The sequence below is a fragment of the Macaca fascicularis genome, chromosome 19 (genome assembly GCF_037993035.2).
Source record: "Macaca fascicularis isolate 582-1 chromosome 19, T2T-MFA8v1.1".
In the NCBI taxonomy this organism is placed as follows: domain Eukaryota; kingdom Metazoa; phylum Chordata; class Mammalia; order Primates; family Cercopithecidae; genus Macaca; species Macaca fascicularis.
In genome coordinates this window covers 51,159,609-51,223,599 of record NC_088393.1, presented here as the reverse complement: position 1 = coordinate 51,223,599, position 63,991 = coordinate 51,159,609, and the positions used below count along the sequence as shown (strand labels likewise).

General features: G+C 41.9%; 1 pseudogene; it reads left to right on the top strand.

Moving 5' to 3' along the window:
• The first annotated feature begins 19,398 nt into the window (after positions 1-19,398).
• Positions 19,399-37,001, top strand: LOC135968353 (pregnancy-specific beta-1-glycoprotein 2-like; annotated as a pseudogene).
• Positions 37,002-63,991: the final 26,990 nt, after the last annotated feature.

The window sequence follows — 63,991 nt, the reverse complement described above, 5'->3', positions numbered from 1 at the left end:
AGGCTAAGGGAGGGATAGCATTAGGAAAAATTCCTAATGTAGATGATGGATTAGTGGGTGCAGCAAAACACCATGGCACGTGTATACCTATGTAACAAACCTGCAGTTTCTGCACATGTATCCTAGAACTTAAAAGTGCAATTTTAAAAAACGATACAAATTTTAAAAGCACAGTTTTAAGTTATAATATACCAAAATGGAAGAAGAATGGAAGAAAATTCTGAAACCATTAGTTTTGAAACTTCTAGGAAGGAAAAAATTTAGGATTCAGTTCAAATTGTAGGTAAATAACAAAATTCAAAAAAAAAAAAAAAATGAGCACGTCTAAAATTCAATAACTGTTGCTCTGTTGTTTTCTTCTGAAAAATAATCTTCCCCTCCTGTTTCCCATTTTTATGAAACAGAAATAACATGGGACCAATGTATTTCCAAAATAAGCTTTAGTCTTATACCTGGATTGTTTACATAAAGTGCAGGAAGTATGTAGATTCAAGGCCTGTATTAGTAACTATATGTTGTATATATATTTATATATGTATAAATATAAGAATATATATATATTCTATCATGTAGAATGGCACTAATGTATATTAGCAAATCTGTACAGGTTTTCAGCAGCCTCAATTCTTGTTTCTTCAGAAGAAAGGATTCAACTAAGGGTCATAAGGCAGAAGAAGAGAGTGAGGCAAGTTTTACAGCAAGAGTGAAAGTTTATTTAAAAGCTTTAGAGCAGAAATTAAAGAAAGTAAAGTACACTTAAAAGAGGGCCAAACAGGCAATGAGATTTCATGCGTGTGGTTTGACTTTGGACTTAGGCTTTTGTATGTTGGAATAATTCTGAAGTCTGCATTTCTTATTCCCTGATGTTTCCCTTAAAGTGGGCTGTCTGCATGTGCAGTGGCACACCAGCACTTAAGAATGGAGCCTGTGTAGTGTGTTTCCTGGAGTACAGTTGGAAAACAGATATCGAAATAAAAGCTATGTATGTCAACAAAATTGGTCTCCTTATAAAATCCTGTTATAAATTTCTATCATTTTTGTGTTACCTTGGCATCTATTTTTAATCTTCTTTGAACACACCCACATTCCTTCTCTCTCTCTCTCTCTCTCTGCTTTGAGATGTAAATTTATTACCTACTTTCTCTAAAACTCAGCAAGGGCTTCCTCAGATAAATGTTACCTTTTTCTATTTACAAAAGCACAATGTAAATACAACTTTTTAAAAAAATAGTGAGTTTTATGGGTTCCATGCATAAAGTTTTAAAATCAAAAATCTGGAGGGGTGGAGCAAGATGGTCGAATAGGAACAGCTCCAGTCTCCAGCTCCCAGCACCAGTGACACAGAAGACAGGTGATTTCTGCATTTTCAACTGAGGTACTGTGTTCATCTCACTAGGGAGTGCCAGACAATCGGTGCTGGTCAGTTGCTGCAGCACGACCAGTGGGAGCTGAAGCAGGGTGAGGCATCACCTCACCTGGGAAGTGCAAGGGGAAAGGAAATCCCTTTTTCCTAGCGAGGGGAACTGAGATATACAACACCTGGAAAACTGGGTAACTCCCACCCCAATGCTGCGCTTTACAAAGGGTCTTAGCAAAGGGGCACACCAGGAGATTATATCCCACACCTGGCCGGGAGGGTCCCATGCCCACGGAGCCTCCTTCATTACTAGCACAACAGTCTGTGATCTAACGGCAAGGCAGCAGCCAGGCTGGGGGAGGGGTGTCCACCATTGCTGAGGCTCAAGTAGGTAAACAAAGCCACTGGGAAGCTCGAACTGGGTGGAGCTCACAGCAGCTCAAGTAGGCCTACCTGTCTCTGTAAACTCCACCTCTGGGGACAGGGCACAGCTAAACAACAACAACAACCACCACAACAAAAAAGGCAGCTGAAACCTCTGCAGATGCAAACGACTCTGTCTGACAGTTTTGAAGAGAGCAGTGGATCTCCCAACATGGAGGTTGAGATCTGAGAATGGACAGACTGCCTGCTCAAGTGGGTCTCTGACCCCTGAGTAGCCTAACTGGGAGACATCCCCCACTAAGGGCAGAGCGACACCCCACACCTCACACGGTGGGGTACACCCCTGAGAGGAAGCTTCCAAAGCAAGAATCAGACAGGTACACTTGCTGTTCAGCAATATTCTATCTTCTGCAGCCTCTGCTGCTGATACCCAGGCAAACAGAGTCTGGAGTGGACGTCAAGCAATCTCTAACAGACCTACAGCTGAGGGTCCTGACTGTTAGAAGGAAAACTAACAAACAGGAAGGACACCCATACAAAAACCCCATCAGTACATCACCATCATCAAAGACCAGAGGCAGATAAAACCACAAAGATGGGGAAAAAGCAACAGAAAAGCTGGAAATTCAAAAAATAAGAGCACATCTCCCCCTGCAAAGGAACGCAGCTCATTGCCAGCAACGGATCAAACCTGGACGGAGAATGACTTTGATGAGATGAGAGAAGGTTTTAGTCCACCAAACTACTCAGAGCTAAAGGAGGAATTACGTACCCAGTGCAAAGAAACTAAAAATCTTGAAAAAAGAGTGGAAGAATTGATAACTAGAATAATTAGTGCAGAGAAGACCATAAACGAACTGACAGAGATGAAAACCATGACACGAGAAATACGTGACAAATGCACAAGCTTCTGCAACCGACTTGATCAACTGGAAGAAAGAGTATCAGTGATTGAAGATCCAAGGAACGAAATGAAGTGAGAAGAGAAATCTAAAGAAAAAAGAAGAAAAAGAAATGAACAAAGCCTGCAAGAAGTATGGGATTATGTGAAAAGACCAAATCTACGTCTGATGGGGTGCCAGAAAGTGAGGGGGAAAATGGAACCAAGTTGGAAAACACTCTTCAGGATATCATCCAGGAGAACTTCCCCAACCTAGTAGGGCAGGCCAACATTCAAATTCAGGAAATACAGAGAACGCCACAGAGATACTCCTCGAGAAGAGCAACTCCAAGACACATAATTGCCAGATTCACCAAAGTTGAAATGAAGGAAAAAATCTTAAGGGCAGCCAGAGAGAAAGGTCGGGTTACCCACAAAGGGAAGCCCATCAGACTAACAGCAGATCTCTCGGCAGAAACTCTACAAGCCAGAAGAGAGTGGGGGCCAATATTCAACATTCTTAAAGAAAAGAATTTTCAACCCAGAATTTCATATCCAGCCAAATTAAGTTTCATAAGTGAAGGAGAAATAAAATTCTTTACAGATAAGCAAATGCTTAGAGATTTTGTCACCACTAGGCCTGCCTTACAAGAGACCCTGAAGGAAGCACTAAACATGGAAAGGAACAACCGGTACCAGCCATTGCAAAAACATGCCAAAATGTAAGGAACATCGAGGCTAGGAAGAAACTGCATCAACTAACGAGCATAATAACCAGTTAATATCATAATGGCAGGATCAAGTTCACACATAACAATATTAACCTTAAATGTAAATGGACTAAATACTCCAATTAAAAGACACAGACTGGCAAACTGGATAAAGAGTCAAGACCCATCAGTTTGCTGTATTCAGGAGACCCATCTCACATGCAGAGACATACATAGGCTCAAAATAAAGGGATGGAGGAAGATCTACCAAGCAAATAGAGAACAAAAAAAGGCAGGGGTTGCAATACTAGTCTCTGATAAAACAGACTTTAAACCATCAAAGATCAAAAGAGACAAAGAAGGCCATTACATAATGGTAAAGGGATCAATTCAACAGGAAGAGCTAACTATCCTAAATACATATGCACCCAATACAGGAGCACCCAGATTCATAAAGCAAGTCCTTAGAGACTTACAAAGAGACTTTGACTCCCTTACAATAATAATGGGAGACTTCAACACCCCACTGTCAACATTAGACAGATCAATGAGACAGAAAGTTAACAAGGATATCCAGGAATTGAACTCATCTCTGCAGCAAGCAGACCTAACAGACATCTGCAGAACTCTCCACCCGAAATCAACAGAATATACATTCTTCTCAGCACCACATCACACTTATGCCAAAATTGACCATATAGTTGGAAGTAAAGCACTCCTCAGCAAATGTACAAGAACACAAATTATAACAAACTGTCTCTCAGACCACAGTGCAATCAAACTAGAACTCAGGACTAAGAAACTCAGTCAAAACCTCTCAACTATATGGAAACCGAATAACCTGCTCCCGAATGACTACTGGGTTCATAAGGAAATGAAGGCAGAAATAAAGATGTTCTTTGAAACCAATGAGAACAAAGAGACAACATACCAGAATCTCTGGGACACATTTAAAGCAGTGTGTAGAGGGAAATTTATAGCACTAAATGCCCACAAGAGAAAGCAGGAAAAATCTAAAATTGACACTCTAACATCACAATTAAAAGAACTAGAGAAGCAAGAGCAAATACATTCAAAAGCTAGCAGAAGGCAAGAAATAACTAAGATCAGAGCAGAACTGAAGGAGATAGAGACACAAAAAACCCTCCAAAAAATCAATGAATCCAGGAGTTGGTTTTTTGAAAAGATCAACAGAATTGACAGACCACTAGCAAGACTAATAAAGAAGAAAAGAGAGAAGAATCAAATTGACGCAATAAGAAATGATAAAGGGGATATCACCACCGATCCCAAGAAATACAAACTACCATCAGAGAATACTATAAACACCTCTACGCAAATAAACTAGAAAATCTAGAAGAAATGGATAATTTCCTGGACACTTACACTCTTCCAAGTCTAAACCAGGAAGAAGTTGAATCCCTGAATAGACCATTAGCAGGCTCTGAAATTGAGGCAATAATTAAGAGCCTACCAATGAAAAAAAGTCCAGGACGAGATGGATTCACAGCTGAATTCTACCAGAGGTACAAGGAGGAGCTGGTACCATTCCTTCTGAAACTATTCCAATCAATAGAAAAAGAGGGAATCCTCCCCAACTCATTTTATGAGGCCAACATCATCCTGATACCAAAGCCTGGCAGAGACACAACAAAAAAAGAGAATTTTAGACCAATATCCCTGATGAACATCGATGCAAAAATCCTCAATAAAATACTGGCAAACCGGATTCAGCAGCACATCAAAAAGCTTATCCACCATGATCAAGTGGGCTTCATCACTGGGATGCGAGGCTGGTTCAACATTTGCAAATCAATAAACATAATCCAGCATATAAACAGAACCAAAGACAAGAACCACATGATTATCTCAATAGATGCAGAAAAGGCTTTTGACAAAATTCAACAGCCCTTCATGCTAAAAACGCTCAATAAATTCGGTATTGATGGAACGTACCTCAAAATAATAAGAGCTATTTATGACAAACCCACAGCCAATATCATACTGAATGGGCAAAAACTGGAAAAATTCCCTTTGAAAACTGGCACAAGACAGGGATACCCTCTCTCCCCACTCCTATTCAACATAGTGTTGGAAGTTCTGGCTAGGGCAATCAGGCAAGAGAAAGAAATCAAGGGTATTGATTTAGGAAAAGAAGAAGTCAAATTGTCCCTCTTTGCAGATGACATGATTGTGTATTTAGAAAACCCTATTGTCTCAGCCCAAAATCTCCTTAAGCTGATAAGCAACTTCAGCAAAGTCTCAGGATACAAAATTAATGTGCAAAAATCACAAGCATTCTTATATACCAGTAACAGACAAACAGAGAGCCAAATCATGAATGAACTTCCATTCACAATTGCTTCAAAGAGAATCAAATACCTAGGAATCCAACTTACAAGGGATGTAAAGGACCTCTTCAAGGAGAACTACAAACCACTGCTCAGTGAAATAAAAGGGGACACAAACAAATGGAAAACATACCATGCTCATGGATAGGAAGAATCAATATCGTGAAAATGGCCATACTGCCCAAGGTTATTTATAGATTCAATGCCATCCCCATCAAGCTACCAATGAGTTTCTTCACAGAATTGGAAAAAACTACTTTAAAGTTCATATGGAACCAAAAAAGAACCCGCGTCTTCAAGACAATCCTAAGTCAAAAGAACAAAGCTGGAGGCATCACGCTACCTGACTTCAAACTATACTACAAGGCTACAGTAACCAAAACAGCATTGTACTGGTACCAAAACAGAGATATAGACCAATGGAACAGAACAGAGTCCTCAGAAGTCATACCACACGTCTACAGCCATCTGATCTTTGACAAACCTGAGAGAAACAAGAAATGGGGCAAGGATTCCCTATTCAATAAATGGTGCTGGGAAAATTGGCTAGCCATTAGTAGAAAGCTGAAACTGGATTCTTTCCTTACTCCTTATACAAAAATTAATTCAAGATGGATTAGAGACTTAAATCTTAGACCTAATACCACAAAAACCCTAGAGGAAAACCTAGGTAATACCATTCAGGACATAGGCATGGGCAAAGACTTCATGTCTAAAACACCAAAAGCAATGGCAGCAAAAGCCAAAATTGACAAATGGGATCTCATTAAACTAAAAAGCTTCTGCACAGCAAAAGAAACTACCATCAGAGTGAACAGGCAACCTACAGAATGGGAGAAAATTTTTGCAATCTACTCATCTGACAAAGGGCTAATATCCAGAACCTACAAAGAATTCAAACAAATTTACAAGAAAAAAACAAACAACCCCATCAAAAAGTGGGCAAAGGATATGAACAGACATTTCTCAAAAGAAGACATTCATACAGCCAACAGACACATGAAAAAATGCTCATCATCACTGGCCATCAGAGAAATGCAAATCAAAACCACAATGAGACACCATCTCACACCAGTTAGAATGGCAATCATTAAAAAGTCAGGAAACAACAGATGCTGAACAGGATGTGGAGAAATAGGAATACTTTTACACTGTTGGTGGGATTGTAAACTAGTTCAACCATTCTGGAAAACAGTATGGCGATTCCTCAAGGATCTAAAACTAGATGTACCATATGACCCAGCCATCCCTACTGGGTATATACCCAAAGGATTCTAAATCATGGTGCTACAAAGACACATGCACACGTATGTTTATTGTGGCACTATTCACAATAGCAAAGACTTGGAATCAACCCAAATGTCCATCAGTGACAGACTGGATTAAGAAAATGTGACACATATACACCATGGAATACTATGCAGCCATAAAAAAGGATGAGTTTGTGTCCTTTTTAGGGACATGGATGCAGCTGGAAACCATCATTCTTAGCAAACTATCACAAGAACAGAAAACCAAACACCGCATGTTCTCACTCATAGGTGGGAACTGAACAATGAGATCACTTGGACTCGGGAAGGGGGACATCACACACCGGGACCTATCATTGAGTGGGGGAGGGGGGATTACATCAGTGAGTTATACCTGATGTAAATGACGAGTTGATAGGTGCTGACGAGTTGATGGGTGCAGCACAGCAACATGGCACAAGTATACATATGTAACAAACCCGCACGTTATGCACATGTACCCTACAACTTAAAGTATAATAATATTTAAAAAAAAAAAAAAAAAAGAATTAACAGCAGCGGCCCTGATCTGCCAGTGTAATTCGCATTTATTTAGTATAGATTAAATAACAAAGGTCTTGAGTAAACACCACTAGAAGGTAATTGACATTGCCAACCTTCCGGAGAGTAGTTCCCCCAGCATAAGATTAAATGTTGGTTTTAGGACCGCCTGAGTAAACAAGCTATTTAGATAAACTCCTCTACATTCCTGTGTATCTATGCCCTAAGCTTTTAAGATAATTCAGCTGCCTTCAGCCAAACCTTTTACTGAAGCCATGCAAACCACCAGGTTCCAAGAAGGTTTGTGACTATTTCCTATAACTATCTTTATAATTTTTCTCTTAAAATATTTCCCACCACCTTGACTAAAGTCCCAAAGTTGAGAAGACAGGAAAGAGCATCAAACAGGCAAGAAAAAATTAGAACAACTTTGACCATAAGAAAGTAAAATGTTGGTCAAGTCTTTCAACACAGATCCAGAAAAAAAGGGAGATTAGGGCCACGATATGAGGACACCGAATGGCAGCCTACATAACGGGAAATTTATCCTACAGATAAGAGAAGTCACTGGAAATCTTTGAGAAGGTCACAAACATGACAAACAGCATTTCCAGGAAGATTACTGTGAACAGCACTAGGCAAGAGAAGTTGGGAAATGATCTTCAACTTTGGACACTTAATAGAAATATTTAAAAGATGTATATTTCTTTTCTTTCCTTTTCATGTTTAATTTTGAAATAATGTCAGACTTTCTAAAATGTTCCAAAAATAGGCAAAGTCCTCATATGATTTTCATTCAGCTTCCCCAAATATTAACATTATAGATATGCACCTAATAATCAAAATCAGTAAATGATTATTAACACTGTAAAATGAAAGCCTGTAGAGACCTTATCCAAATCCACTCTATGTTCTGACTAATGTCCCTTTACTGGACCAGGATCCAATCGAATATCACATATTGCTCTTCATTGTACTGTTCCCTCAGTCTTCTTTAATCTGGGAAAGTTAGGATTTACGTTTAAGAGCTTCACAATTTTGAAGAGTATTGGTTACTTATTTGGTAGCAGACCCTCATTTTGGACTTTTCTAATATTTTCTCACGATTAAACTCAGGTTATACAGTTTGTAGAAGAATACCACAGGGATGATGCTGCACCTTCTCCATCCATTATATTAGAATGCCCTAAGATGACATCATCTCTGACTACTGAAGACATTAACTTTGATTATTGGGTTAAAGTTCCTCCACAGCAAAATGACCCTTTTCCTTGAAAGCATTTTTAAACAACCAATCTCTGGGCTACACCACACATTAGCCAAATCAGAAATGCTTGAGGGATGGTACAGACATTGGTAGGCTTTAAATGCTCTACAGGTGACTGTAATCAATATCTGGAAATGGAAACATATGGCTTAGACAGTGAAGATTAGAATCCTGAAAATCAGCTAGGAGACCATTCCTAAGGCTTCTCTTAAAAAAAAAAAAATCTAATTCTAAACAAAAGCAAATACATGTGGATTTTGGCATGGACATGTGGTTGAGACATTGAGGAAAAATGTAAATCACCTGATGAGGAAAGAGATGCGTGAGTAGACTGCAGTCCAGTTAAAAAAAGAAAAGGCAGAATCAGGTGTGGTGACACTTGCTTGTAATTCCAGCATTTTGGGAGTGAAAGTGGGCAGATCACTTGGGCCCAGAAGTTTGAGAAAAGCCTGGGATTACACCAGCCTGGGTGAAACCCCATCTCTCCAGAAACAAACACAAAAAATTAGCTAGGCATGGGGGCACGTGCCTGTGATTCCAGCTACTCAGCAGGCCGAGGCAGGAGGATTGCTTGAGCTCACAAGATTGAGGCTGCAGTCAATTATGATCTCGCCACTGCATTTCAGCCTGGGTATGAGAGTGAGACACTCGCTCTTTAATAATAATAATAAAAAAAAACTACCAAAAAAAAAAAACCAGTAAAAAAAATGTTGTAAGGTGAGATCTAGTACAAAAACTGCATCTTATTCTGCGATGTTTAGATGCTACAATTAAAATAGAACATGGAGGTGTTTCCATATGAATAGCTGACAGATTCTATACTTTTTATACAGCTGCTTCATATTCTATTGTGTAGATATAAGGTAATCTGTTGAATTAGCATCGTGCTGGTGAAAGTCTAGGTTGTTCCCAACATTTTGCTGTTAAACAAACAATACAGTGAATAACCCTGATTAGGTGTCATTTTTCATGACTGGTAGTGTGATAAATTTTTCCAGTAAAGTTTGGGAAGCAAAAATATGTATTTTAAAAATTTTGACATGCATTAAGAAATTTTACTCTCCAAGGTTTGTACATATTTTTATGTTCCAAGAAAAGTAGGGGAGGGTAATATCACCTCAGCTGGTGTCACACTGAAGTCCTGAGTGACAGGACCTTTAGGGACACAGGCACATGGCCATATCCCTGGTGCTCACACAGGGCAGGGGCATCTGGATCCTGGGAAGCTCCAGGAAAGGTGAGGATCCCCTCTAGAGGACACCCTACTAAGGATCAGAAAGGGGCCAAGGAAGTCAAGAGATTACAGCAGGTCTTAAACTATGGGAAAGTTCAACTGGAGGGTATTAAGGTTCAAGGAGCAAGCTGAGGTGAGAAAGTGGTAGAGACTGATGAAAGGAGAAGGTAAAGAGCTTCAGGGAAGCTAGGGAAGGCACATGAGGGCTCTCCACTCCTCCTCAGCATTGAACTTTGTAGTGGTCATGCTGGTGGGGCTCTGTGAGCTCTAGAATGTTCAACACTATCCGGGGACTCTACCCACTCAAGGCCAGCAGGACTCCCTCCCCCAACTCTGACAACCAGCAATGTCTCCAGACTTTGCCAAATGCTTTTCTCAATGAAAAATTTTCCCCTGGCAGAAGCATTAATCTACACTAATCTATAAAAGCAAATCACCACTAAAATCCATCATCTCTTGGTAGAAGAATTGCAAGTGTGAGAGGGGTAAAATGGAGGTCTTCCATATCTACTGAAATGACTTTTACTTAATCAGTAATTTGATGTCCCAGAAGGCATGTTTAGAGGTGATGCCACATGGCTGCCTGTACCTCACAGTAGAAAGGGTGTGGGTTTTCCGAGGGTTTTAAACGTGAACTGGAAATGTCTGTAATTGTGAAAGGGAATGACACCCACTGGGTTACATTAAAGAATTGATGTAGGGAATTTTGTAGATATTGGGAGAAAAAATACGCAATGTAAACCCAAACCCCATTCTGATTCTCTCACCATTTTAGGGCCATCTTGTCTATCTATGAATGATAGCATAGAGATTTTTGTATATTTTCAAAATTGCATACTGTTGGATCATTTTTAAAATAGGAACAAATCCCAAACTGGATGAGGTAACTGGACACTGATGGAGTTTCACTTTTGCCCAGGAGAGTCAACAACATCCTGCTCCCCCTGGCCTGGACATTGTCTGACTCAGGGGCCTAAATGCTCTCTTATTATGGAGAAAGAAGATGTTTTGAACATTCTCATCATTCACCCATTCACCTCTCACACCCGTTGACCTCTCAAACCTCTTCCTCACTCCTGAATTTCATGCTCAATTACTGAGCTCCATTTCTGTCCCTCATTCATTCCAACATGTGATGGGTCCAGGTGGTGGCTTCTGCCCATGGTTTTGTAAAAAAACAAAAAAACAAAACAAAAAACAAACAAAGAAACAGAAACAATGAAAAAGACTTTCAAAATTGCTTTGCCTGAATCCTCCTTAAACTGACTTACACCCGCAGCACCGTGATCATACCAGCAGAATTTGAACACTTTTTCTGGTAATCAGATGCTTTCCATCTCTCATTAGGAAATGTGACTCTCTCCACCCTGCATAAAGATTTCCCAGTAGAAATCAACACAGAGATACTGCCTGTGTGTTCCCAAAGGAAATGGATTCTATAAGAACAAGTGAAAGCTGCAATTATAGAAAAGACCATGTAAAACATACATTATGCAGATGATTCTCACCATTCCTTTAAGAGATATATTGTAAAACATGACATTAATAATCATTCTAGAAGAATAAAGCATGCATAGTGTTTTCTTAAATTAATTTTAATAAGGTGGTTCCTCCCACGTGCCCAGGCTGGGACTCTGAACAAAATTCTCCATCTTCAGGGGCAATGCCTGAGAGGATGACATGGACTTAGGCCTGATATGCAGCCATTTCTGTCCACCCTGTCCCTGCTGCAGGACAGTACCAGCCCAGGGCCTAAATCTCCTGCTGAAGAGCTGAGAGAGAAAATGGAATATCCAAAGCCTCTTACCTTTTTCCAGTCCACTTGAATGGGTACCAGTGCAGTCCATTTTCCCCTGAGGACACCCACCTGCTAGTCTTTGACTTTTAAGAGTCAGACCTCACTGGCTTCTCTGGGTCCCAGCTGCTTTCACTCTGCTGAGTCCTACTCTTTCCCGTGGGGGTCACTCCCCTTCCAGGCATGTCCTCCAGCTCCAGCTGACAGGTCAGCCACCCAGAACCAAGAGAATGAACAAAGATTTCAATATCTAGTGTGTCCAGCAGAGATCTAAACTGCACAAAAAAATAAAGAAGTAGAGAGGCACACAGCTCCCCTGACAACATTGTGTCCCAAAGCAATGTCTTCTGTGCCCCTCATTAAGGAGCTCACTGTCTCTCACCACAGAGGCAACTGCTTCCGGCGTCTCTCAATTCCTCAACGGGAGGCAACACACATTTTAACCCAGTACCTCAGCAATGGAAGTGGTGATAATTTACCTACTTGTGATAAAATTCCTGAAAAAATCCCTAGACTGCAAAATTCCCCTCCGAAATACGACAGAAAAAGCTTTCCAATTGCAAAACATTGGCCTCCTTGATGTTAAAAAGTACCCCTGAAAGAGCCAAAACAGTTTTGCCAAAATAAATTGCAGAACTTGAACTTTCTTATTTGAAATCTCACAAAACATTACAAGTACTAAAAACAGCAACTGCTGGCATAAGAATACAACTAGGGACCAAAGGGATAGAAATGAGAGTCCAGAAATATACCCTCACCCTTATAGTTCATTTCTCTTGAATAAGGGTGTCAAGATAATTTAATGGAGGAACAATCATCCTCTCAAATAATGGTGCAGAAACAACTAGATAACCACATGCAAAACAATAAACTTAGGGAACTCTGCTTTCAACCATATCAAACAATTATCTAAAAATGGATGAGTGAGTTAATTATAAGATCTCTCACCACAAAAATATCTTAGAAAAAGGCATAGGGGTAAAACTTAATGACCTCAAATGTGCAATGGATTCTCAGGTATGACCCAAATGCATGAGAAAGAAAAAGGAAAAATAGATAAATTGGGCTAAAGACGCAAGCCTTTTGTGCGTCAAAGGATATTATCAAGAAAATAAAAAGACCAAACACAGAATGAGACATAATAGTTGCAAATCACATAGACAATGGTTTCATGCCCAGAATATATAAAGAACTGCTACAACTCAATAACAAAGAGAAAAACCTCCCAATTTATATAAATGGGCAAAAGATGCAAATAGACATTTCTTCAAAGAAGATATGCAGATCATCAAGAGGGACATGGAAAGAAACTCAACATCATTAGTCATTAGGAAAATACAAAGTCAAAGCCACAATAGGATCCCACACTAAACCTACAAATATGGCTACCATTCTTTTCAAATGTTAAATAACAAGTGAAAGCCTTATGTAGAATTTGGAATCCTCATACATTGCTGGTGAGATTATAAAACTGTGCAGCCACTAGGAGAAATAGTTGTGCTGTTCCTCAAGAAGCTAATCATAGAATTCCCATGTGAAACAGCATCCATTCCTAGGTATATACCCAAAGAATTGAATTCAGGGACTGAAACAGGTACTCACATGGGAATGTTGGTTGTAGCATTACTCACAAAAGATAAAATATGAAAACAATCCAAGTGTTCATCAGCACACGAATAAACAAATGTGGTCACACATACGACAGAATGTTAATCTGCCATAAAGAGGAATGAAGCTCTGATATCCGCTGGAAGATGCATGGACTTTGGAAACATTATGCTAAGTGAAATATGTCAGAAACTAAATAACATATATATATAATTCCATTTATATGAAACATCAAGAATAGGCAAATTCACAGAGACAGAGTAGAGATGATCAAGGTCTAGGGTGGACAATACAGGGAGTTATTATAGTTTCAAAGATACAAAGTTTCAGTTTAAAATGATAAAAATTTTCTAGGAAAAATAGGGGTGATGGTAACTTAACACTGTGTATGTGGTTAACTCCATTTGACTGCACATTTTAAAGTGGTTAAAATAGCACATTATTCACAGAACTGTGCAAAATCGCTTTCTATCATTTAATTGACCCAGGCTAAGGTGTTTGTTATGGCAGCTGAAGCCCATGAATACATCATCTGACCCAGTGTTTTCCATGAAACGTGTCAGTTTTTCAATCAAGTTAGCTGGAAGCTCCTGTCCCCAGAAGAACTGCAGGTACCAAAACAAGAGCTCCAGCAGGGGTTCAACCAGCACAGGTCCCACAGGGCAGCCTCGATGTCAGGCCCTGGATGGTATGTGAGGCTATAATGATACAACCACAACGTGAAAGTATTTTTACTACTTACAGACACTGGGGCGCACTCGGCACACGTGGAGACCACAGATACAGAGGTCAGCGAGCCCAGGCAGGGAGGAGAGAAGAGACTGGTAAGCCGATGGCTTTAGTAAGTCCAGGTGTTATCTGACAGGTTTCCAGCAGGGAGCTTTAATGGATGTGTTTAAAGCAAGTAGCAAACACTGGGACCAAGAGATCATGCTGTGATTGAGAAGTGGTCACTTTAAATGTAAGGACAAATGTCAGAATATCAGTTTAAGGAAATCAGATGGAGAGAGAGGAGCCCAGCACACCAAGCAGGAGAGATGCCTCTTAGATTTTATCGCTGGCCACCAACTGCAGTCACTTGAACCAGATACAGTATTGAAAACTGCCATGGTGAGCAAGGCCTGCCTCTGATGTGAGGCAAATAAATTTACACCTTAAAAAAGGAATGCCAGGCAACATGATACTATGAGCACTCATGACATCCAGGGACACCAGCAGGGTGTGCTACTGTGCCCTGGAGTCAGAATCCTGGGTTCTGGTCCCTGGGAGTGAGAAAATGAAAATGACTTGTCTCTGCTCCCCTTTCATTGATCCTCCCGCCCTGCTGCTCCGTCTTCTGCTCCCAAGCCCATGTGCAGTGCTCAGCCCCAGACATCACTGTCCCCCAGGTATACAGAGTGCCGCCTACTGCACACACACACAAACTCACTGAAGGTGACAAAAATCTGCGTTCGGGACATCCGATCGTGAAAGAGGGAGAACAGTGAACGTAGAGCCGCAGAGACTGGGACTCACAGGGCTGAAAGGTGATGGAACTGTAACATAGCATATGTGTGACCTCGTTTGAAACGTGCAGATCCTTGTGGAATAAAATACGCAGCCTTGGCCGGGCGCGGTGGCTCAAGCCTGTAATCCCAGCACTTTGGGAGGCTGAGACGGGCGGATCACAAGGTCAGGAGATCGAGACCATCCTGGCTAACATGGTGAAACCCCGTCTCTACTAAAAATACGAAAAACTAGCCGGGCGAGGTGGCGGGCGCCTGTAGTCCCAGCTACTCGGGAGGCTGAGGCAGGAGAATGGCGTGAACCCGGGAGGCGGAGCTTGCAGTGAGCTGAGATCCGGCCACTGCACTCCAGCCTGGGCGACAGAGCGAGACTCCGTCTCAAAAAAAAAAAAAAAATTTTGTATCCTGAGACTTTGCTGAAGTTGCTTATCAGCTTAAGGAGATTTTGGGCTGAGACAATGGGGTTTTCTAAATATACAATCATGTCATCTGCAAACAGGGACAATTTGACTTCTTCTTTTCCTAACTCAATACCCTTGATTTCTTTCTCTTGCCTAATTGCCCTAGCCAGAACTTCCAACACTATGTTGAATAGGAGTGGGGAGAGAGGGCATCCCTGTCTTGTGCCAGTTTTCAAAGGGAATTTTTCCAGTTTTTGCCCATTCAGTATGATATTGGCTGTCTGTTTGTCATAAATAGCTCTTATTATTTTGAGGTACGTTCCATCAATACCGAATTTATTGAGCGTTTTTAGCATGAAGGGCTGTTGAATTTTGTCAAAAGCCTTTTCTGCATCTATTGAGATAATCATGTGGTTCTTGTCTTTGGTTCTGTTTATATGCTGGATTATGTTTATTGATTTGCGAATGTTGAACCAGCCTTGCATCCCAGGGATGAAGCCAGGATACAAAATTAATGTGCAAAAATCACAAGCATTCTTATACACCAGTAACAGACAAACAGAGAGCCAAATCAGGAATGAACTTCCATTCACATTTGCTTCAAAGAGAATCAAATACCTAGGAATCCAACTTACAAGGGATGTAAAGGACCTCTTCAAGGAGAACTACAAACTACTGCTCAGTGAAATAAAAGAGGACACAAACAAATGGAAGAACATACCATGCTCATGGATAGGAAGAATCAATATCGTGAAAATGGCCATACTGCCCAAGGTAATTTATAGATTCAATGCCATCCCCATCAAGCTACCAATGTGTTTCTTCACAGAATTCGAAAAAACTGCTTTAAAGTTCATATGGAACCCAAAAAGAGCCCGCATCTCCAAGACAATCCTAAGTCAAAAGAACAAAGCTGGAGGCATCACGCTACCTGACTTCAAACTATACTACAAGCCTACAGTAACCAAAACAGCATGGTACGGGTACCAAAACAGAGATATAGACCAATGGAACAGAACAGAGTCCTCAGAAATAATACCACACATCTACAGCCATCTGATCTTTGACAAACCTGAGAGAAACAAGAAATGGGGAAAGGATTCCCTATTTAATAAATGGTGCTGGGAAAATTGGCTAGCCATAAGTAGAAAGCTGAAACTGGATCCTTTCCTTACTCCTTATACGAAAATTAATTCAAGATGGATTAGAGACTTAAATGTTAGACCTAATACCATAAAAATCCTAGAGGAAAACCTAGGTAGTACCATTCAGGACATAGGCATGGGCAAAGACTTCATGTCTAAAACACCAAAAGCAACAGCAGCAAAAGCCAAAATTGACAAATGGGATCTAATTAAACTAAAGAGCTTCTGCACAGCAAAAGAAACTACCATCAGAGTGAACAGGCAACCTACAGAATGGGAGAAAATTTTTGCAATCTACTCATCTGACAAAGGGCTAATATCCAGAACCTACAAAGAACTCAAACAAATTTACAAGAAAAAAACAAACAACCCCATCAAAAAGTGGGCAAACGATATGATCAGACATTTCTCAAAAGAAGACATTCATACAGCCAACAGACACATGAAAAAATGCTCATCATCACTGGCCATCAGAGAAATGCAAATCAAAACCACAATGAGATACCATCTCACACCAGTTAGAATGGCGATCATTAAAAAGTCAGGAAACAACAGGTGCTGGAGAGGATGTGGAGAAATAGGAACACTTTTACACTGTTGGTGGGATTGTAAACTAGTTCAACCATTATGGAAAACAGTATGGCGATTCCTCAAGGATCTAGAACTAGATGTACCATATGACCCAGCCATCCCATTACTGGGGATATACCCAAAGGATTATAAATTATGCTGCTATAAAGACACATGCACACATATGTTTATTGCAGCACTATTCACAATAGCAAAGACTTGGAATCAACCCAAATGTCCATCAGTGACAGATTGGATTAAGAAAATGTGGCACATATACACCATGGAATACTATGCAGCCATCAAAAAGGATGAGTTTGTGTCCTTTGTAGGGACATGGATGCAGCTGGAAACCATCATTCTTAGCAAACTATCACAAGAACAGAAAACCAAACACCACATGTTCTCACTCATAGGTGGGAACTGAACAATGAGATCACTTGGACTCAGGAAGGGGAACATCACACACCGGGGCCTATCCTGCGGAGGGGGGAGGTTGGAGGGATTGCATTGGGAGTTATACCTGATGTAAATGACGAGTTGATGGGTGCAGCACAGCAACATGGCACAAGTATACATATGTAACAAACCTGCACGTTATGCACATGTACCCTACAACTTAAAGTATAATAATAATAAATAAATTAAAAAAAAAAAAAAAAACAACACGCAGCCTGGCCTGGGACTTCGGCTCCCCACACTTCCCTTCCAGTCCACCAGAGGGCGGCAGAGTCCCTACAGCCTGAGGCCTTCCCAGGGGATGCCGACCTCCCTCAGCAGAACCCGTAGCCAAGCAGGGTCCACCCTCACCAGGGTCACCTCGGCCGAAGTCCTCAACGTCCTCCATGCTCCCCACACGGACTCTGTCAGCTCCTTCCTGACCTGGCGGCCGCCAACGTAACACCACTCCCTCTGCAGGCAGCTCCTGCCCCACACACCTGCTCCTTCCCTGGGCTCAGTTAAAAAGACATCTCCCAGGGCAGCGCTGGGGCACGCGACGCCGCACTGTGCCCTTTCCCCTCGTGACTTCCCTCCATCCTCATCAACTCTTTCTGTCACTGCTCCCTAAATGCCCGCCTCTGCTCCATCTGTCCTGTTCGGTGGGGCATCCTAGGCCAAGCCTAGCGCTGACACAGAACAGCGGCTGCCTGAGGGCCCACAGCCTCCCCGGGAATCAGTCAGGCACCCTGTGACCTGCCTGCCCGCTGCACCCCGTGGGGCTCAGAGCGCGCGTGATGCTCACACACAGGCACCACATAGGATGTGACTACCTACCCCCGGCTGTCCCTTGGGAAACAGACCTCTCCTGTGTCCCTGCCGGGAGAAGGGGGTATTATTGCTCTTTGCTGTGAGAACACAACTCACCCCCACCAGCCTTCTCAGGTGTGAGAGACGTCCCTCCAGACAGGCTCTCTGGTGACTGCCTGTTCCTCCTCTACAGAGAGCATCTTGGCCGGGTGAAAACCCTCAGGACAGAACCGTGGGTATGTCAGCACATGGAGGGCTGAGCCCATCACGGCCACGGAGTAAGTCTGGATGAATCTCTCCAGCTCTGAATCCCTGCTGTGTCCCAGGTTCCCTTTCCTGTATCTCAACGAGTCATGTTCCACGGGGTTCCTGGGTAGCTCCCCACTTCCTCCTGCACCACCACGGGGAAGATGTGGTGTCCACAGGACAATCAGACGGCCAGGGAAGAGTGGACACCAAAGATGGTCAGGAAGAAATGAGAGACCCACCCACCAGTCCCAAGGGAGCAATAGAGTGACTGAGAACTGTCCCTTTCACCCTGGGAGTCACAGCCCCCACTGAGCAACCAGCACATGCCTCTCCTCCCAAGAGGCATGAGAGACTCACCCTGCACACCTCCAGGAAGGACAGTTTCCTCCGGGACACCCAGGTCACGAATGTCCATCCTTGGAAGTTGCAGCCAAGCTAGACACAATTAGAGAAAGGAAGGGTCCCTGTCACCAGGCAACACACAGCTCACCCACAGCACAATGTGGTGTCCCTATAACAGGGACCTGATGCAGCTCCAGCCTCCTGCACTGAAGGGGAGAGCCAGATGGGGATGAAAGAGGGTGAGGGGTGTGAATGTGCACCCCGACCCAGAGCCACTGGGACAGCAGAAGGCTGAGGCCCAGCTGTGCTTGCCCAACCTACAGGGTATGTGTGTGACTCTCTGTGTCTGTGCACGTCTCTTTTGTGTGTGTGTTTGTGTTTCTGCACATAGTGTGTACCGAGGTTTCGTGACAAAATCACTGCTGAAAAAGGCAGAGGCCTCCACAATTCCCAGGGACCTGACACACAGACAAAAGGAAAAAGAGAAGGAGGGACAAAGAGGCAGGACTGAGAGGGGAGGGGATAGAGAGGTGACCTGGGCACAGACCCCGCCCATAAGCCTGAGAAGTGCTCCTGCCCCGGGAAGAGGCTCAGCACAGAAGGAGGAAGGACAGCACCGCTGACAGCTGTGCTCGGAAAGATTCTGGATCCCAGACTCATCTCCACAGAGGAGAACATACAGGCAGAAGAGGCCATGGGGCCCCTCTCAGCGCCTCCCTACACACTGCACATCACCTGGAAGGAGCTTCTACTCACAGGTGAGGAGAGAACTTCCTGGGAGAGGACAGGAGGAGGAAGCAGAATGATTGGATGGGGTCTCCTGGAGGGGATGGGGTTCTAAAAAATAAAATAAGCCAGCACTTTGGGAGGCTGAGGTGGATGGATCATGAGGTCAGGAGTTCAAGACCGGTCTGATCAACACAGTGAAGCCCCGTCTCTACTAAAAACAGAAAAAATTAACCAGGTGTGTTGGTGAGCACCTGTAATCCTAGCTACTCAGGAGGCTGAGGCAGGAGAATTGCATGAATCTGGGAGGCAGAGGTTGCAGTGAGCTGAGATGCTGCCACTGCAAGCCAGCCTGGGAGACAGTACGAGACTCCGTCTCAAAAAGAAAAGAAAAAAAAAATAAAGGAAAGAAGGCTCTGTTGGAGCCTGGATTGGGGATAATATGCCAGAGAGAGACAGGGTCACAACAGGAAAATCACATTGAACTGGAATTGGTAATAGGTAGGAAAATCTCAAGTGTTCTGTTCTCCTGGTTAAGCATCACTGGCCACAATATTTTGAAAAATGATAATAATAACTATTATCGGATGACACTTCAGGTGAAAATATAAGCAGGACATGAAACACTGTCCTCAGCAAAACACCTCAACAACTGGGGAAAGACAAAAAAAATAGCCCTGGCTTGGAGATCCCTGGGAACCTTCACATCTGCAGGAGTCTGCAGCCTGTCCCAGGCACTGGGGTGCAATCAAGATCACAAACGTCCCTGTCCTCACGGAGCTCATGCTGTCATGGGCAGGAAGACAGACATGCAAAGAGATCTAGAATGTGAGGTCAGGTGTTGGCAAGAGCTCCGGAGGGAGCAGAGCACAAAAAGGTCAGAAATGGAAGACCCAGGGGCTCTGAAGGAGGTGTCAGGAAAGAAGTCTAAGGATGCCCTGATGTGAGCAGGACCTGAGGGCAGTGTGGAGGGAGCCATGCAGACCCCTGGGGAAGAGGATTTCAAAGAGAGAAATGCCGAGGTCAGAAGGATTGAAGGAATGGGGGTTGTGCTGCTGACCTTGACCCAGTAGGACAGTAGGACAAAAACACACACACACACATACACACAAAAAGGGGTGTGTGTGTTTGTGTGTGTGTGTCTACAAGGCTGATGATTGAAGAAATCTTCTCAGGACCCAAGGCTCCATCTTTTCATCCCAATACATAGGTCTCAATATTGACTGATGCTCTCTCCACCTCCTAGCATCACTTTTAATCTTCTGGAACTCGCCCACCACTGCCCAAGTCACGATTGAAGCCCAGCCAACCAAAGTTTCTGAGGGGAAGGATGTTCTTCTACTTGTCCACAATTTGCCCACGAACGTTGTTGGCTACATCTGGTACAAAGGGCAAATAATGGACCTCCAGCATTACATTACAGCATATACAACAGACACTGAAATGATTCTATTTGGGCCTGCATACAGTGGACGAGAAACAGTATATTCCAATGCATCCCTGCTGATCCAGAGTGTCACCAAAAATGACACAGGATCCTACACCATACAAATCATAAAGCGAGGTCATAGGACTGAAGGAGTAACTGGACATTACACCTTATACCGTGAGTGATTCCACATGATCCCTGGGTGTCGGGGGGTGGGGGTCACTTCTACTTTGCACACCCAGGATGGTCAGGCCTGGACTGTGCCTGTGTCCCTCTCTGCATTATGTCCCATGTTGGGGTTTCGGCATTTAGTGCAGGACACACACAGAGGAGACAAACATCAGCAGATCAGAATTCCTTTCCTGCCTCCAGACCCTGCAGACACTTGCTGCACAGGAAGGACAGTCTGATGGGGGGGGGGTGCTCAGCAGGAGGAGATCAGCCTCAGCCAAGCACCTCATGCCCTCTTCATAAACTTGACCCTGAGAAAGACCCTGGAGAACTGAGTAGGGCTTTGCCTAAGAGGCCCCTTGAGATACTCTCAGAGAAGCTCAGCCCTAGAAACCTGAACCCCAGACCGCTGTCCCTAAATCCTTACTCCAGATAAAGCTGAGGAGCCTGTGCCAGGGCTCAGTTGTGGCAGGGCTTACTGGGACCAAGGATTTACCAGCTGTCTGAGGACTGTGTCTCCTGGAGCTGCTCACCAGCCAGGGCTCAGCCCTCAGAGCCTCATCTAGGCAAGGACAGAGCTTTCTTCACCTGAGACTCAGAGTGGAGAGGACAGAAAGACAAGCTTTGTAGGCCATCAGTCAACTGCCTTGTGTGGCTTAGGACACTCCATAGAACGTCTATAGTCCCCAGAAGCAGAAACAGAAGACAGAAAATGTACTTGGCAACAGCTTATCCACAGGGATCTGACCTAAAGGTGCTCCCTCATGGAAGTGAATAATAATAAATGCTGTTTGTGTGAACACCTCCACTGTGCCAAGCATTAGGTCAGGTGACTGTGAAGAATTTACAATTTATTCACAGAAAGCATGAAAAGCCACAGTCCATTGGCCATTTAGCTTATTTGACTGAGAGAAAACTGAGGCACAGGAAGGCACAGTCACTGAACCAGAGTCACACAAACACAGAAGGCAGATCAGGGTCACATGAGGTCTGTCTGCAGCCACAGGCCCATCCTCTCCTCCACCAGAAGTGAGGGATTACTGGGATCCAAGGGCCCCGTAGTCATTTCTTGGCTCAAATCCTCTCACCTTCGGCATCCAAACCTCAGAGGAGTGAGAGCAAATGGTCAGCTGATTAGTGTGTACTCCAGAACTAAATCACCTGCCTCAACTGTCAGAGTCAGTGCAAAAAATGTCCAGGCGTCCCCCTCAGATCTTAACCCCTGTCACTGAACCTGAAATCCTGTGTTTCCCAAAGTGTCCATGTCACTGGCATGACAGGATAAAGGAGAGGAGCTTGTGTTCTTTCCCCACTGACACCCTGCACTAGCATAGGCCCAGTGAGAGACACACACTCAGGTGCTCTCACATAACAAATGGAGGAATTGAATGAAGAAATGGATGATCCATAACCTCTTTAGAGACTGGATCTCAGATGCAGAATCCTAGGAGGTCTAGGCCACACCTTTCCCTTGTCCTTCAGAGGCTGACACCCATGTTTCATCCCCCCACTACCTCTTGCCCCTAAAGACACCCCACCTCATGGAAGTTGAAACCCTTTGGCAACTGGAGGGTTTTCAGGGCTCCCTGGTCCTGGACTGTTGAACTGGGGCACCTGGTCCCTGGGGTCTCTGAAGTCACTGTAGTCCCCACTGTTCACTGCCATGCTGTCTCTGCCTCGCTCTGCTTCTCTGTGTCCCTCATCTTCCTCCCACTTCATTCTAACTGGCAAGCCCTGTCCTGCACAGCTTCTTCCTCCACCCCTAGGCCTTCCCCAGACACTCGCTCTAACTAGGCTGCCTTCTAATCCCTTCCTGCTAACACTGTGGAATGGTCCACCTCCCAGGTAATAGGAATGGCATAGAAATGACCTGGAGTTTCCACTCCTGCCAGGCTTCATCTCGAGCCAATGTCCCCAAGTCACTAAGAGAATAAGCTTCCACTGTATACCCATCCAGGGCTCTTTCCTGTTGTGAGACTGATCTGTGCACAAGACTGTGGGACAGGGATAGGCAGCTCCTCCATCCATTCTTATAATTCCCAGACATGTTCTTCTGGCCTCCTGCACAAACAAAACCAATTTATCCAGATGGTGTTTTGCAGTAAAGAAATATTTTAATGACTCCAAGTCTGCCAAATAGGAGGACGGAGGTATATTATTACTCAAGTCAGCCTCTCTAGTGGATCAGGGGTTAGAGAGTTTTTCTTTTTTTAATTTTAAAATCTTTTTTTAAAAAAATATACTTTAAGTTCTAGGGTACATGTGCACAACGTGCAGGTTTGTTACATATGTATATATTTGCCATGTTAGTGTGCTGCACTCATCAACTCGTCAACACCCATCAACTCGTCATTTACATCAGGTATAACTGTCATTGCAACCCCACCCCCAACCCCTCCCTATAATAGGCCCCCGTGTGTGATGTTTCCCTTCCCGCGTCCAAGTGATCTTATTGTTCAATTCCCACCTATGAGTGAGAACACACGGTGTTTGGTTTTCTGTTCTTGCGATAGTTTGCTGAGAATGATGGTTTCCAGCTGCATCCATGTCCCTAAAAAGGACACGAACTCATCCTTTTTTATGGTACATAGTATTCCATGGTGTATATATGCGAAATTTTCTTAATGTGGTCTGTCACTGATGGACATTTGGGTTGATTCCAAGTCTTTGCTATTGTGAAGAGTGCCACAATAAGCATACGTGTGCATGTGTCTTTATAGCAGCATGATTTATAATCCTTTGGGTATATACCCAGTAATGGGATGGCTGAGTCATATGGTATTTCTAGTTCTAGATCCTTGAGGAATCGCCATACTGTTTTCCACAATGGTTAAACTAGTTTACAATCCCACTAACAGTGTAAAAATATTGCTATTTCTCCACATCCTCTCCAGCACCTGTTGTTTCCTGACTTTTTAATGATTGCCATTCTAACTGGTGTGAGATGGTATCTCATTGTGGTTTTGATATGCATTTCTCTGATGGCCCGTGGTGACGAGCATTTTTTCATGTGTCTGTTGGCTATATGAATGTCTTCTTTTGCGAACTGTCTGTTCATATCCTTTGCCCACTTTTTGATGGTGTTGTTTGTCTTTTTCTTGTAAATTTGTTTGAATTCTTTGTAGGTTCTGGATATTAGCTCTTTGTCAGATGAGTAGATTGCTAAATTTTTTTCCCATTCTGTAGGTTACCTGTTCACTCTGATGATAGTTTCTCTTGCTGTGCAGAAGCTCTTTAGTGTAATTAGATCCCATTTGTCAATTGTGGCTTTTGTTGCCTTTGCTTTTGGTGTTTTAGACATGAAGTCTTAGCCCATGCCTATGTCCTGAATGGTAGTACCTAGGTTTTCTTCTAGGCTTTTTATGGTATTAGGTCTAACATTTAAGTCTCTAATCCATCTTGAATTAATGTTCGTATAAGGAATAAGGAAAGGATCCAGCTTCAGCTTTCTTCTTATGGCAAGCCAATTTTCCCAGCACCATTTATTAAATAGGGAATCCTTTCCCCATTTCTTGTTTTTGACAAATTTCTTGAAATTTGTCACTCGGTTCTAACAGTAAGTAAACAGCTGAACAAACTCAAAAGTCGACAACTCGTTAAAATCCCTCAGAGATGGCCAGGCACAGTGGCTCACATCTGTAATCCCAACACTTTGGGAGGCCGAGGCGGGCGGATCACGAGGTCAAGAGATGGAGACCATCTTGGCGAACACGGTGAAACCCCATCTCTACTAAAAATACAAACAAATGAGCTGGGCATGCTGGCGGGTGCCTGTAGTCCCAGCTACACGGGAGGCTGAGGCAGGAGAACGGCGTGAACCCGGGAGGCAGAGCTTACCATGAGCCAAGATCGTACCACTGCACTCCAGCCTGGGCAATGGAGCAAGACTCCGTCTCAGAAAAAGAAAAAAAATGCTGTTAGAGTAATGAAGAATGCTTTTGATGCTTACTGGTAGAATGCACACAGCTGAGGAAAGAATCCCTAGCTTGAGGATGTTTCAATAGAAACTTCCAAAAATGCTGCACCCATCAACTCATCATTTACATCAGGTATGCACACCAACATGTCACAAGTATACATATGTAACAAACCTGCACGTTATGCACATGTACCCTACAACTTAAAATAAATAAATTAAAAAAAAAAAGAAACTTCCAAAAATGAAACACGAAACTTCAAAAGGAGTAGGGGAAAAAAGTGGAGCAATATATTCAACTTCATATTTACCATTTTGTATTGACAATCGCAATTTTAAAATTTTGTAGTTATGGAACAACTACCAAGGCTGTAACATTCATGGAATGGGAATACTGGTGGGTTCGGGGACCTGTTGGAGGTGACCAGGGGGTGCTACCTGATGGTTTTCCTGCCTGGGGCACATTCGATTGTTGCTTCATGATGATGCCATCTTCATAAGTTGGGATTCTTCTTGTGGGGGACACATGACCCAATGGCATCTCACTTAGACTCTTCTTAATTCACACAAACTTAAACTCTAGTTGTATTTCCTTAGGTTGAGAGAAAATGAAGACAGCACTTCACATACCTGTTTTGGGCTCCTCCCCATTTTTCCTAACTCTGCACAGAAATTAGAAACAGGGAGTTCTTTCTATATTTACTAACATAACAAACATCACTTCTTTTAATTCGGCATCATTCCTCCCTTTATGTAATTGACACACTAACCAGTTCTGTCTCTTTAACGGGTCTCTTTCTACTCAAGGACTTGCTAATTTCAAATCACCTTTGGCATCTTTCTTTCAGCATAATGTGATCCTGCTGAATTCACCCCACACCTAAACCTTAATTGGGTATCAAGAGAAATACTACTACCAGCAATTCATCTTAGATACTTGGACCATCAGTAAAAATTTCCACTGATGACAACATTTTAATGTTTCCTTCAAATTTTGTTTTGTTTTGTTTTGTTACTAGAGTCACATCATAACATGAGGTCTAAACTCCTGACAACTTTTTATGGGAAAACTACAATATTACAAATTGAGCATCCCGAATCCAGAAATCCAAAATCTGAAATGCACCAAAATCCAACACTTCTGACCACTGATGTGCTAACTGGAGCATTTTGGATTTAAAATTTTTCAGATTTGGGATGCTGACCCAGTACATCTACTGCAAATATTCCAAAATAAAAAAAGTTAGAAATCCAAAACACCTGGTTTTAAGCTTTCTGCATAAGGAACACTTTATCTGTATGAACTATAGGTATGAAGATCTACAGGAGATCTCTGGAACCTCCTCATCCTGCATAACTGAAAACTCACACCCACGGAACAATGCCCTATTCCCCTCACCCCAGCTCCTGGAAACTACTATTCTACTCTCTGATTTACTCTGGAATCCACTGAGATGAGGTACATAGAGTAGTCAAATTCACAGAATCAGAGAGTAGAATGTCTAACGACAGAAAGTATCTGCAAGACTTCTTCCCAAATATTAGTCTAATAGCCACCAAACACAAACGGTCCATGAGGACCAGACTTCCATCATCAGTTCATGCTCGCCCTTTCCACCAGTCAGTTCTGCATTTGCAAAAATCCACATGTATTTCTAGAAAGATCCACACGGTCCTCACCTGCCCTTTAGAGGGGGAAGGGCAGGTGAGGGCATGGACACAGGACAGGGAACATGGTCTTGGTCCAAAGCTATCAGCTCTTGCCTGTCCCCTTCACTCTTTGTAGCTCATTCCTTGGACTCTGCTCTATCTTTAGAGGTCGCTGGCTCAAGTCAGTCACTAAGAGACAGCTGGGAAAACTGCCCCAACTTGTAGCTCCACTCCCTGATGACTAAATTGACCTCCAGGCTTGACTCTGGTCTCCCCTGTGTTATTTCTGCTGAAGTACCCAGTCCCAGGCCAGTTTTCCCACTACCCAAAGGGTTTAAGAACAATGGGAAGTTCCATCATCCATCTCTAGGATGCCCTTGGAAAGGGAAGCTGCAGGGAAAACATACCTTGGGAGCAAAGTAAGATTGAAACTAAGAAGATTCTAGCACTGCATGCTCCTGGTGAGGATCACAAGGTGGGCCAGGCAGGCAGTTGGAGAGGGAGGGACTCAGAGAGGCACCAGGGGCTCTGACTGCTGGACCCATGTTTTTCCATGATGCAATGATGCTGCTCAATTCACACTTGAGAAAGTCTGTGCTTCTCCCACACACAGAAGGCAGCCTCACAATCTCTGAGCCCTCAGATTGCTATGCATCTGTCTTGTAACACACACATCTGCCATGGATTTTTAAGGACTTGGGTGGGCTGAAGTGGGAAACGCCATCTCTGATTGAAAAATGTTTTTGGAGGATTCAAAGGTGCCACACAGGACAATCTTCTCTCTGTTATCTGCACAGTGGAGACTCCCAAGCCCTACATCTCCAGCAGCAACTTAAACCCCAGGGAGGGTACGGAGACTGTGATCTTATCCTGTGATCCTGACACTCAGGATGTAAGCTACCTGTGGCGGATAAATGGTCAGAGCCTCCCTATCAGTCACAAGTTGCAGCTGTCCAAAAACAACAGGACCCTCGTTCTATTTGGTGTCACAAAAGATACTGCAGGACCTTATGAATGTGAAATGAAGAACCCAGGGAGTTCCAGCCGCAGTGATCCAGTCACCTTGAATCTCCTCTGTGAGTATCTTCTGTTCCTCTGTGAGCCAGGCTGCCATCCCAAATACACATGGCCAGAGGCCAGGCCTCCCAGTCCTTCTCAGGTGCAAGTACAGAGACCCTTCTCCCCGGACATCAAAGCTGGCCATGAGTCCTAAGAGTAGGCTTAGGCTTGATCACCAATGGGAGAGAAGAGGCTGCTCCTGTCATGGGAGACTCAGGGACCAAAGCTTATGATGGGAGAAGTAGGTGAATGTCTCAGGCTCCTGATCAGTGAACACAGCAGGGATTTGGCTGGGACTTCAGTGTTGTGACTTAGCTCACAGGGTCACCGTGGCCGTTCCACAGACCAGGATTTTCGCTTCCCTCTGACAACATCAGCTGTGATTTTATTCTCTTGGCTCCAGTTGGCCTGGACGCCCCCACCATTTCTTCTTCATACACCTATTACCATCCAGGGGAACTCCCCAAGCTCTCCTGCCTCACAGACTCTCACCCACTGACAGAGCATTCTTGGCTGATTGATGGGAAGTTCCAGCAATCAGCACAAGTGTTCTTTATCCTCCTAACCACTAAAATATAGAGAAGGGTCTATGTCTGTTTCATGCATAACTCAGTCACTGGTGGAACAAATCTCATAATCAAGAGGATCATAGTCCCTGGTAAGTGGATCCCTGGAGCACTGGCAATATGTTTTCCAGTGAAGTCTATCTGGCTATCAGGGAAGAGCCACCTCCCCTCTGCTAAGGGAGAGGGAAAATCAAAAACCCAGGACAGGGAATATGTTTCTGCTCGAAAACCACGAGCTTTTGCCTGTGCCCTTCACTCTTTCTAGATCATTCTTTAGACTATACAGTAACAATGAACAATGTGAAAGGAAAGTCAGAAAAGAATTTCCATTCTCACTAACATCAAAAGGAATAAAATATTTTGGAATAAGTTTAACCAAAAAGGTCTAAGGGTTATACCCTGAAAACTACAAAACGTTACTGAATGAAATTAAAGACGACATCAATATGTGGGAAGACATTTCATTTTCATGGATTGGAAAAATCAACATTGTTAGGATGACAATACTACCCAAAGTGAGCTGCAGATTCAACGCAACCCCTACCAGAATCCCAGTAACACTTTTTTGCAGAATTACAAAAATCTGTCCTAAATCTGACCTGATAGGCTCTTATTGATGACTGCCACAACAGAGACACTGAGAAAAAGATGCAATCATGGAAAGGTGGAAAGTGTTCATGACATAGAAAATAGCAATCATTATTTCTCACATCCCAAAGCCTTCAAAAACATACAAGTGCAGCACGGCCAGTATGGAATTGACCAAAAACTATTCACCAAGCTAGAAAAGTGGTGAGAAAAAAAAAGGACAAGAATGTATTTAGCCTATCGCCACCCACTTTTGCTGACTAATCTGATGCTGAAAAGAAATGCTCACTGGAACATTTTAGATTTTGAATCTTTCAGATTTGGGATGCTAAACCAGTAAGTATGTGACAAATATTTCGAATCAAAAAATGTCAGAAATCCAAAACACTTTCTGTCCTAAGTCTGATGTGTAAGAAACACTCAATCTGTGTGAACGATAGGCATCAAGCTGTACAGCAGATCTCTAGAACCTCCCCATCTGGCATAACTGAAACTGCACACACATGAACAACTTCTGATTCTCCCCACTCCCAGCTCCCGGCTACCAGCAGTCTCTTCTCAGATTCACTGTGGAATCCACTTACATGATGTCCCTAGAGTAGTCAAGCCCATGGAATCGGAGAGTAGAGTGTCCAATGAAAGAAAATATTTGCAAAATTTCTCCCCAACTTTGTCTCATATCCATCAAACACGTATGGTCCACAAGGACCAGATTTCCAGCAGTTAATTCCCACCCTTTCCACCAGTCCATTCTGCATTTGCAAATGTCCACCTGTATTTCTGGAAAGTTCCATTTAGTCCTCACCTGCCCTCTGCAGAAGGAGAGGAAACTTAAAGAACCCAGAACAGGGAACATGGGTCTGCTCCAAAGCCACCAGCTCTTGTCTGTCCCCTTCAGTCTTTCTAGATCATTCCTTGCAGTTTGCTCTGTCTTTGGAGGTCACTGGCTCAAGTAAGTCATCATGAAACACCTGCAGAAAACTGCCCCACTTTGTGCCTCCACGGCCTGATGACTGAAGTGACCTCCAGGCCTGACTCTGGTCTCCCCTGTCTTATTTCTGCTGAAACATCCAGTCCCAGGCCAGCCTGCTCAGTATCTTCAGGGTTTCAAGGCAATGGGAAGTCCCATTATTACTCGTCTCTAGAATGTCCTTGGAAATGGAAGCTGCAGATAAATCACATCTAGGGGGGCAAAGTAGGATGGAATTTGTAAGGAGTCCGGCAGTTGCACATTGCAGGTAAGGAACCCAAGGAGAGCCAGCCAGTCAGCTGATTAGAGAGGGACTGGGAGGTGTATCAGGGCCTGTGACTCCCACTGATGTATCTGTCCATGACCCAACACTGCTGCTCAATTCACACTTGAGAATGTCTGTGCTTCCCTAAGACAGAGCAGGTGGCCTCACAGTCTTTGAGCTCTTAGATCATCATGCATCTGTCTTGTGACACACACACGAGCTATTGGTTTTCAAGGACTCGGGTGGGCTGAGGGGAGGGAGATCCCAACTCTGATTGAAGGATGCCTGTGGAGGAATCAAAGGTGCCACAGGACAATCTTCTCTCTGTTATCCACACAGTCCCACGCTAAAGCAACCCGGTGAAAACAGGATCCTCATTCTAGCCAATGTCACAAGAAATGACACAGGCCCCTATGAATGTGAAATATGGGACCAAGTTGGTAGCACACCCAGTGACCCAGTCACGCTGGATGTCCTTTGTATCTTTGGTTCCTGTGTGGACCAGGCCACACGTTAAAATCCAAAGGAACACAGGCCACGCATCTCAGTCTCTCTCAGGTCCAAGTACAGACACTTTTATTTCTGGACACCAGGGTTGGCCATGGCTCCCTGCCCTGGGAAATTCTAGGTATGCATAGCCTTAAACAAAAATATAAGGGGAGGAGATGCTTTTGTCATGGGAGACTTGGAGTCTACAGCCTGTGATGGGAGAAACAGGAGAATATCCCAGGCTTTGGCCCAGTGAACACAGGAGCGGTTTGGCTGGGCCTTGAGGGTGTGTCTTGGCTCAGAGGGACACTATGTCCCTTTAACAGACCAGGAACATCCCCTTCCTTCAGATGACATCACCTGTGACTTTATTCTCTTTACTCCAGATGGTCCACGCATCCCCAGCATTTTCTCTTCATCCCCCTATTACCGTTCAGGAGAAAAACTCTACTTGTACTGCTTCGCGGACTCTAACCCACCGGCAGAGTATTATTGGACGATTGATGGGAAGTTTCTGCAATCAGGACAAGAGCTCTCTATCCGCGAAATTACTGCAAAGCATGGCGGAATGTATGGTTGCTCGGCTCGTAACTCAGCCACTGGCAGCGAAAGTTCCGCATTCAAGATGATCAAAGTCTCTGGTAAGTGGATCCCTGCATCACTGGCAATAGTGTTTTAGATGGTGTCTATCTGCCTTTCAGAGAAGACCTAGGAAAACATTTTAATTCCCAGCCTGTGTCCCATGGGCAGAAGCAAATCCTAAATTCTCCTCCTGAACCCTCCCAATTTGTCTCTACAGACTCTCTTCTCCTTGTTTTTCTGTTTTCTCATGGTTGACCTTGTGTCCAGCCTGAGAAAGGTAGGGAGGGGGCTTTGTCAGCCCTGAGCCCTATGTGATGGAAGAGGCTTCACAGAGGGACAAGAAGGAGAGTCCTCAAGGTCAAGTTGCTTCTCGCTGTCACCAACACATCCCTTTCTGCCACGTCTTTATTTTTTTTCCCTACTGCATGAGCTACAAGGAGCATCCGAGGCTTTGAAACAAGCTCACATTTTTCCCCCAAATGAGAGTAGCAAACCCCTTGGATGAGAGAGGAGCAGCTCAGACCACTTCCTAATCTGCTCCAGGCTTCTCGGTGACTGGCCCTGCCTGACTCCACCTGGTGTGGGACCAGCATGTGTGGAGAAAGAGCCCTGGTGGCCTGTCCTGATTTCGGCTAAATCAAACTGCCAGTTGGTGTGAAGGCTAGGCTGCAGGGAAATTAAAAGAGAGGGAGCCTCGGGGCAGACTCTTGAGCTGTGTCCTGGCTCTGAAGTCACCGGCTGTATGAGGCTGTTGGCACAGCACGTGGGACACAGCACAGAGGTCAGTGAGTGATGCACACTTGGAGACATAGGGAGATTCACCTCTGGAGTTCTGCATGGCAGGAAAGGGGCTATGCCAAAAAGTGTGTATTTATAGAGTGTAAGACTACCAGGACACTTTATATATATCCAATATAAGGCTTATCATTAACTATTTCTAAGTGTGCAATTTAGTGTTGTGTAACCATCACTCTATCCATTTCCAGAACTTTTTCCTTTTACCGTATTAAACCTCTGTACCCAATAAACAGTAACTCTCACTCCTTCTCCCCCTAACCCTTAGCACATACCATTCTACTTTCTGTCTCTATATAACTGGCTATTCTATTTTCTAAATGGAATTATAGAATAATTATCCTTTCGTGTCTGGCTTATTTCAGTTAGCATAATGTCTTCAACGTTCATTCACTTTGCACGATGTATTGGAATTTTATTCCTTGTTAAGGTTGAATAACATTTCGTTGTATAGATATATCTCATTTGCTTACCCACTTATCTTTCAATGGACTTTTCCATTGTTTCCATTTTTGGCTATTGTGTGTAATGCTTCTCTGAACATCAATGTGCAAATATTTGTTCACATTTCTTTCAATTCTATAGGGAGTATGTCTAGAAGTGGAATTGCTGGATCGAATGGTGATTTATTGTTTAAATTTTTGAGAAACAGCCACGCCACTTTTTACAGTGGCTATAACATTTCCCATTCCCATCAGCAATGCACTAGAGCTCCAACTTTTCTATTTGAAAATACTTGTCATTTTGTGTTGCTGTCATTGTTGTTGTTTATCAAAGCATCCTAAAGTGTATGAGGTGGTGTCACATTGTGGTTTTGATTTGCATGTCTCTAAGTATTCGTGATGCTGAGGAGCTTTGCTTGGGCTTATCGGATATTTGTATATCTTCCTTGGAGAAAACTCTATTTTAATCCTTGGTTCATTTTGTAATTGTGTTTTTGGATGTTTGCTGTTGTTAACTTGTAGTTTTTTGTGTATTCTGGAAATTAATTTCTTATCACACTTATAATTTGCAAATATTTTTCTCATTTCATGGGTTGCCTTCTTACTCTCTTGATAATGTTCTTCGATATATAAAACGTTTTGATTTTTATGAAGTCCAATTTATCCATTTTATTTGTTGCCTATGCTTTTGTTGTTACAACCAAGAAATCATTGTGAAATGCAATATCATGAAGTTTTTATCCTATGTTTTCTTCTAAGAGTTGTATAGATTTTGCTCTTACATTTAGATATCTGATCTATTGTGGGTTAATTTTTGTATATGATGCTAGGTAAAGGTTCCACTCATTCTTGCCCTTGGATATCCAGCTTTTCCAATATCTTTTGGTGAGAACACTGTCCTTTCCCCATTGAATGATCTTGGCACACTCGATGAAAATCATTTGGCCATATATGCAAGTATTTCTTTCTGGAGTCTCTGTTCCATTTCATTAATTTCTATGTCCTCTTTTATGCCAGTACCACACTGTATTGGTTACGGGGGCTTTGTAGTAAATGCTGAGATCAGAAAGTGTGAGTCCTCCAGCTTCATTCTTCCTTTTCAAAGTTGTTTGTCTATTTAGGGTCATGAGTTTCAATATAAATTTTAGGACGGATTTTTCTTTTACTGCAAAAATGTCACTGAGATTCTGAGAGGAATTATATTGAATCTGCAGCTCACTTTGGGTTTCATTGTCCTCCTGACAATAGTGAGTCTTCTAATTCATGAAAACAAAAAGTCTTTCATTTTATTGATGTCATCATTAAGCAATATTTTATGGATTTCAGGTATAATCATTTCACCTCTTTGGTTAAACTTATTTCTAAGTATTTTATTCTTTTTGATATTAATACAAATTAAAATTTTTTTCTTAATTTCCCTTCAGATGGTCCATGGTTAGTGTATTGAAATACGACTGATGTTTGAATGTTGATTTTGTATTGTGGAACATTACTGAATTCATTTGTCAATTCTGATAGGTTTGTCCATCTTTAGGATTTTCTAGATATAAGTTCAAGTTATCTCCGAACAGAAATAATTTTACTCCTTTCTTCCAATTTGAATGTCTTTTAAAAAATAGTTGCCTAATTTTTCTGACTAGACCTTTCAATACTACCTTGAATAGAATTGTCAAAAGCAGCAACCCTGTCTTGTTCCTGCTCAAACAGGGAAAGCTTTCAGTCTTTCTCCGTTGAGTATGATGTTAGCATTGGGTTTTTTCACATATTGCCTTTATGTTGAGGTGGTTTCCTTACATTCTTAGTTAGAATGTTTTTATTATGAAAAAATATTGAATTTCATCAAATGCTTTTATTGATTCAATCTTATTACTGATTATAGTTGTAGTCATATTTTTTGTGTTTTTCTAGGAATTTGTCTATTCCACCTAGTTTATACAATTTATTGGCATACAAATACTTACAGTAATTTCAAAATCATTATTTTATTAGAATTGGTAGTAATCATTTCATTTTCTGTTTTTTCATTTTTACTTTTCTTTTCTTATTTTTTTTTTTGAGAGAAAGAGAGAGAGCCACTCACTCTGTAGGCCAGCCCAGGCTGAAATAGAGTAGTGTGAATGTGCCTCACTGCAGTCTCAAACTCCTGGGCTGAAGAAATTCTCCTTCTTCAGCCCCCCAAGATACTAGGACTACAGATGCATGCCACCATGCCCAGCTAATTGGTTTTAAATTTTTTTTTGTAGAGACAGGGTCTCCTGAGGTTACCTATGCTGGTCCAAACACCTGGTCTCAAGAAATCCTCCCATTGTGACCTTCCAAAGTGCTAGGATTAAAATATGACCCACCATGCTCGGACTCCATTTCCATTTCTGATTTTAGTAATTTTAATCTTCTCTCTTTTTTTCTTAGTCCAGTTAATGGTCGTCAATTTTGTTGATTTATTTTGAAGAATCAACTTTGGTTTCATTAATTTACTGTATTCTTTTTTCATTCTCCATTTTATTTTTATCCACTCTAATCCATATTGTTTACTTCATTCACTGTGCTTGGGTTTAGTTTGTTCTTCTTTCATATCCTGAAGCATGAGAGAGCTTGCTTCATACGATTCTTTTAAAGGTTTATTGCAGTCAATGAAACAAGATGCCACACAGATGAACCAATGTCAGCTGCTCTATTACTACTGTCATCCTTAGCCTTGAGGTCAAATAGTCCCAGAATGAAATCTCACATCCTCCTATTAGTAGCCATATGACACCAGGAAAGTTTTTACACTACTCTAAGCTTCTGTCCTTTCATTGGTAATTTGAAAATAATATGTAGGCCGGGCGCGGTGGCTCAAGCCGGTAATCCCAGCACTTTGGGAGGCCGAGACGGGTGGATCACGAGGTCAGGAGATCGAGACCATCCTGGCTAACAAGGGGAAACCCCCTCTCTACCAAAATACAAAAAACTAGCTGGGCGAGGTGGCAGGCGCCTGTACTCCCAGCTAGTCGGGAGGCTGAGCCAGGAGAATGGCGTAAACCCAGGAGGCAAAGCTTGCAGTGAGCTGAGATCCGGCCACTGCACCCCAGCCTGGGCGACAGAGCAAGACTCCGTCTCAAAAAAAAAAAAAAAAAAAAAAAAAAAAAAGAAAATAATATGTAACTGACAGGGTTATTGTGTGAATTAAATGAGGTACAGGTAAAGTATTTAGCACAGGGCCTGACACATAAGATGTGTCCCTCAACAGTACCTATTTCCATATATATATAGAAAAAAAGGTAACACATAAAACAGTAGGACATGGTTACTGACTACTTGTGGGAGAGAAAGGAAAAAATCTAAGTGTAAAGAATCAATCCTGGTATTTTTTTTTTTTTTAAACCAACTGAGATGCATCCAGGATAGGACTAGACGAATAAGATAAATTATCAGAGAAGACACCTGTGAGGGAATGTGGGGCAGGCATGAAGGTAGTGTGGGAGAACCCACAGACCACTATGCAAAGCTGACTCCTGTGAAAAAGAAAGGGAAAGAAATTTTAGGTATCAATGCAGTTCTTAAGACAGTTTTCGCAAGGCTGATGGGGAGTCCTCCAACCAGTCACCCATTAGAGTTAAAGAGAGCCTCAGAGAACTAGGCTTGCTTACACGCCCTTGCTGCGAGCCTGTGGGAAGGAAGCTTTCTGTGCAAAGGAGGTTGTGAATTTGAAATGCACTGACCTGGGCCTTTTGTCAATCAGGTCCCTGCCAGGGAGTGCTGGCAGGGTCTCATTCATGGCTGCCACCACAGAGACACTGAGACAAAGGTGCAACCATGAAAAGTTGTAAAGGTGGATAGTTCTACTGACATAGAAAATAACGATCAGCCTTTCACACATCCAAAATCTTTCTGAAATATCTGAGTGCAGTAGAGAATTGACCGAGGACTGATAAAAAACCTAGAAACAAGGTGAGAGAGGAAAAAAAAAAAAACTGCAGGAATATAATCATCTCCTATCAACTTTCCAACAGAAATAATGCTTTCCTTGAAGAAACAATTATAGACTACCTCATGTTACATGCTGGTTCCTGAGGTTCCCCCCTGTAAAGTAACATCATCTCCATTCCTTCTTTTCTTTTCTTTTCTTTCCATGACAGGTTCTTCAGGAAGAGGACATCTATCCTGGCATTGATCCGACATAGCAGCCGTGATGTCATTTCTGTATTTCAGGAAGTCTGGCAGGTATGATGGCCTTTTCTCTTGTACCGCTTCCTGCAGGCTGACTGCCATGCTTGGGAGAGGGAAAAGACTTATTGGCCTGTATCTGGGACTGGATCTCCTCCTTCCACTAAACTGCTGCTTCTCAGCACTAATTCCTGCAGTTCCCTTTCTCCCTGGCCTGTATGCTCCCTCTACCCCAATGTCTTTTAGCCATAATTGTCTCGTTTATTTCTCAGATTCAAATGAGAAACACAATTTCACATTGTGAAACCCTCTTCATTATTTTTCACATCTCTCAATAGTGTAATTCTCTCCATTCCCATAAAGCTCAACCACTTCTCAAAGTGTTGCTTGACTTCTTGTGTCCAGACTTTGAAACCTTCCTTGCATATGACTGCCTCATTACCTTTCTAAAATCTAGTTAATTCACTTAATCAAGAATCTTCAGGGGTCTACACTAGCCTATTTGGTAAGTTCACATTTCTTCTGTTTACTAATCCTTCTCACTTCCTTTACCTCTACTTCCTAGTATAATTCCTCCATCCTAATTAGAACTGTCTTCCTACACATCCCTGCCCCTTCACCCATATAGACAAAAAATTCTTAGTTCCAATGCTACGCCTAAAAACAGGGTGAACTCCCCTCCACCATCTGCACTACAGACTTAACCACTCCCTTCATCACAAGGAACCTCTGACCTCGTGGAAGAAAAAGACTTTAGGATCAGCCTGTGAACCTGAGACTCAGAACACAATGTATGTGTGGTGGAGACCTTTTCCTGATGACTAATTCACTTGTTCAAAAAAGATACAGAAATGAAGAAGGCAAGGTCCCTACCCCAGGGGACATAAAGCATAAAACAGGAAATGAGATCTGAAATTCATCATGATACCAAAATAGAAAAAAAGTGAAGGCCACAAGAAATCAGAGAAATCTGATGGGAAATATAGCTACACTTTGGAATCACTGGAAAACATTTTTAAAAGTGGATGCTCAAGCCCCACCCATGAGTTCCAGTTTAAAGGTCTGGAGAGGGACCCAGCCATTGATAATTTTTAAGTCTTCCCTGACACTACTAACATGTAATGAGGGTGGAGAACTCTTATTATAAAAGGTAGAACTTACAACTAAGTCAATGATTTTGAAGTAGAAGTACCGGAATTACCTAAGGACGTTTTTGAACATATGTAAGACTATGCGTTTTTGGCCCTAATTATTAATGGGCTACACCAAGAACTCAGGAATCCAGCTGGGAAACAGAAGCTGAATGGAAAAGCCACCTTATTTTATATGTTAAAATATATATAAAGCATTTTCAAATAAGTGATAAGTGTTGCTAAACCTTCTCTAAATAACGTTTATGGGAATGTTAATAATATGAGTATTCTAGGCTGGGCGCAGTGGCTTATGCCTGTAATCCCAGCACTTTGGGAGGCAAGGCTGGCAGATCATGAGGTCAGGAGATCGAGACCACCCTGGCTAACACGGTGAGACCCCGTCTCTACTGAAAACACAAAAACAAAATTCACCGGGTGTGGTGGCAGGCACCTGTAGTCCCAACTACTCCGGAGTCTGAGGCAGGAGAATGGCGTGAACCCGGAGGTGGAGTTTGCAGTGAGCGGAGATCCTGCCACTGCACTCCAGCCTGGGCAACAGAGTGAGATTCCATCTCAAGGAAAAAAAAAATTAAAAAAAAAAAGAGTTCTAAAAACCGTATGAAATTTCTGGAAATCGAATATGTTATCAGTCATAGTGTCGTATGCCACAGAAGTAACTAGATTTCTATGTGAGTTGTGTCTTTACCATAATCAGCCTAATAAAAATCCCATTAGATTTTTAACCATGATCATTTTAAATCTTTGTCATTCCCAGACCGTTGCTTTGATTCTTCCTCGAAGTATTTACAGTCAGCTACAGTCCAAAATTGCTTTTTCTTCAAGGAGATATATGGAAAAGACTCTGACAATGACTCTTGAATACAAGTTTCTGATAACTTCAGGATCATACCACTGGACTCTCTGAGAACTTTCAAAATTTTAATGAACAGGCTGATACCTTCATGAAATTCAAGACAAAGAGGAAAAAAACCTCAGTTATATTGGACTTAATAATCAAAAGGATAATATTCTCATAATTTTTTTTTGAAAACGTGCTGATTCATTGAATGTGTTATTCTCCAGATTTATGGACTTTCTCTTTTAAGCTCTTTATACTTTACAGAAATTTGATAAAGTATACTTTTGTAAACAAAAGTCAAAACATTTGCTTTTGTTCCCAATCTGAGTACCTCAGAATTGGGAAACTATTTGTGAGTATTCATATGTTTATGGTAATAAAGTTATTTGCACAAGTTCAGTAAGAATCTACTCTCTTTATAACATGACACATTTGAAAACATTGGTTATGTTACTAAGGCTTTGACTGGGATGTTGTATTTGAGAATATACATAGAATAAACCCATACGGAATGCAGGGAAAGTCTGAAGTTGGCCTTGATTTGGCTTCCGAGTCTCAAGAGGTTTTTGGAAACTTAATCTGAGAGTCTTATAAAACTTCTAAGAACGCAAAGTTTAAAAAGATCTTCTATGGTCCATTGCCACTCTTGCTGAACTTAGGTAAAAAATCTAGGCAAGTTTGGTGAGAGTCAACCTATTTTGCAAACAATTCATCCTACTGGAATTATCTTTGGTAAAAATACAGACTCCTATTTAGAGAAAAATTATGTTGAAAAGAAAAACTGTAGTATACCTGTTACCAGATTGAACCACTGTTCATTATCTTTGAGCATTTACAATCTACTGGTAGACTGGACTGGACCCTGAATTCTTTTAGTTCTTCCAATTAAATTTTCTCTAATGAAATCACTAAGAACAAGAACAGCTCTGTTCCTGAAGCCATATAAGCTAGAGGTGTACAACTCAACGTAAATTTCACGGGAAAACCCTCGTGTCTGATGTGTGGGCCACTCAGAGCTCACCAAATGTTCGACACCATCACTTAGAGACACTTATACTGCAAAGCACGACAACAAGTTGATGACTGTACACTGTGGACAGCTTTTCTCAAGATGTCCGAACAAGACTGTCAATCATGATGAGACTCTTACCTCTCTTAATTTGTCCTTGCTTACGCCTGTCTCCTTTGCTTCCCAGAATAATGCTGTACTTAGGATTTCACAAGAAGTAGCTTCTGAGAGTAAGTTAACAGTGTCAGATATATCATGTCAACCACATTATTATTTTTTTAAGATGGAGTTTCTCTGTTGTTGCCCAAGCTGGGGTGCCATGGCAAAATCTTGGCTCACCAAAACCTCTGCCTCCTGGGTTCAAGTGAATCTCCTGCTCCAGCCTCCCTAGTAGCTGAGATTATAGGCATGCACCACGACACCAGGCTAATTTTGTATTTTTAGTAGAGACCGGGTTTCTACATACTGGTCAGGCTGGTCTTGAACTCCCGACCTCAGGTGATCCGGAAGCCTTGGATTCCCAAAGTGCTGGGATTACAGGCACGAGCCACTGCACCTGACCCACACATTTTTACATAACAGGAGATCCTTTAGTCCACCCAAAGGCTGCCCTTAGCTGCATCTTTAACACAACTTTTTCCTCAAGTATATGGAGAGTTTTTTTAGGCTTCTACTTGTATACTTGCCTATTCTTCTCACTCCCTGTTTTAATTTAACATAGACATGCAATGCTAGAAAATAGAATTGCTCTCTACCAGCTAAGCAGGGGGGAGACTGTGCAGTTTCTGACACTTCTCGTTGCACATGGATAAATACATCGGGTATTATAGAGACTCAGTTGTAAAAATCAACAAATGTGCTGCCTGGTTAAAATGACTAGACTCTTCTGGCTTCTTCTTTGATCTATTCTATTGTAGTTGGTTTGCATCTTGCCTAAGGCGCATATTCCAAACTCTTGATATTTTCATCCTGATAGTCATACTGGTAGTCTCCCTCGTGTGGTGCAATCTACAAACATTTTTATTTGTGTGCAAATATTTGTGTGCAGCCATTCCTCAAATATCAAATTGTTTCTCTTGGGCTGGAATTCGAAAACCCAAAGAAATGTGTGGTTTATGTGCCGGGTACAGTGGCTCACGTCTGTAATCCCAGTACTTTCAGAGGCCACGGCAGGTGGATCACAAGGTCAAGAATTTGAGGCCAGCCTCGTCAATATGGCAAAACCCTGTCTCTACTAAAAATACAAAAATTATCTGGGTGTAGTGGTGCGCACCTGTAGTCCTGTAGGGAGACCCCCCTGAAACCATTGCTATGGAACAAAAGATGAAAGGCTCCTGATTGTTGTAAATTCAAAATTGCATGCAGGATTGTGTAAAGACAATGCCAGGATGGGCTGCCAGAATGAGCCAACAGCACGTGATATACATCCCCCTGCAGAGAGCCTATAAATGGACGTGTAGTCAGGGAGGTTTCACATCACCAAGATTCCTATCTCAGAAAAGTAGATGTTCATAGCTCTGGGAATGAGATGCAACCCTTGTGGAGAGTCTACAAATTGACACATGAGGGGCGTATGTTCATATGGATAAGATAGGGTTATAAATACCCTTATCTTGCCACAGCTCTTCTAGGTCTCTTCAGGGTTTAGGCATACTCCATTCTGAGAATTTTTTGGTTTAACTGGTTATCTAGCTTCACGTCCTGTTTCTATTGATTGTTTGGAACAGCTTTTTCTGCAACTGTTACTGCTGATTAATATCTTGCTAATCATAGGATATGGATTGACTGTGTTTTAAGACTGTTAGAAATTACTGATGCACACACTATGATGTAAATTCTTATCTCTGTATACTGTACTTCTGCATACCGATGTTATGTTAAATAATTATTTCAACCCCATGTGACCATCTCACCTCATAATCAAACGACCCTAAATCCCTCACTAACCTACCCCCGCCCTCACTAAGCTTAATAATAAATGCTGGTTTATCCAGTGCATTGGTGGCATCACAGGACCAGATGGCAATGCCCCACCTGGACCCACTTTCACTATCATGGGTGTGTCTTTTATTTCTTGACCTGCCAATCCACCTGGGAACAAAGAAAGAGGCCTGTTACACTGTGGGCTGCTGGCCAGATCCCACAATATAATCCCAGCAACTTGGGATGCTGAGGTGGGAGAATCACTTGAATCCAGAAGATGGAGGCTGCAGTGAGCCGAGTTCATGCCACTGCAATCCAGCCTGGGCCACAGAGTGAGACTTCATTTAAAAAAAAGAAAAGGGGGGGTGGTGCCAAGATGGCTGAAAAGGAACAGCACCAGCCTGCCGCTCCCAGCACCAGCAACACAGAAGTCGAGTGATTTCTGCATTTCCAAGAGAGGTACCAGGTTCATCTCACTGGGGCGTCTTGGACAGTGGGTGCAGGACGGTGGATGCAGCCCAACGAATGAGAGCAGAAGCAGGGTGAGGCATCACAAGGGGGAAGGGAATTCCCTTTCCTAGCCAAGGGAAACTGTGACACACAACACTTGGAAAATCAGGTCACTCCCACCTTAGTAATGTGCTTTACCAAGGGTCTTAGGAAACGGCACATCAGGAGATCATATCCTGCACCTGGCTTGGAGGGTCCCATGCCCATGGAGGCTCCCTCATTGCTAGCACAGCAGTCTGAGATCTAACTGCAAGGCAGCAGTAAGGCTGGGGGAGGGGCACCTGCCATTGCTGAGGTTTAAGTAGGTAAACAAAGTTGCCAGGAAGCTTAAACTGGGTGGAGCCCACCGGAGCTCAGGGACGCCTGCATGCCTCTGTAGACTCTACCTCTGGGGTCGGGGCATAGCCAAACAAAAGGCAGCAGAAACCTCTGCCAATGTAAATGTCCCTGTCTGACAGTTTTGAAGAGAGTAGTGGTTCTCCCAGCATGGAGTTTGGGATCTGAGAATGGACAGACTGTCTACTCAAGTGGGTCCCTGACTCCTGAGTAGCCTAACTGGGAGACATCCCCACTAGGGGCAGACTGACACCCCACACCTCACACGGCCAGGTACACCTCTCAGATGAAGCTTCCAGAGGAAGCTTCCAGAAGAATGATCAGACACGCTGTTCAGCAATATTCACTCTTCTGCAGCTTCCGCTGCTGATACCCAGGCAAAAAGGGTCTGGAGTGGACCTCAAAGAAATTCCAACAGACCGGCAGCTGAGGGTCCTCACTGTTAGAAGGAAAACTAACAAAGAGAAAGGACATCCACACCAAAACCCCATGTGTACGTCACCATCATCAAGGACCAAAAGTAGATAAAACAACAAAGATGGCGAAAAAGCAGTGCAGAAAAGCTGAAAATTCTAAAACTCGGAGAGCCTCTCCCCCTCCAAAGGAACACAGCTCCTCGCTAGCAATGGAGTAAAGCTGGACAGAGAATGACTTTGACGAGTTGAGAGAAGAAGACTTCAATCAAACTTCTCCGAGCTAAAGGAGGAAGTACGAACCCAGTGCAAAAAAACTAAAAACCTTGAAAAAAGATTTGACAAACGGCTAACTAGAATAACCAATGTAGAGAAGTCCTTAAACGACCTGATAGAAATGAAAACCATGAAACAAGAACTACGTGACAAATGCACAAGCTTCCGTAACCAACTCGATCAACTGGTAGAAAGGGTATCAGCGATTGAAGATCAAATGAATGAAAATAATCGAGAAGAGAAGTTCAGAGAAAAAGGAGTATAAATAAATGAGCAAAGCCACTGGGAAATTTGGGACTATGTGAAAACCCCAAATCTATATCTGATTGGTGTACCTGAAAGTGACGGGGAGAATGGAACCAAGTTGGAACACACTCTGCAGGATATTATCCAGGAGAACTTCCTCAACCTAGCAAGGCAGGCCAACATTCAAATTCAGGAAATACAGAGAATGCCACAAAGATACTCCTCGAGAAGAGCAACTCCAAGACACATAATGGTCAGATTCTCCAAAGTTGAAATGAAGGAAACAATGTTAAGGGTAGCCAGAGAGAAAGGTCGGGTTTCCAACAAAAGGAAGCCATCAGACTAAGAGCTGATCTCTCAGCAGAAACTCTACAAGCCAGAAGAGAGTGGCGGCCAATAGTCAACATTCTTAAAGAAAAGAATTTTCAACCCAGAATTTCATATTCAGCCAAACTCTGCTTTATAAGTGAAGGATAAATAAAATCCTTTACAGATGAGCAAATGCTGAGAGACTTTTTCACCACCAGGCCTGCCCTAGAAGAGCTCCTAAAGGAAGCGCTAAACATGGAAAGGAACAACCGGTACCAGTCACTGCAAAAACATGCCAAAATGTAAAGGCCGTCGATGCTAGGAAGAAACTGCATCAACTAATAAGCAAAATAACCATACAACATCATAATGACAGGATCAAGTTCACACATAACAATATTAACCTTAAATGTAAATGGGCTAAATGGTCCAATTAAAAGACACAGACTGGCAAATTGGATACAGAGTCAAGAGCCATCAGCCTGCTGTATTGAGGAGACCCATCTCACGTGCAGAGACACACATAGGCTTAAAATAAAGGGATGGAGGAAGATCTACCAAGCAAATGGAAAACAAAAAAAGGCAGAAGTTGCAATCCTAGTCTCTGATAAAACAGACTTTAAACCAACAAAGATCAAAAGAGATAAAGAAGGCCATTACATAATGGTAAAGGGATCAATCCAACAACAAGAGCTAACCATCCTAAATACATATGCACCCAATACAGGAGCACCCAGATGCATACAGCAAGCCCTTAGAGACTTACAAAGAGACTTAGACTCTCACACAATAATAATGGGAGATTTAAAAACCCAACAGTCAACATTAGACATATCAACGAGACAGAAAAATAACAAGGATATTCAGGAATTGAACTCAACTCTCCACCAAGCGGACCTAATAGACATATACAGAACTCTCCACCACAAATCAACAGAATATACATTCTTCTCAGCACCACATCATACTTATTCCAATATTGACCATATAGTTGGAAGTAAAGCACTCCTCAGCAAATGTACAGGAACAGAAGTTATAACAAACTGTCTCTCAGACCACAGTGCAATCAAACTAGAACTCAGGACTAAGAAACTCACTCAAAACCACAAAACTACATGGAAACTGAATAATCTGGTACTGAATGACTACTGGATACATAACGTAATGAAGACAGAAATAAAGATATTGTTTGAAACCAACAAAAACAAAGATACAACATTCCAGAATCTCTGACATATTTAAAGCAGTGTGTAGAGGGAAATTTCTAGCACTAAATGCCAATAAGTAAAGCAGGAAAGATCTAAAATTGACACCCAGAGATACACCAGTGGAGCAGAACAGAGCCCTCAGAAATAATACCACACATCTGCAATCATCTGACCTTTGACAATCCTGACAAAAACAAGACATGGGGAAAGAATTCCCTATTTAATAAATGGTGCTGGGAAAACTGGCTAGCCATAAGTAGAAAGCTGAAACTGAATCCCTTCCTTACAACTTATATAAAAATTAATTGAAGATGGATTAATGACTTAAATGTTAGACATAAAAAACCAAAAACCCTAGAAGAAAACCTGGGCAATACCATTCAGGACATAGGCATGGGCAAGGACTACATGTCTGACACACGAAAAGCAATGACAACAAAAGCCAAAATTGACAAATGGGATCTAATTAAACTAAAGAGCTTCTGCATAGCAAAAGAAACTACCATCAGAGTGAACAGGTAACCTACAGAATGGGAGAAAATTTTTGCAATCTACATCTGACAAAGGGCTAATATCCAGAACCTACAAAGAACTCAAACAAATTTACAGGAAAAAGCAAACAACCCCATCAAAAGGGGGCAAAAGATATGAGTAGACAGTTCTCAGAAGAAGACATTCGTGCAGCCAACAGACACATGAAGAAATGCTCATCATCACTGGCCATTAGAGAAATGCAAATCAAAACCACAATGATATACCAACTCACACCAGTAAAAGTGGCGAACATGAAAAAGTCGGGAAACAATAGGTGCTGGAGAGGATGTGGAGAAATAGGAACACTTTTACACTGTTGGTGGGACTGTAAACTAGTTCAACCATTGTGGAAGAGAGTGTGGTGATTCCTCAAGGATCTAGAACTAGAAATATCATTTGACCCAGCCATCCCATTACTGGGTATATACCCAAAGGATTATAAGTCATGCTACTATAATGACACATGCACACGTATGTTTATGGTGGCACTATTCACAATAGCAAAGACTTGGAACCAATCCAAATGTCCATTAACGACAGACTGGATTAAGAAAATGTGGCACATATACACTATGGAATACTATGCAGCCATAAAAAAGGATGAGTTCACGTCCTTGGCAGTGACAAGGATGAAGTTGCAAGCCATCATTTGGAGCAAAGTATCAGAAAGACAGAAAACGAAACACCACATGTTCTCACTCATAGGTGGGAATTGAACAATGAGAACACTTGGACACAGGATGGGGAACATCACGCACCAGAGTCTGTTGTGGGGTGGGGGAAGTGGAGAGAAAAGCATAAGTAGATATACCTAATGTAAATGACGACTTAAGGTGTGCAGCACACCAACATGGCACATGTATACATACGCAACAAACCTGCATGTTGTGCACATGTACCCTAGAACATAAAGAATAAAAAAATTTTTTAAAAGACAAAGGAAATTAAAAAAAGAAAAGAAGAGAAATTATGAAAGCCCAAAACTACAGTTACTGAGACTAATGTTAATTCTTTAAGTTTTGATCATATTTTCACCTAAGTGAGAGTACAGACACTACAAAATAGAGCCACACAGGCTGGATGTTATATACTCCCAGTGAAATTTTAAGGATTCAGATAGCTCTCAAAACAGATCATATTTTCCTGTAAATAGAAGATTCCAGTCTACATGAGTGAGCATAATAAGGAAGTCCCCTCTGCTTTAACTTTTACCAAAATAAGTGACCTGAAGTACTCTGATGATAACCAATCAATTTATTTCTATGGCTTTGTTTACTGACTCGCATTTGACAAAACCCACTGTTTTGTTATTGTATTGCCCAGGGGGAGTTATCACTGTATCTGTAGAGGGGAGCTGCCCCAAATCATAAATGACAAATTAAACCCAATTCCATGTATAACTAAATTTGTTGAAATTTTGTCTTGTCACACATGTTCACAGCAAGCAATGGCCAGTGGAGTCTCTCAGCCTGCATCCTTCTCACTCTGACTCTCCTACCTTTCTCTTTCACTTACAAGGACCTTTATGATGACACTGGGAAAAACCCAGATAACCCAGAATAAGCTTTCCATCTCAACATACTCAACTGTGTCACCGTTGAACAGTGTTTTTTCCAAGAAAAGTAAATGCATGTGTTCCAAGGGTTAGGATGAGAATTTTTTTTTTTTTTTTTGAGACAGAGTTTCACTCATGTTGCCCCAGCTGGAATGCAGTGGGGTGATCTCAGCTCACTGCAACCTCCACCTCCCAGGTTCAAATGATTCTCCTGTCTCAGCCTGCCAAGTAGCTGGGATTACAGATGCCCGCCACCATGCCCAGCTAATTTTTGCATGTTTAGTAGAAACAGGTTTCACCATGTTGGCAAGGCTGGCCTCGAACTCCTGATCTCGTGATTTGCCCATCTCGTCCTCCCAAAGTGCTGGGATTACAGGTGTGAGCCACTGCACCCAGCCCAGATGTGGACATTTTTAAGAGGCCATTGTTCTGTCTCATACAGGTCACTTTCATAAACATTACCCACAACAAAAGTACGCTTTGCCTTCCTTCCATGTCTCACTTTTCTATCTGCACAAACCACAGTGAAACATACTCGCTCTGCTATGAAGTGGCTGAATGAACCTAAGTTCCTCATTTGACCTCCCTCAGCCTCTTTCCTCATCTGCAGTGTAAGGTTGACTCTTACTGCATCAGAAAATGACAGTGGAAGAGTAAATTAACATGTGTAAGACATTAGTCACAGAGGCTGGTACCTGATGAGCCCTCGGTAAACATTCCTTTCAGTCCTTTCCTTTCACCATCCCATTTTTCTTGCCCTCACTCATCTTTTCCTTCAACTCCTTTCTCTTCAATAACTTTCTCAGTCTATCCTGCGAATTAAAGATGCCACACTACCCATTCTCTCATGACTCTGATGGTGTGTTCTTGTGACAGAGTCTGTTTCCCACTCAAGGCAATGGTATTATGTATATGGAGAGGTCTGTTTGCAACAAGAAATCCTTTTTATGTTCACACAAAATTTATGCACGATTTGTCTTAACTTACACATACCAGTCTCAATTCTACCCTGTTATTTCATACATGCACTTCATTATTTTATTCTTCAGTCTTTCTCCTTATGCCCTAAAAATTAGGATAGTACAAAAACAAAAATAATGGCCTGGGCCAGAAGAGGGTATTCCTTTAGCAAGATGAATGCTGTCTGCAAGGCAGCCCTGAAGCCCATTTCTGGGTTTGGCTTACATCACAGCCATTCCACTCTAGGACACATCCTTAGATTCCCAGGAGACAATGATTGTCACAGAAGCCACATCCACTCTGAGCATTCCTACTGTTAGGTAAATGAATGTTTACTGAATGTTGTGCATGAGTTACTCCTCCTAAATTCTTCTACTCCTGGAAGTTAAGCTTCCCTACTAACCAGCTTCATCTCTAACTGGCCTGCCTGGACTCTGACTGGAAAGTACCTCCCCACTCTGCATGGCCAGGGTGGCACTTTTGCCTATTCCCATCATTATAATATCTCACACAGTGATACAGCACTCACTATGCACCAGGCACTATCCTAAGGGCTTTTCATGTAGCTACAGTCCTAACAAAAATATCCTAAGTGCCACCACCCCGTTTCTGGAGATTAAAAAAAAAGAAAAAATAAAACCTGTGGCAGAGAAGTATGTGCCCACTGTCACCTAACTCCATAATTTAACCTCATCCTCCACTTCATCTGCTAAGATGACACTCTAAAATTAACAAGGTCTCCTGAATGACATCCACCTTCAAAAATGATTTCTGTCCCATTTGCTTTCAGGATTTGACAGCCAGCATTTTGTTTTCTGTCTCATCCTTCACTTATGCACCTGTTCCCTAACACTATACTCACAACTGCACAGTCCTGCATAAAAGCTAGCTTTTAGAGACCTCAATCTGTTTTGGAAAAAAGAAAGGCCAGGTTCCAAGTCTCACAAAAAGTCATTTTTTATTCTATTGTCAACTAGTTGCATGGCCATTCTCTGGCCATAAACAAGTGCACTAGAAACAGAAAGTGTAATGAGAAGAAAGTAGGAGGAGGGTGAGTTTCTAGATAGACACACAGGGAAAAGATTCCAAATCCAGAAAAATTCATAAAATGCACCCAGGGTGTGTGGCTTTGAGCAATGATAGCCTCACTTGCCATGTTCCACGGTGTTGGCCTCTTACTTCCTTCTCAACCTGCCCTTCCTGGTCTTGCTTTCTTAGACCAATACAAACAACCTGGGAGCTGGGGCCAGATCAGAGCACACAGCACTGAGTGGTAGGGTTGGGAAAGGCAGAAAAGGAAGAAGAGTGTTTGACTCATGAAGAGCTCACTCACCTAGGTACATATCACCTATGCAGGTAATAGATTACTGAAGGGCTTTGCAGGACTCATGGTTGTTATCCGGAATGACTGACTGAGGCAAGGGTCTTGAACAATTGAGTTTTATTGAGCCATAGCTCGAAGGTGCACCCTGGGAAAACATGAATTGCAAAAAACCTCGGTGGCTTGTGTTCTCTCTGAAGAGGTTTCAGGAGGCTTAGTATTTATACATTTGATTAAGGGAGAGAAGGCACATAGGAAGAGATGGAGTGGGCAGAGAAACAATTGATCTAATCTTCTCTTCCTTCTCTGCCTCAGAAAATGATAAAGTTATAATCAGCATGTCTTTCTTTCACAAAGAAATACACGTCGTGAAAGGTTTTGAGGTCAAGAAAACACAATTTGTTCAGGCAATCATCCAGAGATGCCTCAGATCTTTGGCTTTCCTGTTTACTCCATTCTTTATCTTTCTTTTTTTTTTAAGAGATGCAATCTTGCACTGTCACCTAGACTAGAGTGTACTCACTGCAGCCTTGAACCCCTGTGCTGAAGCGGTCCTCCCACCTTAGACTCCCAAGTATCTGAGACTATAGGCATGCACCACTGAACCTGGGTAACTTGATTTATTTTGTTTAATAAAGATGTGTCTCTCTTTGTTGCTTAGGCTGGTCTTAAACTCCTGGTTTCAAGTGATCCTCCTGCCTTGGACTCTCAAAGTGCTGAGATGACAGGCCAGTGACAGCACACCTGACATTCCAATTCTTCAAAAGCTCTCAGAGAAAGCATTGTAGAAGACGTTTGTGACTGTATGTTAAATCTGATCCTACATGACTAGGAAAGCTCATTCTTAAGATGTCACGTCCCATGGTAAAGGGGATGAAGTCAAATCAGAAAGGGCAAAGGGAAGCTAAAAGGTGACACTATAGTCCTGGAACCTCATTACAGTCACACAACTGTTGCTTCAATTATAGCAATTTGTTTGGGAAACATGGCTCTAACCCTTTCTGTTGTATGTTGGCTCACCTGTAATGTCTGGAGCAGTGTATAGACTAGATTTTCTAGAGTTTCTGAAGCATCTTCCAATTGCAATTACAATCTGACACAATTCTCTGAATTGCAGTCTGAACCCAGTGTTCATGTGTACCTTTTGTGTAGTCTACACATCAGCAGGCTAAAGGTTGTTTATATATAAGTTGCTATGATTTCTCCAGAATTTTATGTAAGTCATCTAGTTTCAACTTGCAAGGTTTAATCTATCCATCTGACAAAATGCTAATATCCAGAATCTACAAGAAACTTAAACGAATTTACGAGAGAAAAAAATGAACAACCGCATCAAAAAGTGGGTGAAGCATATGAACAGACACTTTTCAAAAAGAGACATTTATGTGACCAACAAATATAATGATAGAAATACAAAGATAATGATAAAAAACTCATTATCACTGGTGATTAGAGACATGCAAATCAAAATCACAAGGAGATACCATCTCATGCCAGTTAGAATGGTGATCATTAAAAGGTCAGGAAACAACAGATGCTGGAGAGAATTGTGGAGAAATATGAATGCTTTTACACTGTGGGTGGGAGTGTAAAAAGACACATGCGCACATATGTTTATTGCGGCACTATTCACAATAGCAAAGACTTGGAACCAATCCAGATGCCTATCAATGAGAGACTGAATAAAGAAAATGTGGTACATGTACACCATGGAATTTGATGCAGCCATAATAAAGGGTGAGTTCATGTCCTTTGCAGGGACATGGATGAAGCTGGAAACCATCATTCTCAGCAAACTAACACAGGAACAGAAAACCAAACACCACATTTTCTCACTTATAAGTGGTAGTTGAACAATGAGAACACGTGGACACAGGGAGGGGAACATCATACACTGGGGCCTGTTGAGGGGTGGGAGGCTAAGGGAGGGATAGCATTAGGAAAAATTCCTAATGTAGATGATGGATTAGTGGGTGCAGCAAAACACCATGGCACGTGTATAGCTATGTAACAAACCTGGAGGTTCTGCACATGTATCCTAGAACTTAAAAGTGCAATTTTAAAAAACGATACAAATTTTAAAAGCACAGTTTTAAGTTATAATATACCAAAATGGAAGAAGAATGGAAGAAAATTCTGAAACCATTAGTTTTGAAACTTGTAGGAAGGAAAAAATTTAGGATTCAGTTCAAATTGTAGGTAAATAACAAAATTCAAAAAAAAAAAAATGAGCACGTCTAAAATTCAATAACTGTTGCTCTGTTGTTTTCTTCTGAAAAATAATCTTCCCCTCCTGTTTCCCATTTTTATGAAACAGAAATAACATGGGACCAATGTATTTCCAAAATAAGCTTTAGTCTTTTACCTGGATTGTTTACATAAAGTGCAGGAAGTATGTAGATTCAAGGCCTGTATTAGTAACTATATGTTGTATATATATTTATATATGTATAAATATAAGAATATATATATATTCTATCATGTAGAATGGCACTAATGTATATTAGCAAATCTGTACAGGTTTTCAGCAGCCTCAATTCTTGTTTCTTCAGAAGAAAGGATTCAACTAAGGGTCATAAGGCAGAAGAAGAGAGTGAGGCAAGTTTTACAGCAAGAGTGAAAGTTTATTTAAAAGCTTTAGAGCAGAAATTAAAGAAAGTAAAGTACACTTAAAAGAGGGCCAAACAGGCAATGAGATTTCATGCGTGTGGTTTGACTTTGGACTTAGGCTTTTGTATGTTGGAATAATTCTGAAGTCTGCATTTCTTATTCCCTGATGTTTCCCTTAAAGTGGGCTGTCTGCATGTGCAGTGGCACACCAGCACTTAAGAATGGAGCCTGTGTAGTGTGTTTCCTGGAGTACAGTTGGAAAACAGATATCGAAATAAAAGCTATGTATGTCAACAAAATTGGTCTCCTTATAAAATCCTGTTATAAATTTCTATCATTTTTGTGTTACCTTGGCATCTATTTTTAATCTTCTTTGAACACACCCACATTCCTTCTCTCTCTCTCTCTCTCTCTGCTTTGAGATGTAAATTTATTACCTACTTTCTCTAAAACTCAGCAAGGGCTTCCTCAGATAAATGTTACCTTTTTCTATTTACAAAAGCACAATGTAAATACAACTTTTTTTTAAAATAGTGAGTTTTATGGGTTCCATGTATAAAGTTTTAAAATCAAAAATCTGGAGGGGTGGAGCAAGATGGTCGAATAGGAACAGCTCCAGTCTCCAGCTCCCAGCACCAGTGACACAGAAGACAGGTGATTTCTGCATTTTCAACTGAGGTACTGTGTTCATCTCACTAGGGAGTGCCAGACAATCGGTGCTGGTCAGTTGCTGCAGCACGACCAGTGGGAGCTGAAGCAGGGTGAGACATCGCCTCACCTGGGAAGTGCAAGGGGGAAGGACATCCCTTTTTCCTAGCGAGGGGAACTGAGATATACAACACCTGGAAAATTGGGTAACTCCCACCCCAATGCTGCGCTTTACAAAGGGTCTTAGCAAAGGGGCACACCAGGAGATTATATCCCACACCTGGCCGGGAGGGTCCCATGCCCACGGAGCCTCCTTCATTACTAGCACAACAGTCTGTGATCTAACGGCAAGGCAGCAGCCAGGCTGGGGGAGGGGTGTCCACCATTGCTGAGGCTCAAGTAGGTAAACAAAGCCACTGGGAAGCTCGAACTGGGTGGAGCTCACAGCAGCTCAAGTAGGCCTACCTGTCTCTGTAAACTCCACCTCTGGGGACAGGGCACAGCTAAACAACAACAACAATCACCACAACAAAAAAGGCAGCTGAAACCTCTGCAGATGCAAACGACTCTGTCTGACAGTTTTGAAGAGAGCAGTGGATCTCCCAACATGGAGGTTGAGATCTGAGAATGGACAGACTGCCTGCTCAAGTGGGTCTCTGACCCCTGAGTAGCCTAACTGGGAGACATCCCCCACTAAGGGCAGAGCGACACCCCACACCTCACACGGTGGGGTACACCCCTGAGAGGAAGCTTCCAAAGCAAGAATCAGACAGGTACACTTGCTGTTAGGCAATATTCTATCTTCTGCAGCCTCTGCTGCTGATACCCAGGCAAACAGAGTCTGGAGTGGACGTCAAGCAATCTCTAACAGACCTACAGCTGAGGGTCCTGACTGTTAGAAGGAAAACTAACAAACAGGAAGGACACCCATACAAAAACCCCATCAGTACATCACCATCATCAAAGACCAGAGGCAGATAAAACCACAAAGATGGGGAAAAAGCAACAGAAAATCTGGAAATTCAAAAAATAAGAGCACATCTCCCCCTGCAAAGGAACGCAGCTCATTGCCAGCAACGGATCAAACCTGGACGGAGAATGACTTTGATGAGATGAGAGAAGGTTTTAGTCCACCAAACTACTCAGAGCTAAAGGAGGAATTACGTACCCAGTGCAAAGAAACTAAAAATCTTGAAAAAAGAGTGGAAGAATTGATAACTAGAATAATTAGTGCAGAGAAGACCATAAACGAACTGACAGAGATGAAAACCATGACACGAGAAATACGTGACAAATGCACAAGCTTCTGCAACCGACTTGATCAACTGGAAGAAAGAGTATCAGTGATTGAAGATCCAAGGAACGAAATGAAGTGGGAACAGAAATCTAAAGAAAAAAGAAGAAAAAGAAATGAACAAAGCCTGCAAGAAGTATGGGATTATGTGAAAAGACCAAATCTACGTCTGATGGGGTGCCAGAAAGTGAGGGGGAAAATGGAACCAAGTTGGAAAACACTCTTCAGGATATCATCCAGGAGAACTTCCCCAACCTAGTAGGGCAGGCCAACATTCAAATTGAGGAAATACAGAGAACGCCACAGAGATACTCCTCGAGAAGAGCAACTCCAAGACACATAATTGCCAGATTCACCAAAGTTGAAATGAAGGAAAAAATCTTAAGGGCAGCCAGAGAGAAAGGTCGGGTTACCCACAAAGGGAAGCCCATCAGACTAACAGCAGATCTCTCGGCAGAAACTCTACAAGCCAGAAGAGAGTGGGGGCCAATATTCAACATTCTTAAAGAAAAGAATTTTCAACCCAGAATTTCATATCCAGCCAAATTAAGTTTCATAAGTGAAGGAGAAATAAAATTCTTTACAGATAAGCAAATGCTTAGAGATTTTGTCACCACTAGGCCTGCCTTACAAGAGACCCTGAAGGAAGCACTAAACATGGAAAGGAACAACCGGTACCAGCCATTGCAAAAACATGCCAAAATGTAAGGACCATCGAGGCTAGGAAGAAACTGCATCAACTAATGAGCATAATAACCAGTTAATATCATAATGGCAGGATCAGGTTCACACATAACAATATTAACCTTAAATGTAAATGGACTAAATACTCCAATTAAAAGACACAGACTGGCAAACTGGATAAAGAGTCAAGACCCATCAGTTTGCTGTATTCAGGAGACCCATCTCACATGCAGAGACATACATAGGCTCAAAATAAAGGGATGGAGGAAGATCTACCAAGCAAATAGAGAACAAAAAAAGGCAGGGGTTGCAATACTAGTCTCTGATAAAACAGACTTTAAACCATCAAAGATCAAAAGAGACAAAGAAGGCCATTACATAATGGTAAAGGGATCAATTCAACAGGAAGAGCTAACTATCCTAAATACATATGCACCCAATACAGGAGCACCCAGATTCATAAAGCAAGTCCTTAGAGACTTACAAAGAGACTTTGACTCCCTCAAAATAATAATGGGAGACTTCAACACCCCACTGTCAACATTAGACAGATCAATGAGACAGAAAGTTAACAAGGATATCCAGGAATTGAACTCATCTCTGCAGCAAGCAGACCTAACAGACGTCTGCAGAACTCTCCACCCGAAATCAACAGAATATACATTCTTCTCAGCACCACATCACACTTATGCCAAAATTGACCATATAGTTGGAAGTAAAGCACTCCTCAGCAAATGTACAAGAACAGAAATTATAACAAACTGTCTCTCAGACCACAGTGCGATCAAACTAGAACTCAGGACTAAGAAACTCAATCAAAACCTCTCAACTATATGGAAACCGAATAACCTGCTCCCGAATGACTACTGGGTTCATAAGGAAATGAAGGCAGAAATAAAGATGTTCTTTGAAACCAATGAGAACAAAGAGACAACATACCAGAATCTCTGGGACACATTTAAAGCAGTGTGTAGAGGGAAATTTATAGCACTAAATGCCCACAAGAGAAAGCAGGAAATATCTAAAATTGACACTCTAACATCACAATTAAAAGAACTAGAGAAGCAAGAGCAAATACATTCAAAAGCTAGCAGAAGGCAAGAAATAACTAAGATCAGAGCAGAACTGAAGGAGATAGAGACACAAAAAACCCTCCAAAAAATCAATGAATCCAGGAGTTGGTTTTTTGAAAAGATCAACAGAATTGACAGACCACTAGCAAGACTAATAAAGAAGAAAAGAGAGAAGAATCAAATTGACGCAATAAGAAATGATAAAGGGGATATCACCACCGATCCCAAGAAATACAAACTACCATCAGAGAATACTATAAACACCTCTACGCAAATAAACTAGAAAATCTAGAAGAAATGGATAATTTCCTGGACACTTACACTCTTCCAAGTCTAAACCAGGAAGAAGTTGAATCCCTGAATAGACCATTAGCAGGCTCTGAAATTGAGGCAATAATTAAGAGCCTACCAATGAAAAAAAGTCCAGGACGAGATGGATTCACAGCTGAATTCTACCAGAGGTACAAGGAGGAGCTGGTACCATTCCTTCTGAAACTATTCCAATCAATAGAAAAAGAGGGAATCCTCCCTAACTCATTTTATGAGGCCAACATCATCCTGATACCAAAGCCTGGCAGAGACACAACAAAAAAAGAGAATTTTAGACCAATATCCCTGATGAACATCGATGCAAAAATCCTCAATAAAATACTGGCAAACCGGATTCAGCAGCACATCAAAAAGCTTATCCACCATGATCAAGTGGGCTTCATCACTGGGATGCGAGGCTGGTTCAACATTTGCAAATCAATAAACATAATCCAGCATATAAACAGAACCAAAGACAAGAACCACATGATTATCTCAATAGATGCAGAAAAGGCTTTTGACAAAATTCAACAGCCCTTCATGCTAAAAACGCTCAATAAATTCGGTATTGATGGAACGTACCTCAAAATAATAAGAGCTATTTATGACAAACCCACAGCCAATATCATACTGAATGGGCAAAAACTGGAAAAATTCCCTTTGAAAACTGGCACAAGACAGGGATACCCTCTCTCCCCACTCCTATTCAACATAGTGTTGGAAGTTCTGGCTAGGGCAATCAGGCAAGAGAAAGACATCAAGGGTATTGATTTAGGAAAAGAAGAAGTCAAATTGTCCCTCTTTGCAGATGACATGATTGTGTATTTCGAAAACCCTATTTTCTCAGCCCAAAATCTCCTTAAGCTGATAAGCAACTTCAGCAAAGTCTCAGGATACAAAATTAATGTGCAAAAATCACAAGCATTCTTATACACCAGTAACAGACAAACAGAGAGCCAAATCATGAATGAACTTCCATTCACAATTGCTTCAAAGAGAATCAAATACCTAGGAATCCAACTTACAAGGGATGTAAAGGACCTCTTCAAGGACAACTACAAACCACTGCTCAGTGAAATAAAAGGGGACACAAACAAATGGAAAACATACCATGCTCATGGATAGGAAGAATCAATATCGTGAAAATGGCCATACTGCCCAAGGTTATTTAGAGATTCAATGCCATCCCCATCAAGCTACCAATGAGTTTCTTCACAGAATTGGAAAAAACTACTTTAAAGTTCATATGGAACCAAAAAAGAACCCGCGTGTTAAAGACAATCCTAAGTCAAAAGAACAAAGCTGGAGGCATCACGCTACCTGACTTCAAACTATACTACAAGGCTACAGTAACCAAAACAGCATGGTACTGGTACCAAAACAGAGATATAGACCAAAAGGAACAGAACAGAGTCCTCAGAAGTCATACCACACGTCTACAGCCATCTGATCTTTGACAAACCTGAGAGAAACAAGAAATGGGGCAAGGATTCCCTATTCAATAAATGGTGCTGGGAAAATTGGCTAGCCATTAGTAGAAAGCTGAAACTGGATTCTTTCTTTACTCCTTATACAAAAATTAATTCAAGATGGATTAGAGACTTAAATCTTAGACCTAATACCATAAAAACCCTAGAGGAAAACCTAGGTAATACCATTCAGGACATAGGCATGGGCAAAGGCTTCATGTCTAAAACACCAAAAGCAACGGCAGCAAAAGCCAAAGTTGACAAATGGGATCTAATTAAACTAAAGAGCTTCTGCACAGCAAAAGAAACTACCATCAGAGTGAACAGGCAACCTACAGAATGGGAGAAAATTTTTGCAATCTACTCATCTGACAAAGGGCTAATATCCAGAACCTACAAAGAATTCAAACAAATTTACAAGAAAAAAACAAACAACCCCATCAAAAAGTTGGTAAAGGATATGAACAGACATTTCTCAAAAGAAGACATTCATACAGCCAACAGACACATGAAAAAATGCTCATCATCACTGGCCATCAGAGAAATGCAAATCAAAACCACAATGAGACACCATCTCACACCAGTTAGAATGGCAATCATTAAAAAGTCAGGAAACAACAGATGCTGAACAGGATGTGGAGAAATAGGAACACTTTTACACTGTTGGTGGGATTGTAAACTAGTTCAACCATTCTGGAAAACAGTATGGCGATTCCTCAAGGATCTAGAACTAGATGTACCATATGACCCAGCCATCCCTACTGGGTATATACCCAAAGGATTCTAAATCATGCTGCTATAAAGACACATGCACACGTATGTTTATTGTGGCACTATTCACAATAGCAAAGACTTGGAATCAACCCAAATGTCCATCAGTGACAGACTGGATTAAGAAAATGTGACACATATACACCATGGAATACTATGCAGCCATCAAAAAGGATGAGTTTGTGTCCTTTGTAGGGACATGGATGCAGCTGGAAACCATCATTCTTAGCAAACTATCACAAGAACAGAAAACCAAACACCGCATGTTCTCACTCATAGGTGGGAACTGAACAATGAGATCACTTGGACTCGGGAAGGGGGACATCACACACCGGGACCTATCATTGAGTGGGGGAGGGAGGATTACATCAGTGAGTTATACCTGATGTAAATGACGAGTTGATAGGTGCTGACGAGTTGATGGGTGCAGCACAGCAACATGGCACAAGTATACATATGTAACAAACCTGCACGTTATGCACATGTACCCTACAACTCAAAGTATAATAATATTTAAAAAAAAAAAAAAAGAGTTAACAGCAGCGGCCCTGATCTGCCAGTGTAATTCGCATTTATTTAGTACAGATTAAATAACAAAGGTCTTGAGTAAACACCACTAGAAGGTAATTGACATTGCCGACCTTCCGGAGAGTAGTTCCCCCAGCATAAGATTAAATGTTGGTTTTAGGACTGCCTGAGTAAACAAGCTATTTAGATAAACTCCTCTACATTCCTGTGTATCTATGCCCTAAGCTTTTAAGATAATTCAGCTACCTTCAGCCAAACCTTTTACTGAAGCTATGCAAACCACCAGGTTCCAAGAAGGTTTGTGACTATTTCCTATAACTATCTTTATAATTTTTCTCTTAAAATATTTCCCACCACCTTGACTAAAGTCCCAAAGTTGAGAAGACAGGAAAGGGCATGAAACAGGCAAGAAAAAATTAGAACAACTTTGACCATAAGAAAGTAAAATGTTGGTCAAGTCTTTCAACACAGATCCAGAAAAAAAGGGAGATTAGGGCCACGCTATGAGGACACCGAATGGCAGCCTACATAATGGGAAATTCATCCTACAGATAAGAGAAGTCACTGGAAATCTTTGAGAAGGTCACAAACATGACAAACAGCATTGCCAGGAAGATTACTGTGACCAGCACTAGGCAAGAGAAGTTGGGAAATGATCTTCAACTTTGGACACTTAATAGAAATATTTAAAAGATCTATATTTCTTTTCTTTTCATGTTTAATTTTGAAATAATTTCAGACTTTCTAAAATGTTCCAAAAGTAGGCAAAGTCCTCATATGATTTTCATTCAGCTTCCCCAAATATTAACATTATAGATATGCATCTAATAATCAAAATCAGTAAATGATTATTAACACTGTAAAATGAAAGCCTGTAGAGACCTTATCCAAATCCACTCTATGTTCTGACTAATGTCCCTTTACTGGACCAGGATCCAATCTAATATCACATATTGCTCTTCATTGTACTGTTCCCTCAGTCTTCTTTAATCTGGGAAAGTTAGGATTTACCTTTAAGAGCTTCACAATTTTGAAGAGTATTGGTTACTTATTTGGTAGCAGACCCTCATTTTGGACTTTTCTAATATTTTCTCACGATTAAACTCAGGTTATACAGTTTGTAGAAGAATACCACAGGGATGATGCTGCACCTTCTCCATCCAATATATTAGAATGCCCTAAGATGTCATCATCTCTGACTACTGAAGACATTAACTTTGATTATTGGGTTAAAGTTCCTCCACTGCAAAATGACCCTTTTCCTTGAAAGCATTTTTAAACAACCAATCTCTGGGCTACACCACACATTAGCCAAATCAGAAATGCTTGAGGGATGGTACAGGCATTGGTAGGCTTTAAATGCTCTACAGCTGACTGTAATCAATATCTGGAAATGGAAACATATGGCTTAGACAGTGAAGATTAGAATCCTGAAAATCAGCTAGGAGACCATTCCTAAGGCTTCTCTTAAAAAAAAAAAAATCTAATTCTAAACAAAAGCAAATACATGTGGATTTTGGCATGGACATGTGGTTGAGACATTGAGGAAAAATGTAAATCACCTGATGAGGAAAGAGATGCGTGAGTAGACTGCAGTCCAGTTAAAAAAAGAAAAGGCAGAATCAGGTGTGGTGACACTTGCTTGTAACTCCAGCATTTTGGGAGTGAAAGTGGGCAGATCACTTGGGCCCAGAAGTTTGAGAAAAGCCTGGGATTACACCAGCCTGGGTGAAACCCCATCTCTCCAGAAACAAACACAAAAAATTAGCTAGGCATGGGGGCACGTGCCTGTGATTCCAGCTACTCAGCAGGCCGAGGCAGGAGGATTGCTTGAGCTCACAAGATTGAGGCTGCAGTCAATTATGATCTCGCCACTGCATTTCAGCCTGAGTATGAGAGTGAGACACTCGCTCTTTAATAATAATAATAAAAAAAACTACCAAAAAAAAAAACCAGTAAAAAAAATGTTCTAAAGTGAGATCTAGTACAAAAACTGCATCTTATTCTGCGATGTTTAGATGCTACAATTAAAATAGAACATGGAGGTGTTTCCATATGAATAGCTGACAGATTCTATACTTTTTATACAGCTGCTTCATATTCTATTGTGTAGATATAAGGTAATCTGTTGAATTAGCATCGTGCTGGTGAAAGTCTAGGTTGTTCCCAACATTTTGCTGTTAAACAAACAATACAGTGAATAACCCTGATTAGGTGCCATTTTTCATGACTGGTAGTGTGATAAATTTTTCCAGTAAAGTTTGGGAAGCAAAAATATGTATATTTAATATTTTGACATGCATTAAGAAATGTTACTCTCCAAGGTTTGTACATATTTTTGTGTTCCAAGAAAAGTAATGGAGGGTAATATCACCTCAGCTGCTCTCAACTAAAGTCCTGAGTGACAGGATCTTTAGGGACACAGGCACATGGCCATATCCCTGGTGCCCACACAGGGCAGGGGCATTTGGATCCTGGGAAGCTCCAGGAAAGGTGAGGATCCCCTCTAGAGGACACCCTACTAAGGATCAGAAAGGGGCCAAGGAAGTCAAGAGATTACAGCAGGTCTTAAACTATGGGAAAGTTCAACTGGAGGGTATTAAGGTTCAAGGAGCAAGCTGAGGTGAGAAAGTGGTAGAGACTGATGAAAGGAGAAGGTAAAAAGCTCTAGGGAAGCTAGGGAAGGCACATGAGGGCTCTCCACTCCTCCTCAGCCTTGAACTTTGTAGTGGTCATGCTGGTGGGGCTCTGTGAGCTCTAGAATGCTCAACACTATCCGGGGACTCTACCCACTCAAGGCCAGCAGGACTCCCTCCCCCAACTCTGACAACCAGCAATGTCTCCAGACTTTGCCAAATGCTTTTCTCAATGAAAAATTTTCCCCTGGCAGAAGCATTAATCTACACTAATCTATAAAAGCAAATCACCACTAAAATCCATCATCTCTTGGTAGAAGAATTGCAAGTGTGAGAGGGGTAAAATGGAGGTCTTCCATATCTACTGAAATGACTTTTACTTAATCAATAATTTGATGACCCAGAAGGCATGTTTAGAGGTGATGCCACATGGCTGCCTGTACCTCACAGTAGAAAGGGTGTGGGTTTTCCGAGGGTTTTAACCGTGAACTGGAAATGTCTGTAATTGTGAAAGGGAATGACACCCACTGGGTTACATTAAAGAATTGATGTAGGGAATTTTGTAGATATTGGGAGAAAAAATACACAATGTAAACCCAAACCCCATTCTGATTCTCTCACCATTTTAGGGCCATCTTGTCTATCTATGAATGATAGCATAGAGATTTTTGTATATTTTCAAAATTGCATACTGTTGGATCATTTTTAAAATAGGAACAAATCCCAAACTGGATGAGGTAACTGGACACTGATGGAGTTTCACTTTTGCCCAGGAGAGTCAACAACATCCTGCTCCCCCTGGCCTGGACATTGTCTGACTCAGGGGCCTAAATGCTCTCTTATTATGGAGAAAGAAGATGTTTTGAACATTCTCATCATTCACCCATTCACCTCTCACACCCGTTGACCTCTCAAACCTCTTCCTCACTCCTGAATTTCATTCTCAATTACTGAGCTCCATTTCTGTCCCTCATTCATTCCAACATGTGATGGGTCCAGGTGGTGGCTTCTGCCCATGGTTTTGTAAAAAAACAAAAAAACAAAACAAAAAACAAACAAAGAAACAGAAACAATGAAAAAGACTTTCAAAATTGCTTTGCCTGAATCCTCCTTAAACTGACCTACACCCGCAGCACCGTGATCATACCAGCAGAATTTGAACACTTTTTCTGGTAATCAGATGCTTTCCATCTCTCATTAGGAAATGTGACTCTCTCCACCCTGCATAAAGATTTCCCAGTAGAAATCAACACAGAGATACTGCCCGTGTGTTCCCAAAGGAAATGGATTCTATAAGAACAAGTGAAAGCTGCAATTATAGAAAAGACCATGTAAAACATACATTATGCAGATGATTCTCACCATTCCTTTAAGAGATATATTGTAAAACATGACATTAATAATCATTCTAGAAGAATAAAGCATGCATAGTGTTTTCTTAAATTAATTTTAATAAGGTGGTTCCTCCCACGTGCCCAGGCTGGGACTCTGAACAAAATTCTCCATCTTCAGGGGCAATGCCTGAGAGGATGACATGGACTTAGGCCTGATATGCAGCCATTTCTGTCCACCCTGTCCCTGCTGCAGGACAGTACCAGCCCAGGGCCTAAATCTCCTGCTGAAGAGCTGAGAGAGAAAATGGAATATCCAAAGCCTCTTACCTTTTTCCAGTCCACTTGAATGGGTACCAGTGCAGTCCATTTTCCCCTGAGGACACCCACCTGCTAGTCTTTGACTTTTAAGAGTCAGACCTCACTGGCTTCTCTGGGTCCCAGCTGCTTTCACTCTGCTGAGTCCTACTCTTTCCCGTGGGGGTCACTCCCCTTCCAGGCATGTCCTCCAGCTCCAGCTGACAGGTCAGCCACCCAGAACCAAGAGAATGAACAAAGATTTCAATATCTAGTGTGTCCAGCAGAGATCTAAACTGCACAAAAAAATAAAGAAGTAGAGAGGCACACAGCTCCCCTGACAACATTGTGTCCCAAAGCAATGTCTTCTGTGCCCCTCATTAAGGAGCTCACTGTCTCTCACCACAGAGGCAACTGCTTCCGGCGTCTCTCAATTCCTCAACGGGAGGCAACACACATTTTAACCCAGTACCTCAGCAATGGAAGTGGTGATAATTTACCTACTTGTGATAAAATTCCTGAAAAAATCCCTAGACTGCAAAATTCCCCTCCGAAATACGACAGAAAAAGCTTTCCAATTGCAAAACATTGGCCTCCTTGATGTTAAAAAGTACCCCTGAAAGAGCCAAAACAGTTTTGCCAAAATAAATTGCAGAACTTGAACTTTCTTATTTGAAATCTCACAAATCATTACAAGTACTAAAAACAGCAACTGCTGGCATAAGAATACAACTAGGGACCAAAGGGATAGAAATGAGAGTCCAGAAATATACCCTCACCCTTATAGTTCATTTCTCTTGAATAAGGGTGTCAAGATAATTTAATGGAGGAACAATCATCCTCTCAAATAATGGTGCAGAAACAACTAGATAACCACATGCAAAACAATAAACTTAGGGAACTCTGCTTTCAACCATATCAAACAATTATCTAAAAATGGATGAGTGAGTTAATTATAAGATCTCTCACCACAAAAATATCTTAGAAAAAGACATAGGGGTAAAACTTAATGACCTCAAATGTGCAATGGATTCTCAGGTATGACCCAAATGCATGAGAAAGAAAAAGGAAAAATAGATAAATTGGGCTAAAGACGCAAGCCTTTTGTGCGTCAAAGG